This window comes from Gossypium hirsutum, chromosome A04 (assembly GCF_007990345.1).
Source record: "Gossypium hirsutum isolate 1008001.06 chromosome A04, Gossypium_hirsutum_v2.1, whole genome shotgun sequence".
NCBI lineage: Eukaryota > Viridiplantae > Streptophyta > Magnoliopsida > Malvales > Malvaceae > Gossypium > Gossypium hirsutum.
The window spans coordinates 69,961,543-70,033,631 of record NC_053427.1 but is presented as its reverse complement, the minus strand read 5'-3'; the positions used below and the strand labels follow the sequence as shown (position 1 = coordinate 70,033,631).

The following is a 72,089-nucleotide window of genomic DNA, read 5'->3' as shown; positions in this document are numbered from 1 at the left end:
GCTTACAACTCGAGGCTGATGCATGTCCCAGACATGTCTTACAATAGCTCTCATTTCAATGCCGATGCCATGTCCCAGACGTGGTCCTACACTGGCTCTCATAATGTGGCCGATGCATGTCCCAGACATGTCTTACACTAGCACACAAATGACCTGAGTGTCATGGCATGAATAACCGATTTATTTCCTAAGGTTCAACGGGAGTTCTACTATATCAATATTCATCATACATAATTATTTCCAAAATTAAGCGATTTATGCCATATCAAATTAAACACATATAATAAAAATGTAATTGTATTATTTACATACAACTTACCTTGGTATAAAAAATGTAGACTACTCATTCGGCTTAGTCCACTAGCTTTGCTTTTCCCCAGTCTAGGTTCGGATTTTGCAATTCTTGATTTGAAAAGGTTTTAAGTTGCTAAAATTTTTAAGCTCTAAGAACTCTATAATGACTGATATTTTCGGTGATTAAGAAAGGGAATTGAGAAAGATGATAGCTATCTTAGGTTTATTACTATTTTATCCTTTTTTGTCACCTAACATTTGACCATCCCTTAATTTAAGGCTCCATCTAGCCAATAATATAATATTGGTCTATTTGCTCAATAAATACCTCTAATTTAATGTTTCATGACTATTTGACACTTTTAGCTATCTAAATAGGACTTTTGCACTTTATGCGATTTAGTCATTTTTCGTAATTAAGCTCACGAACGCTAAAATTACTTCACCAAATTTTTCATGCACTGATATAAACATGATATAACTCTAAAATAATAATAAAATACTTTCTTTGACTTCAGATTAATGGTCTTGAAACCACTATTCTGACTAAGCCCAAAATCGGGCTATTACAGAGTAATTCAGGTATTTGAGGATATGCTTTGATGTTTTATTTTAGAGTTTGGAGGTAACTGGGAGAAATTTCTTTCATTGCTTGAATTTGCATACAATATTAGTTATCATGCTAGCATTAAAATAACACCGTACGAAGCTTTGTGTGGTCAAAAATTTCAAACTTCGTTATATTAGACTAAGCTGAGTGAGAAAAAGCAATTCAGTGTTGATTTGATTTGAGAAATGGAAGAAAATGTCAAGGTTATATGTGACTGTTTGAAAGCTGCTTCTGATAGTTAGAAGTCTTACGCGGATTTGAAAAGAAAATATGTAAAATTTCAAATCGGTGACAAGATATTTCTAAAAGTGTCACCTTGGAGAAAAGTTCTCTATTTTGACCGAAAAAGAAAGTTTAGTCCACGATTTATCGGGTCACATGAGATCATTGAAAGGATTGGGCCGGTGGCTTATCGATTGGCTTTACCGTCAGAGTTAGAGAAAATCCATAACATGTTTCATGTATTGATGTTACGATGGTATCGATCAAACCTTTCACATGTGATATCACCTGTAGATGTTAACATTCATCCAGATAAAACGTACAGTGAAGAACTGATCAGAATTCTAGTTTAGGAAGTTAAAGAGTTAATAAATAAAAGTATAGCTTTAGTTAAAGTTCTTTGGAAACATCATGGAATTGAAGAAGCTACTTGGGAACTCGAAGAAGCTATGAAAGGGCAATACCTAAACTTATTTTCTGGTAAGATTTTCGGGGATGAAAATTCGTTTAATGGGAGAGTTATAACAACCCATTTTCAGTGATATCGAAAATAATGGTTTTAAGACTATAATTTCAGTGAGCGATTATTTTAATGTCTACAGGAATACCTTAATGTCGTATTAAAATTTCCATAAGAAATTTTGATGCTTGCATGATTAATTAAGTGAAAAGTACTATATCGTAAAAAGTGTAAAAGTGGATTTCCATTAGTTAAAAAGGGCTAAATGACTATAGAAATGAAAGTAAATGGACTTAAATGGTAATTATACCATTCTTAAGGTTAGTGGACAAATATGGTTATGAACTAGTTGATTTTGAAGTTAATGATTAAGGTTAAATTGGTAATTTGATAAATAAATTTAAATTCAAATAAGGAAAAGTTGGTATCATCTTCTCCAAGTATTTTCACCACCAAAATTTTGAAGAAAAAAATAACCATTTTAGGGCTTGAAGTTTCAGCTAGCATAAACACTTGCATAGTATGTGATTTTAACCTCGTTTTTAATGATTTTTATGCTTTCGAGTTCATTTTAGCTTAGTCTAGCTAGCCCGGGGGTCAATTTGTAAACCTGTTAAAAGTTTAGGGACTTTCCATGAATGTTTTTAGTTAGGTTTTGATATTAATTGATGAATTATAAGTCTTTGTTGAAAAATAAATATGTTTTGTTAACTGATTTTTGATGAAAATGCATTTAGGGATTTATTTGTGAAAATAGTAAAATTTCATGGTAAATTTATAAAATGATGGTTTGATTGAGTTGGTATGAGTCCCTAAATAATTTGTTTAGCGCATAAGGGTGATTAAAATGGTTAGATTTCAAATTATGAGTTTAAGGACTAAATTGTTAGAGGCAAATTGGTAATTTTGCATAAATATGAAATGTGGATTAAATTGAATACTAGAAGTACTTATTTGATTTAAATTACCTATTTAGATCAAGATAAACCACGTTTGGACTTAGATCAAGGAAAAGCTAAAGCTTCGGATTAGCTCGATTAAACTACAACGCCCCTAACTATCGAGGTAAGTTCGTATGAATGGTTATCATGTTAATGTTTACGATGTTATGTTTAATGTAAATGATTGATATATAAATGTATCAATACTATGACGAATTGACAAATAATGAGTCCCGGTTGAACCTTATGAATTCTTAGGATACAAATGACATGTCATTAGGGATTTCATGTTTTGGGTGCTGGTCTTGAATGTCCTACTGATGGCTGAGGTCCTGCATTTGTTGCGAATTCTCCACAGCTCGTGTGAGTAGCATCCTGTAGCTTACATTCTGACCCACAGCTCGTGTAAGCAGGCCCATTTCACAGTTCGTATAAGCAATGATGTAAAGGAAAGGTTACGATTATATGTACAGGCACACTTTGTGTAAGCTTTCCCGTGTATTTGATGTAATTCTAGAGGGTTCAATGGGAAAGAAAAGGAAAAGGTAAGTGTGTAAATGCAATGAATCATGACATTATGGTAACATTGATGGTGCAAAATGTTATGTTTATACATGATAAACCACATATATTATGGTTGATTTCATATAAATATGAATAAGTGTACTAGCTTGTGAACTTGATGATATTGTATGGGCTTATGCCAAACTTATGGTCTTGGCTGAGTTTATAGTTATGCTTTATATTATGCAAATGAAATGGTAAGTTATGTTTTGGTTTATACGAACTTACTAAGCATTTTTTGCTTACGTAATTGTTTTCCTTTCTTTTATAAATTATCGGAAGCTCAATTTGGTTGAAAGCTTGTCAGAGACCTATCACACTATCCAGCAAGCTTTTCGGTAGTTTTTGAATATTTTGGCCAAGGTTTATAATGGCATGTATAGGGTGATTTGTAATGATATTTTGATTAATGTGTTGTTGGTGCTTTGGCATATATAAGCTTTTGGAAGTTATGTTGGTTTGGTACCATTTGATACCTTGACAAATTATGTCACTTTGGTTACCTTGTTATGTATGTTTATAAGGCCTTTTATGGTATGTTTTGAATGGTTTGAAAATGGTCAATATGTGGTATGTTTTGGTAAGCAATGGAATGGGTTATCATATATGAAATGGTACAATATTGACATGTTTAGGTAAGTATTGTTCGAATGTTAATTGTGGTGCCTTTGAATGACATATTGGTTAGGTGATCTAGGATGCTTGAAATGGTATGTTTATGCAAGCTTTAGATGGTGTTTGAACCCTTTGAATGTGTGCTTAAATGGTTTGAAAGGTGATGCATGAAATGGTTTCAAATGGATTGGTTTTAGGTAAATTTCAAGTTCACATAGCTTAAGACACGAGCATGTGACTTAGTTATGTGAGGCACACGGCCTAGTGACATGGCTATGTGTCATCTGAAGATTGCTTAGGGTTCATGTCAGTGAGTTACACGGCCTAAACATGGCTTGGCACACGTGCGTATAGGGTAACTTAGAGAGTTACACGGGTGAGGACACGAGCTGGGACATGACCTTGTGTCCCTAGTTTAAAAGTTACACGGTTGGTGACATGGGTGTGTGACATAGCCATGTGAGGCACATGGCCTGGCCACACAGCTGTGTGACCCCTGTTTTGAAATTTTTTGCATTTTTTTCCTAAACTTTCCAATTTGTTTTAGATTAGTCCCGAATTATTTTAAACCTATTTTTAGGGCCTCAAGGGCTTAATTTAAGGACAATATGCATGTAATTGAATGGTTTATGATATATTTAAATTACTGAATAATTTGATGTTTAAATTTTTTCGATTATATGATAATACTTCGTAACCCTAATCTGACAATAGAGACAAGTTAGAGGTGTTACACATGTGGCACGAAACGTCATCTTTAAGACATATTTCATGTCTATCCACATTCATGCTAGACCTAGTTCCAAAACACAATATTACCAACATCAACCTACATAATTCCTACAATGAAATCATACCAAAAGATTCGCTCACATCACATATGTTCAAACATTCATAAGTTTCAATTGTCACCCTAACCTGTCCATCTAATCTTACTAACCTTACCTAATTTAGCCTTATTATTCAATACATGTACAATCAATCAATAAGGATTATTCATCCTAACATCACCAACATTTTCTTGCTTAAAGACAACATCTTAAGTTCACTTAAAGAAGTTGATATTCCATTATGTGAATCTTGCTTAGAAGGTAAGATGAGTAAGCCATTTTTTAATGCAAAAGGAATGAGGGTCGAAAAACCCCTAGAACTTGTATATATGGCCCCATGAGTGTTAGTGCAAGAGGTGGTTATGAGTATTTTGTAACCTTTATTTATGGCTATTCCAGATATGAGTATGTACTCCTAATGCATCGCAAGAGTGAAACCTTTGATAAATTCAAAGAGTTTTGTGCGAAAGTGGAAAACAACTAGGTTTAGCCGTAACGAAACTTCGGTCTAATCAAGATGGGGAATATTTATCTGATGATTTCTTAAGATACCTCATAGAGAATGAGCTTATATCCTAGTTAGCCGCGCCTGGCACTCCACAACAAAATGGCGTGGCGAAGAGAAGAAATCGAATGCTATTAGACATGGTATGTTTGATGTTAAGTTATTTGAAGCTACCAATATCTTTTTGGGGATATGTTGTACAAACGATTTGGTATATTTTAAATAATGTGCCAACTAAGGCAGCATCGAAAGCCTTATACGAATTATGGCATGACAGGAAGTCGAATCTTAATCATTTTAGGATTTGGGGATGCCTAACCCACGTATTAGACAAAGATGCAAGGAAGTTTGACTCACGGATAGAATTATGCATGTTTGTAGGATATCCGAAGGGAACAAAGGGTGGTTTGTTTATAACCCAAAAGAAGAAAATGTTATAGTGTCAATTCATGCTACTTTCCTTGAAGAAAGTTACATGAATGACTTTAAACCTCAGAGTAAAGAGGTACTCGAGGAAATTTTGAGAAATATACAAAATCCTATTGAAACAATTTCAAAACCAATTCTTAATAGTAGGCCTGCAAATGATTAGTAGAATTGTAGCACCCCGCTTGACGAACCCTTAGTGTCTAGTTACTGTTTAGGGAAATAAGACAGATGAGATAAGTTTCGAATATGTATAATGTTAGAACTAGACTTAGTATAAGAACCTTTTGAGCACACCTGTGACGCCTTGATATTGGCAAACACTAGGTTGGCACAAAGTGATAAGAAGTGTGTTAGGTAAGAAAGGATTCTCCAAAAAGCTCTAATGGCACATAGAGTGGGCGGAGTCCGTTATGGATAAAGCCTTTATAATGCGAGTTTAAATCAGTAGTGCAAAGTATCCTATAAGGTTAGCTTTGAGCTAGTCAAGATGGAAGGAACAATAGTCAGGAACCAACCAAACAAGAACCAAGATAGTTAAGGACCAAAGGTAAGTACTCGATTAGTTTTCTTGAAAATTGTAAATTTGGATAAGACCATCCAATGATTGATGTGACATTTAACAAGTTTCAATAAAAACTTGGGTTGAGTTAAGTGTTTAAGATATGTTAAGAAGAAAATATTTTCTCTCTTCCTTTTCTTGAGATAATAGGGCTAGAAGAAAGGTGAGGTACTCTTCTAAGCTAAGTCCTTAAAAGTATGGTAAAGCCCGATGTTTGGGCAAGCTCTGAACTTAATAAGTAAACTAAGTGTTACTTCAAAAGGTGAAGTGTTTTCCACCCCAATGATGCTCTTGGCGTGTTAAGTAGGCGTATAACTAGTATTGGATTATGGCAAGAAATTGTCTTAGAAAAGAATAACTCATTAGGAAAAAGAAGCTTAGTAAGGATTAAGGAAACTCGGATAATAAAGTCGTCGCCAAGAAGGCATGACGCACCAAGTGTGATTTGTCCTTGAAAGGGTGGTGTGATTTAGATTGGGCTGCTTGTTCGTTAACTCAACATTCGCTTACTAGTTGGCTTGTCTTTTTGGGACAATCTCCTATTTCTTGGAAAACTAATAAACATCATACTGTTTCCTGTTATTCTTCTGAGGCTGAGTATAGGTCTATGGCTTTCGTTACTTGTGAGTTCAAGTGGCTAAAGGCCTTGCTATTGAGCTTAGGTATTCATCATCCTAAAGCAATTACTTTATTTTGTGATAGTCAATCTATACTGCATATTGCACAGAATCTCATATTTCACAAGCGTACTAAATTTATTGAAGTGGATTGTCATTTTGTTAAGGATGCAATCCAGGATGGGTTGATTGCACCATCTTATATTCCGACCTCCATTCAATTGTTTGACATTTTTACAAAGGTGCTTGGTAAACTACCATTTGAATATTTTCTCAGCAAGTTGGGAATTTATGATCTGTATGCTCCAACTTGAGGGGGGTATTAGGATATTATTATAGGATATTATATTTTAGCAATTTAATTCCTATGTAACTACTATTATATATTCCTTGAGGTCTATTAATAAAATTTAAGAGAACCTAAATCCTAAGTCAAATTATTAAAAAAAACATAAAATATTTCTAACCTAAATTATTAAAAATATAAAGTTATATATATAACACTTTACAAAAACACAATCACACAAAATAGCTCCTTATTTAATCTTCCCTTCATTTTCCCTTTGTTTTATTAATTTTCCTTTTTTTTTACTTTATTTCCTTCTAAATTAAAGCAAAAAACCCTTTTACACACTTTTAATGAGTTGGGTTACTTGTTTTACCCCAAGAGAAGTCAAATTGAAATTGATCTCACTTTTTAAACTGTTTTACAGATTGGCATAAAAATCATCAAAGATGAAATTGAGAAACGTAAAAACTGAATCTTAACCCTTTAAATTTTAATATAAACAAACATATATGGTCCAATAGATGTTGAAAGTTGCATCTTCCATCATGTGATTGAAGTAGAAGATGATGAAAAAGATCACTACGGTTAAAGCAATATGCCCATTTACTCATACTGATGGATGTTTAGCCAGGACTTGAAGCTACATCTTCTGTATTTTGATTGGAAAGGAATGGATGGATGCATGCATGTTCCTGCAAATTTAACGCATTTATTTATATGAAATTATTTTCAATACTTACACTAAATTTGAAGTTGTGTCGAGTCAGGACAAGTTATTGTTTGTTTGCATTCATAGAATCTTTTTCACTCTACCTATAACAGGCGTCACCAACTTGGAGACTTCAAATTCTACATCAACTAAATCATGGCTTTTACCAATTAAGCTTACAATAGTCGACAAAAATTCTCTCTATACTAGCACAATCGAGCTTCGGACAAAAGAGTGGTGCTTGGTAATAAAATCTCATCTCCACCAATCGTAGACATCGTCCCACGTGGGACATCGACCCAACCAACAACCTATGACATCATGTCTTGTTTCTTCTTCATCCCCCTGTTCCCTCTATTATATAATTTCCACTCTGCTAGTTCTTGGTGGAAAAAGTCTAAACTCAGTACCAATATTTGTTTCATTTCATGAACATGGATGACTCTTCTGCTTCATACATCCATATGGTAAGTATTATATAGCAATTTCCATAAAGTTATAGTTGTTTCCAAGATTATCATGTATGTATGTATGTATTTATGCAGGTGCATCATCTGATAGAAGAGTGTTTGATATTCAACATGAGCAAAGAAGAGTGCATGGAAGCTTTGTCTAAGCATGCAAGTGTTAAACCAGTCATTACTTCAACAGGTTTAGTCATATATATATATAAATTTGAACAGAGATGGTAGATTTGAACTCTTAAAAAAGACTAGAAATTATAATATGATTCTGAGTATGTATGGTTTTTGATGAACAGTTTGGAATGAGTTGGAAAAAGAGAATAAGGAGTTCTTTGAGGCTTACACAAGAAACAGAGACCAAAGAGCTACAGACATGGAGAAAAGGGGAAGGATCCAGTTCAGGGAGAAAGGAAATAAGGACTAATTTAATGCATGATCTATTAGCTCAAAATCAAGATTTAGACTTGTTTAAGTAGTTCTTGATCCATAGTTGTAGAGTTTGTATAAGCAATAGCCTCCATAGCAGAGGTGGTCCAAAATTTTAGTTCCTACCTGGTGTTGAGCCAACGGAATCTAAGGTAAAACCCTCACCGCTCGCTGTCAGGTCAGCTTTGTTAGAACTTGCCTTTAGTAAAAAAAAAGAACAAAGTGTATATATTGTAATAAAATTCATTACATTTGCAAAGGCGATTTAACTTTTTCTTTTTGGGGGTTCTGTTTTGGGACCATTTTCAATTGTCACAGTCTAAAGCTTTTTCTCAAAGGAGGGCTCAATTTATTGTCTTTTTTTTTTAATTTGCTGTGATTCGGATGTAAATGATGCGAAGTATGCGGTTGAGAAAGCCAAGCTGTGGAACAAAAAAGAAAAAGAAAGCCAAGTTGAAGAAGTCATCCACCATGGGTCAAAGATGGTTTGAGTAAAATACATCTCTTCTTGGGTTGAGTAATAATAGCAAGATTACTGTTTGAATGCGAGGAAAGTGACCTATGGTGCGTCCAAAGTTTGACTTTCTGAAAACGAAGGAAATTTAAAGGGAATAGAGAAAAATACTAGCTAAATGAGAATAGGGAAAATATCTAGAATTATACTTGCTTTTGGGGGCTCATTGGAGAAACAAAGGGTTAATTCTTTTGTCCTTAGCCACCAGCTTTTGCGGTGCATCAGTATGAAAGCTATGGTTCGAAGATTGTTATTTGGCCACTTTTGTCATACTAAGGCTTCGTTTGGATGGGCGATTGACTGTGGTGTGGTGCGTTTAACTTACTTTTTATCTCACGCTACAGTATCGCTACAGTATCTAATCTCACCGCCACCGCTGTTTTTACACTAACCGCACCTAAACGCACCGCCCATCCAAACTCACCCTAAGTCTTTAATCCTTCTCATGGTAATCTGCATTCTACGGGCACTGATTGTATAGGTTTCTACCTAATATTGGTTTTAAACCGATATATTCGGTTTCGATTAAAATTTTAATATTTTTCGATTATTTTGATATGTTTCAATTTGTTTCGGTCAGACGAATGTATAATGATTTATTCTAATTGATGCAAATTTTTAATATTTTTCAAATTAATTTTTTATTTTTTTATTTTAATCATTTTAATATTTTTATAATTACATTTAAAATTAATAGTTATTAAATTAAATTATAGAATTAAATTAATAATTTTAAAACTTATATTTACATATAAATATATTTATCTTGGTGTAATTGAAATATATTTGCATGCATATATAATATACAATATATTTTTTTACTAAAATAATCTATAATTTGTTAAAAACAAAAAATTGAACTGTAAATTCATATGTGAAAAATATTTAAATATTTTTATGATTTATCAAGAAAATAAATATTAAACATTATATATGCGTGTGAAAAATATATAAAAACATTGATAAACTTAAAACGATATGTTAAAATATATCATTATTGATACATATTAATACCAAAACAAAAATAGTACGCCCATCACTACAGTAGAGACTACCTTAATCCTTATACTATTCTTTTCTTTTTTTTCTTTTTTTTTGAATTTAAGATGTTTTGATTTTAATCTAAATTATAATTTCAAACACAATAAAATTGATAAAGATCTTTTTAAATATTTTAATTTGAGATTTTAACCCAAAGTTAAAAAATGTTTAAATTTTTTCACTTCTGAAAAAAAGTGATTTTTAGTTAAATTACTTTTGTATGGGTAAACTACTCAGTTTGTCACTAACTTTTAGGGCGTTTTTATTTTGGGACCAAAATGAAATCCTTGTAATCTCGTCATCCAACTTTTATGGCATTTTCATTTTAATCATTCAACCGTTAAATCTCTAACAATGGTTAACCATACACACCACATCATATTTACACTTTTATTTTGGCCACAAAAAAAAAATCATTTTTTCTAAGTATTGATTGAGGTAAAAAAGAAGAAGATTAAAGTGAAAAGATTGTAGAAATAAAAATAATACATTAAAAATTGTCAAATTGTACTTGTTTATTGCATTGTTAAAAATTCTAAATTTTATTTTAGTATTGATATTTTAAATTTAAAACATCAAAATAAATTAAATAAATTGTTAAATTGTTATTGTAATATTAAAATTAATTAAATTAACTAATTTAATCTCCTTCTAAATTTTCAAATTTTATGTTATGTTTTTAAATTATTCTTAATGAAATCAACTGAAATATCTGGGATTTAATAATTTTCTAAGAAATTTAAATTTCTTTTGATTATATAATCTTAAATATTTCATACTAGACTAAAAGAAAAAAAGTCATTGCAATTAATTAAATTAAGGGTAAATACACAGATAATCACTCAACTATCAAATATTTTTATTTTAGACATCCAAAAAAGAAATTTACAATTTAAACATCTATGTTATATAGTTCGATCATTTTGATTACCCGTTAAAATGATAAACAAAAATCTTACGTGGTAAACGGAAATCTGAAACCCACCTCTCCCTTTCACCTGCCTACTTGGTGCTTCCATTGCCTCCCTTTGGGTGGAGATGAAGCTGACGAAGAAATCCAAGAAGGTTCGGCTCTGCGTTCTTCTCTTGTTTTATTTTCTGTATTCTTTAAGGTGAATATTATTTCCATGGATTTATTGATTGCAGTTTTGTGCTTTAATTTGATTGGATAATGAAAAAGAAAGCATATCTTTCATTGGTAATCAATAACAAGCATAGATAATATAGATACTCCTTTAAGGAGTTTTTGATAATAGAGTAAAACACTGGATTAACATCCTTACATGCTCTCTTCTCTTGTTTTCCATTTCCTTACCTATTTATTGTTTTTATAAATGCCAAACTCAAAAACACCTAGTCTTAAGTGACAGATTTCCTTTGAGACTCATCCCTACATATTGTAATTCACTTGATTCTTATGCTTATTCTTAGAAACATAGGGTTTCCAGTGGGTCTTCCCCGAGCTGAGGTTCGCTTTTTGCAAACTTGTTCAAATGTTTCTAAGTGTGGGGTTTGTCGAAACGGCGAATGATGAACCAGACAAGGTCGTGTGCGGGGAAAGATGGAGGGATGGCAATGGAAGCACCGAGCAGGCAGGTCAAGGGGAGAGGTTTCATTTATCATTTTAACAAGAGTAATCAAAATAATTGAACTATCTTACCTGAGTGTCTAAATTATAAACTTTTTTTTTACTTTGGGTGTTTAAAATGAAAATGTTTGATAATTGAGTGACTATCTATGCAGTTTATCCTTAAATTAAATGATTATTCTTCCTTTTTATAAAGAAGTGAGGAAAAAAATTATTAATTTTGTTTGGCATGGAAGATAAAATTAATTAATCAAATTATAATTATAGATATTTTTTTTACTTTTAGCTTAATATGAAAGATTCAGAATCATATAATCAAAAGAAATTTGAGTTTCATATACAATTATTCAACATAACTTATTTGAGTTGATTTTAGTTTGGAAACATAAAATAAATTTTCAAAATTAGACGGATACTAAATTAATTAATTTTAATATTATATTAACAAATCGGGTGACATTGACAATGGATAAATTTTTTTCAATAATTTATTTAATTGATTTTTATGTTTTGAAATTTAAAATTTTAATATTGAAAAAAAAATTAGAACTTTTGGGAAAGGGTAGACAAGTACAATTTCACAATTTTTAAAATATTATTTTAGTTTCTACCACTTTTTCACTTTAATCCTTAATTTTTTTTATCCTGAGCAATGAAAAAGGGATTTTTTTTTGAGTGACCAAAATGAAAGTGTAAACATAATGTGACGTGTATAAGTAATCGTTGTTAGAGATTTAACGGTTGGATGACTAAAATGAAAACATTCTAAAAGTTGAGTGACGAAATTGCAAGAATTTCATTTTGAGTGTAATGACCCGATTTTCGTTGATGTAAGAAAAGTTAGTGTTGAGATCAAATTTATTAAACTGAGCTATTCAAAAAATTTAATCAAACAATTACAAAATGATTATGAAATTAGTGAATAGAAATATTATTAAATTAAATGAGAAATAAAATTATTTACTAATTAATTAAATAGAATATTAAAAAAAAATACAGCACTAAACTATTTAGTGAACCAAACAAGTGTAAAATGATGTTGAATTTTTGTAAGGCCTTAAGTGCCAATTGAACTGAAGTGAGGACTTAATAGCAAGATGACCATTATTATGATGTGATTAGTGGATTAGCATGGCTTAGTCCATTGATTTCCACTAAGTTATAAAAGGTAAGATCATGACCCTTGATTTTTGTTTTAATTATGGATTACTAATTTATTTAAGTATATGTGTGTGAGTGTGTGAAGTAAGTGGGAGAGAGAAGTTTACATTTTACTTTCATTTTATTCTCCCATAACCGTATAAGAGAAAGGAAGAAGAAAGGTCTCCTTCCCCATAATCGGCCATTGATGAACAAGGTTGGCAAGCCATTCTCTTTAAAATTTTGGTTTGATTTTTAGTTAAAATTAGTTTATGAACATATTAGATTTCTCAATTGTTAAGCTACATTCAAATTGTAATAGTTGAGTTTTTTAGCGAAATTAAAGCGTGAAAATGGAGAATTCGTAAGTTGTTAATGTCAGTTTAAATGATATGCATGCTAGAAATAAAGTAGAAAATGTTGGGATAAGGTTTAAGATTTCGTGTTTATTATTGTCAAAAAGTATTTTTGAGAAATAAAATGCTTATTTTAACAAATAAAATATCCATTTTAAAAAGTATTTTAGAAAAGTGATCTTGAGGAGTAGTTTTGAAAAGTTTAGTTTAAGATTTGAGTATTTAGTATTACTCTCAAAAAGTACTTTTGATAAATAAAATGTTCATTTTAAACATGGTGTTATAAAATAACAAATAAACATTTAAATAATGTTTAATTTAATTAATATTATGATATTTTAATAAGAATATAGAAAATAATTTATTATAATTTTTTGTTAATATTTTAATATATGAAAAATAAATTTTAACTATTTTTTAAGCAATTAAACCAGAGAAAGGAAAGTACCATATGTTAGAGGGGTAAAAGTGTAATTAAATTGTCAAAAGTGCTTTTAGGATAGAAAAGTTGAAAATTTTAACTTCTCCATACAAGGAAAAATGCTTTTCAAAACCCAAAAAATTCTTTCAAAAGTTGCTGGTTTAACATTTCTTTTGCTTCAAAAGTGTTTTTCTATGTCAAAAGTACTACTAAACACAACCTTAAATGATGTTTGTTGAGAAAACTATTGTTGAGCATTAGGGATTATATTGTAAAGAATGAAATTTGCTAAAAAAAGATGTTATGGATTGATAGTTTGAAGTTCCTAGAGAATAAATATGAAGTTGAATTTTGATTCGATCGAGTAAATAATGTGATACAAACATTTAAAAAAAAATTGTTTATAAAAGTTTGCAATTATACTTGATTTTGGTTACGGTGTATGTAAATAAAGAGATCGAATTGTGGAGGTTCAAAGATGTAAATAAACGAAATTGGTTTGTGCGATTCATATTTATTTCCTTTACTTAAGTCTATTAAATAGTTTTTGTTGGTTTTGGTTGGTATAATAACTGTTAAGTGTTTTTTTCGAATTTTATTTACCTTGATATGATTATTTATATTAATATGGGAATGATGATACTTATGAAATTTCGTATAAATAATTAATGTAGGAAACTTTTTTTATTAAAATAATATGTTCATTCACTTATTTTAGGGAAATGGTAGGTTATTAGGTATACACCATGTTGAAAATTATGAAATATTATGCTTTGATAATGTTTCAACCCGTTGGTTCAAAACCTTTTTTTGGTAAAAAAAGATTACAATATTAAACATAAAACTAAAGCAGCGTAAAAGTATGATTGTGATCAACCAGCAATAAATTCTGTATTGATATTAAAGGTTCTTCAAACAATAGTAGTAGTTTTGGCCATGCGATCAATAACTTTATTTTGTGATCTCGGAATATGGTGGATTTGTACTTTCCAGTTATGACATATAAGTTGATGGATTAAGTGTAACTCCACCGTCCTACTATTGGCAAAGCCACCAACTAAGAGGGATTCTACTATAAGTACATTATCACACTCTAGATTTAACCGTCTAAATCCTTTTTCCGGTGCTATGCGTAGTCCTTCTAAAATAAATCTTGCTTAAATCCTAAATATTATGTCCTTACCAATAATCATTGAGTAACCACACAAACAATTTCCACCTGAATCTTTAAACATTCCTCTAATAGAGACGTTGGAACTATTTGATGATGTCACCCCATCAATGTTGAGGTTAATCCATCCTTTCTCTAATGGCAACCAATGCATAATACTAGCCATAGGATTAGGTTAAAGTAAATTAGAAATCAACATTGCATAACTCCTCGCCCAATTAAAACCTCTATCCAGAAGATCTTGTACACAATAATGGCTATTAGAAAAAAAAACAATATAATTCTAATTTTTCCATAGCAACTAGCCTAAAGTGGAGAAGAGCGTCTACCATTCAATATCCTCGCTACCACAGTTCCCTATATTCTACATATTCCATAGGAACCAGTCATTTAGAAGCATTGAAAAGAAGATGATTTAATTGCTATTTAGACCTTAAGCCATTTTCTAATTAAAAATCTATAACGATTAGACTTTACAATTTAGTCTTTAAACCTTAATTGATCACTAATTCGGCTAAATTATGTATCCAAAATTCAATTCACTTATATAATAAGTTTGTAATTACTTTTATTTAATATTTACGGCCTTGGTTTACGAAAATAGGGTCTCAAGACTGTAATTTTTGGCACCATTAGAAATTAGGTCTTTACAAAATTAGTCTAAGTTGCTTCGACAATGAATGTGGCGTCTCACATTCAGACTCGACGATCGAATCAGGTGTTACATTGGGTGATTAAAATAAAAACGTCCTGAAAGATGGGTGACCAACTACGTCCTTTACTCTTCTTTGTTAAATCTTCTATTTTACAACATAATCTCTAAAATAGACATTTTATATTTTCAAAAGCACTTTTTGACAACAATGATAAATACGGTCAAACTTTTCAAAAGTACTTTTCAACTTTAATGATATATTAGCCCTTAGTACATTTTGCTTGTTTGATTAAAATTAAAGTTCAATTCAATCGATAGCACATATTCAAATATAACAAAAGGTAATTAATAATATTATAGAGTAGACTTAATTTCAGAAAGAGTAAATTATTGGAATTAAAAGTAAAGTGATTAAACTTAATTTCAGAAAGAGTAAATTATTGGAATTAAAAGTAAAGTGATTAAAATTTAAAAGGTGAAGTAACCATAAAAGAATATGCTTTATAATATAATAAGAACAAATGGGTGAAGTGTACATGGGCCGGGCTACTAAGCCAGGCCTAAAGGCCCACCCGAAATGTGGGAGGGTTTGGGAAAAAATATAGGCACGAAAAATGGGCTTGGGCAAAAAAATAAGGCCCGTTTAAAAAACGAGCCAGGCCTCGGGTAAGACATTTTTGGCCGGAGCCTGGCCCGGCCCTGCCCGAATTCACTAAAAAAATTTAATTTTTTAATATTATTTTCTTATTATTTTCTCCCTATTTTATTACTATTTTACTATTATGTTGCTACTATTTTGTTGTTATTGTTTGAATATTATATAAAACTTATTCTATTATTAATTTTTATTATTATTTTAACGACATTTGCTAATTTTGTTATTATTTTAGAGGCATTTGCTTGTTAAATTGCATCTATTTTAGTGTTATTTAAGTATACATATTTTTTAAAATTTATTTTCAATTTGTTGAGAAATATTTATTTTGATTTTTTAGTATTTTTGATGGTTTATATATATATTAAAATTATATAAAAAAATATAAAAATTAATATAGGCGGGCCGAGTCGAGCTCGGGTTTTAATATTTTTATTCGGGCCGGGCTTAGACAAAATTTTAGGCTTATTTTTTGGGCCAAACTTGGAGCTAGCAAAAGGGCCTAAATTTTTAGTTGGGCCCAGCCCGAATCTGGTCCGGCCTTGCCCATGCACACCTCTAGGTGAAAGTCAGAAAGATGCTTTGCTTTGAGTAAATAAAAAATTCTTCTCTTGGGTTTGGCTTACAATAAGAAGGATGAGCGACAGCAGTAGTTACTTTTTTGAGATGGAAGTAAGTAGGTTTGAGATGGAAGTAAGTAGTTTCATAAATATTAAAAGGGATTTGATTGAGATGAGAGAGGACGGACGAGAAAGGTGATTCGGATAAAAGAGGCGATGGCATTTGGTGGATTGGGCTCTTTGGGTGAGGGGCTTCAAATTAGCTAAGTTTGACAAAGCATCAAATTTGGGTTTCAAAGACCGCACATTTTGGGATCCTCTTTCTTCGTTGCTCGAAGGGGTTTTGATTTTGAACTTTTCGCGTTCTCCCTCTTTCCATTTCGTTATCATCTTCTGCCTGGGTTTTAGGGACCAATATACCAAAGAAAACCTCTCTTTTTTCTGTCTCTGTAGCCATGGAGTCTTTTGCTACGTTACACTGCCGTCACCAACCTCTCCACCTCTCTTTCATTCACCACCGTCCCTATTTCCATAAACCCATCTTCTCTCTTTCATTCAGGGCTTCGTCTTCGTTCAAATTATCCTCCATCAGGGCTTCCTCTTCCTCCACTCCCTTCTTTGAACCCCCAAAGCCTTCGCCTTCGCTCCTTAAAACCACCTGCATTACCGTCACCGCTGCTGCCGCGCTTTTCTTCGCCCGCTTCTACCAGAAACCCGCTCTCGCCGCCGTGACGACACCCATCGTGGAGACCGCCACGAGGGAATCGATGGTCTCCTTAGAAGAGCAAGAGAAAACCCTGGTACAAAAATTAGGGAAGACTCCGAATGACGTTGAAACGCTGCGGTCTCTGATGGAGGTCCGGATCAAATTAAAGAAACTGCAGCAAGCTATCGATGTTATCGAGCGTTTGATTCGTCTCGAACCCCAAGACCCGGAATGGCCCATGTTAAGAGCCCAAATTCATAGCTACGCTGGCAATTTCGAGCTAGCCAAGAAGGAGTTCGAAGAAATATTGGCTAAAGACCCAGATCGGGTGGAAGCTTTTCACGGCCTTGTAATGGCTTATTCGGATTCGGGTCAGAAATTGAAAGAACTGGAAAAAAGAATTGAAGGGGCAATGGAGAAGTGCAAGAAAGAGAAGAAGAATAAAGATTTCAGGGATTTCAAGCTATTAATCGCTCAAATTCGGGTCATTGAAGGGAGACATTCAGAAGCTTTGAAGGTTTATGAAGGTTTGGTTAAGGAGGAACCAAAGGATTTTAGGCCATATTTGTGTATGGGGATTATCTACACGTTACTGAAGAAGAAAGCTGAAGCTGAGAAACAGTTTGAAAAGTTCAGGAAACTTGTTCCTAAGAATCACCCTTACAGGGAGTACTTTGTTGATAACATGATCGCCACTAGGCTTTTCGCCGAAAAAGCCGAAAGGGAAGGTGCAGTGAAGCGTTGAGTGTCTAGGGGTTTATTCATTTTCGGAGATGAAGATTCATGTTCTTACAAAGAGGTCCCTTTTTGTTTTTTTTTTCCTTTTAATTTCCTTTTATTTCTCTTATTTTTCCTACCGTTTTATTCAATGTTGCATTACATAAGTTTTTTTGGGTTTAGTATAAAGTTAAACATTGCTTAGTTGAGCTAAGCTTATCTATTATGGAAGTTAACTTCAAGCTCCTGTTATCCTATCTATTTGTTATACAAACATGTATATAAATGTTTCTTCGTCACCGGTGATTACCATTAAAAACAACAGTATAATCTTGAATAATAATTAAAAATGGGAAAACTTGCTATTGCTATCGATCCTTGAATTTCTGGCGTTGTTAAAGTGATGACTTTGAAGTACCTCTGAATTTGTTGGCAGCTTACCCTGATTGTGAAAATTACATTGCTGTTACCTTTTAGATTAATTGTGGTGAAATAGTGATACCAATGCATTGTGTTACATAGCCATAATACAATGGTTGATTAGTCATTGTGGTACTTATGGTTGTAAATGAAGTGATGAAGCCGTGGTTCATGAACAATCCTACCAATATATCCTATTCCTAACCTAGGAAATGCTATGTGACGTTTCTTATATAAGAGTAATTTGTAAAACTTGCAGTGGCTAATGAAGGATATAAGATGCATGCTGATATCTTTGAATGGAGTTCTTAATGAGAGGCTGGCAGTTTAACCTGTGCTTGTGTATTGGGAGTCAATATTTTGCTAAGTAAGATAAGAATGATTACCATGGTAGAGATTGCTGTACAATAGCTACTTTTACTGATGTTATACTATAGTTGCTTCATCCTGAGGCTTCTTTGATTAGTGAAAATTTGCTAGAATGATTTTGTTTAGATAACAAGGCTTTGAATACCCAAATCTTGGACTTCTTCCTTAAGAAGAAGAAAAACAGAGGGTAGGAATTAATGTTCAATGTTTGGCAAGTGCATGTAAATCATAATTTGAGTTGAGCTCATGGCTGTCGGATCACAACATATGTATATTAATATTTGTTTTATTGCAGTTCGTAATTTGTAACAGGAATCACTTGCCAAGATATTTAGATTTTTTTTCCTCCCTTACTTTGATATCCTCTTCCTTTTGCACCGTGGGCCAGCTAGTTGCCAACTATCTTACTAGTCTATAGATTAAAGGGGCCATTTCCATCTAGAAATTGTTGTAATGTGGTTGACCTTACTTGTATGTTCACAGGTTTGCTTGATTTTTGTTCATTATCTGTTTAGACGTTATTTCTGTACTAGTTTGTTGGTTGTTCCTGGGACATGTTTGGGATGCCACTAGTTTCAGTTCAGCTTAGCTGTCACTATATTCCCGTTGAGCCTTTGTAAGATCAGCCATTAGACAACTCCGTAGATGTCAATGTTTCTGGTATTTCAATGCTGTGCATGTTAATGGACACAGCACTCATACTTTGATTGTTTGGCGAGACATGTGAAGTATGAGCAGTGTGAGTGTGCGGAGTTGAAATGTTGAATATGGTACTATTATTTACTCCCTGTGTAGTTAAAATTCTGCAGCTTCTGCATTACCCTTTACTTGTAGTTGTTCTTTTGATTTTCAGACAAAGGTCTGTGACATGGCAGTCTTGTCTGAATCACACAATAAATGTCTGATACTGACTGTTAGAGGTTCAAATATTCCCTTCTTTGCATGAACATTTTGTACTGTTATTTTTACCCTAAACCCCATCTTCAGTTCGGACTTAAACCGTTTGGATTACACCGTAGAGGGTCAATTGCATTTAAGTATAAATTGTTTGTCTTTGAACGGGTGACTGGTTAGGCAGTTGTAGGTGACGGGCGATGGCTTCGGAGCCAGAAAAAACAGGAGAATATCAGAGAGCACTAAAGTTTAGGGCTCGGTTTGATGCTTAAATAATTGGGTTTTGAACCATTTACAAGCTTTATCAGATCAAGTGTTGCCATCTTAGTTTTATATTGCATTTCCTTGGATGAGTAAAGCGTCATGGTTGGGAATGGTACATGAGACAGTAAAGTAGCAAAAGAAATCAGGCAAGAAACAGTGTTAGAAAAGGGTAATCAGACACCGCTTTTCATTAATTTGTTGCTGTGAGCTCTTTTGTACTTTTTCTTTATGATGGAGACAACTATCAAAATATTTTTATTTCTAATTATGGTGCTCTTTTGCATCGGCCTTTTTAACACTGAAATAAAGGCATTCCGAGACAATCATGCCTTGATGAAAAATATACATGGATGGTTGGTGAAAGTGAAACATATTTGATTTGACGCCTTACTTTTTCTTTTTCCCGGTGATAATTCATATTTTTATTTTTATTTTTTATTATGTTTATGCTCTGAATATAAATATTAAATTATTTAGTTTTTAAAAGTATTAGAAATTATGTCATTTTATTATGTGTTAATAGTCAATTTAAATACATGAATTAAATTTTAAACAAGTGTATGTGTTTTTAAATTTTAATGACGTTATTTACTTTTTTTAACCGGAATATTTAATTAATGTGTTTTGAATATGCTTTCAACTTCTGAGGTTAAAGCTAGATTAAAAGGAATTGATTGATTAAAATGTTTTGAAAGTCATGGGGTCAATTTGAAATTTGAGCAATAGTTTGGGAGTGTGATGCAATTTAACCCCTTAAAAAGTTGGGTGCAATGAAGCAGCTAAAAGGTGGATGGGGAATGCATTATTTAGGGTCAAATGACATGGTATGTGTGTTATAGTTAGTTTTCGACGTTCATAGAGAAAAAAAATGAAATTTAGGACCTACCGAAGGGAATTTCATATAAAAATAACTACAACATTATATACCAAGATACAAAAATATATATGCAACAAGTTAGTTGTATGATTTAATGTGGCACAAACATCGCCCCACTAAATTCAGAGCGTAATTTGTTGTGGTAAAAATATATTTATATATATATCTATAAAAGTGGTAATGGAAATAGAAATATTAGAAAAATGGAAAAGGCAAGTTTGGGGGGGAGTGAGCAGTTGCCCGCGCAGAGCAGACTGAGCTAGCTCTTATATCTACAATCAACAGTCACTCTCACTCCATTTGAATGTTTAACAACACCACTCTTCCCTGTTTTCCACGCCTCTAACGGACCTCTTTTATTGCTCCTCGCCCCTGTCACGCTCTCCCTTATAACTATCCCCAGCTAACATTTTCTTTTTTTCTTTTCCTTTCTTTAAAGCCACTGAAAAATGGAGATGTTTTGGCAACGGAGCCTTGATTTCACTGCTTCAACTGCTTCTCCTTCTTTTACAGGTCTGCTTTTCGTTTCATTTTCACTTGGTTTCGTTGCTAAGTTAATCCTAGGCAAAAGGAAAATCCTTTAGATTCCATTTTTGGCTCATGAAATTGGTACATTTCAGACTGTTACCACCAAACGCATTATTGTTTTTTACTTTTTTGGTTATCTCCTTCTATCCTTTGCTTATGCTTTCGGTAAATTTGCTTGTTTTTTGACTTTTCTATGATGCAATCAACATGATTTTGCTTGCTTTTCTAAGGATATGACGAGCTACGAATGCTTAGCTTAGATGCCGGGTTGCTAATTCTCATGTTTTTATACGTAGCTTCTAAAACTCTCCCCCTCTCTTTTCCAGGAAAACAGAGAAAATTTCCAAACTCGGCGTCTGATTCCGGTTCTTGCAGTAGTGATACTTCAGAGGGTGATAAGGTGCGCTGTTTTGTTGCAGTTATAACCAAATATTTAATGAGTTAATATTTATAACCAAGCAGTATTTCTTTATTGTTGCAGTTAATGTTTGAGCTGGGTTGGAGATCATCAAAACAATCAACGGGGACTCCAATGAAGAAGCTGCTAGCACAAGAGATGTCGAAAGAGAATGAATCTAGAAGACGACCACTGAGTGTTATAGCAAGATTAATGGGCCTTGATGGACTACCACCTCTGCAGCCTAACCACAAACAAAGGAAAAGAACCCAGATTTGTCAAGCCGAAGTTCAAAACGGAGGTACATTCAGAAGCCGGCAGTCTTCTAGGAAATGCTCAAAGGAGGAGCAGGAATTTAAAGATGTTTTTGAAGTATTAGAAGCAACAAAAGTGCAGACTGGTGGTTACTCGTCGCAGGGGGCTGCAAATTCAAAGGTTTCTGATGTCCAACTGGCCTTTATTCAGAAGAAATTTATGGAGGGTAAGGGTCTTTCACCAGATGAAAACCTTCTAGATTCTGGGGAATTCAGTGATACCCTTGAGGTGGTAGACTCAAACGCGGATATTCTGGTGAAATTCCTTCATCAACCAGATTCATTATTCACAAAGCATTTGGATGATCTGCAAGTTGCGCTTCCTCAGTCTCGCTGTAGTCGATTTTCGACTATGAAGTCATCACTCACTCTTAAAAACCAAAATGTTTGCTTAGGCCAAAAGGCAGGGAGAGAAACTCAATTGAAGTGCCCTCAGCAGCATCAAGAAGATATTCTGAATCAATCTTATGGGAGATACGCTGCTCACAATCGCCTCAAGGCACCTAAGGTTCAATTAGAAGAGAAAAATGGACCACCTATTTTACCCACAACAATTGTTGTCTTGAAACCAAGTCTAGGGAAGTCACAAAACTCTGCCCTAACTACTTCATCACCTTGTTCTTCTCGTCATCCTCCATCTGGTAGTGCTGGAAACTCGGGTATCCTAAATAGGGAGGCAGAACTATTGGGGGAGAAAAATGTTCACCAAGATATTGAGTTTTCAATGCATAATTCTAAAGAGTCCAGGAAAATTGCCAGGGAGATTACTAGACAAATGAAAAATTGCTTTAGCAATGGCTCAATAAAAATCTCAACCTCCAGTTTTAGAGGATATGCTGGGAATGTAAATTCTTGTGATGTATCTGGATCTGAATCTGCAAATGATTCAGATGTAACAACAGTGTCTTACACAGATAACATTGGGTGGAATAAGCAGCATAGGAGGTCATCATCCGGTTCTAGTGAATCATCTCTTAGTAGGGAGGCCAAGAAGAGACTATCTGAGAGGTGGAAACAAACACAGGCCTCAAGAGGTAGACTTGATTAGTATGGGCAGCACACTCGGTGAAATGCTTGCTATCTCAGATAAGGAAGTGAGCCCTGCAAATTCTAGTAGTGGCTTCGGTGAGGAAGGATGCAGTGAGTTTGGGAATCATGTTAAGTCAGCAGTGTGGAATGAACCTTTAGGCATTAGCAGTAGGGATTGTTGGAAGGACGGATGTCTTGGTAGTCTTTCAAGACCTCCGTTGGTTCCTACTTGTTCTACCGACTTTGGAAGTCTTAGAATTAACACTAATCATGGAATTCGTTGCATAGACCGGCGTGAGAATCGAAAAGATGGTTCCAAGAGAGAAGCTTCATTGCCAAGCAATCAAAGATTCCGTGTTAAGAAATCTCGATGTCCAATTAGTAGTTGCAGTAATAACAGGGAAAATAAGGATACTTCACTAGATTGTATTTTCACCCCATATCAATTACTGCAAAATCCAGACGGTGATAATCAATCTGAAGACAACCTTATGGTTTCAGGGGCATCTGCTTGTACTACCAGGAATTCAACTTCAGTTCTTGAAAATGCAGTGGATGCTAATAATCAGAATAAGGTTGTGCTTTCTGAACCTTTTCATAAGGATTTGTCAGCTTCTGCTTCAGCGAATGCTGTTGTTTCTACTGGCGACTTGGATAATCTGGACTCCCAGGTATTAATATTTACTCTTCAATAGTATTTTAGCTTGTAAATCTTATGCATGTATTGTCAGTAGTTTGGTGGTACAAATTTTTTAATAGTTATAATAATTAATTTTTTTTCCCAAAAGTTGCATCCAATGATTATATTGAAATAGCTCGACTTTTCTATAAAAGTTCATAGAAGTAGGGACATAATCTTCTATAAAATGTTATGAAAAAGCACATCTTGTACCGAGGACATGTACTTTAATGTGCAGCTTTTCACTACCTATATAAGATTCAATTATGTATTTATTCGAACCCACCCATTGTTTGAAAAGTCAAAAAGGGTGGGCACCGAAAGTAGAAAGTAAAATTGGTTGGCAAGTTGGGTTAAAAGTTAGCATGGGATAATTGCAATTTTGGTCCCTAATTGTATAGGGACATTGCAAGTTGATCCTTGAACCTCAACTATAAATAGGCCTAACCATTTCTTACTTTCTTCATCCCATAATTGCCATTCTCTACTTAAGGCATTATTCTCTCTCTCTATTTGTAAATTTCACTTGTAATTTTTGGAGTGAAATATATTTGGTAGTGCCCGAGGACGTAGGCAAAATTTGCTGAACCTCGTTAAAATTCTGGTGTTCTTTATTATTTGTTTTGCATATTTTGTGAATGTGATTGTAGTGATTTATTGTGCTATTAAATTACGATAGAGGAATATTCTGGCTAGGAAAGACTTGGTATTTAAGTGATCTTCGTGATCTACCTCTCTTTCCTGGGAATTGAACTTAGTGTGATTTTCCAGTACAATAATTTTACTCTTTCACACGCTTCCGCGCAACAATTGGTATCAGAGCCAGGTTCGTACTTGGGGAATACGACCGTTTACGGTACTATTCACGTATACAGCACTATTCACGTATACGGTACTATTCACGTATACGGCACTATTCACGTATACGGTACTGTTCACGTATACAGTAGATGGGATTGAGGAGAAAAATGGCAGCAGCATCGTCATCAGCAAGGACTACTGTGACAAATGCAAAATTTGAAGTAGAGAAATTTGACGGTACCAATAATTTTGGTATGTGGCAATGTGAGATCCTGGATGTCTTATGTCAGCAAGAGCTAGATATAGCCCTTGAAGAAAAACCTGACAAGATGGATGACAAGGAGTGGGCCAAGATCAATAGACAGGCGTGTGGTACAATCCGCCTATGTTTGGCCAAAGAGCAGAAGTACTCTGTCATGAGGGAGACATCAGCGAAGAAGTTATGGGATACACTGGAAGAAAAGTTTCTAACGAAAAGTCTTGAAAATAGGCTTTATATGAAAAAGAAACTTTATCGATTCACGTATGCACCCGGTATGTCGATGAATGACCATGTGAACTCATTCAATAAAATTTTAGCAGACTTGCTAAATTTGGATGAGAAATTTGAAGATGAAGACAAGGCATTATTGTTGTTGAATTCCCTTCCTGATGAATATGATCATCTTACCACCACATTGCTTCATGGGAAGGACACGATCACATTTGATGCAGTCTGTAGTGCGTTGTATAGATCTGAGACTCGAAAGAAAGATAAAAGAGATCACAGAGATACAACTGCAGAAGTCTTAACAGTAAGAGGTCATTCACACAGCAGCAAATCTGGTAGAAGGGGAAAGTCCAAAGGGAGACCCGCCAAAGATGAATGTGCCTTTTGCCGTGAAAAAGGGCATTGGAAAAAGAATTGTCCTAAGCTACAAAAGGGCAAGGCTATTTCTAATGCATGTGTAGCGGTGCATGATGAGGAGTCAGACTTTAGCTTGGTTGGCATGGCAATGGCATGTCAAACGGATGAGTGGATTTTGGATTCAGGATGTACTTACCATATTGTCCTAATAAGGACTGGTTTTCTAGTCTTAAAGAGCTAGAAGGTGGAATTGTTCTTATGGGCAATGATAGTGCTTGTAAGACAATGGGAGTGGGTACAGTCCAATTGAAGAATCACGACGGCTCAATCCAAGTCTTGACAGATGTTCGCTACGTACCTAGCCTGAAGAAAAATCTCATCTCATTAGGTGCCCTAGAATCTAAAGGGCTCACAATCACTTTGAGAGATGGATTACTAAAAGTAGTAGCTGGGCAACTGACGGTGATGAAAGGCACAAGAAGAAATAACTTGTATTTTTTAAATGGAAGTACAGTTATTGGATCAACATCAACAGTTTCTACAAAAGATGTAGATTCTGAGGCTACCAGATTATGGCATATGCGATTGGGACATGCTGGTGAAAAAGCTTTGTAGACATTGGTGAAGCAAGGCTTATTGAAAGGTGCAAATTCTTGCAAAATGGAATTCTGTGAACATTGTGTTCTGGGCAAGCAGAAGAGGGTAAAATTTGGTCCAGCAATTCACAATACGAAAGGAATTCTGGACTACGTTCACAGTGATGTGTGGGGACCTACCAAAGTAGCTTCTTTAGGAGGTATGCACTATTTTGTTACTTTTGTTGATGATTATTCAAAAAAAGTATGGGTGTATCTAATGAAAAGAAAAAGTGAAGTTTTGGATGCATTTCTGAAATGGAAGAAGATGGTGGAGACTCAGACTGGTCGAAAGGTCAAACGACTTCGATCAGATAATGGTACTGAGTACAAAAACGATCCATTTTTACAAGTATGCCAAGATGAGGGCATTGTGCGACAGTTCACTGTTCGGGATACACCACAGCAAAATGGGGTGGCAGAACGAATGAATCGAACTATACTGGAGAAAGTTCGATGTATGTTGTCCAATGCTGGATTGGGCAAAGAATTTTGGGCTGAGGCAGTTACATATGCGTGCCATCTAATTAACCGTTTGCCATCAGCTACAATAAATGGAAAAACTCCTATGGAGATGTGGACTGGTAAATCTGCTACTGATTATGATTCTTTGCATGTATTTGGTTCCACTGCATATTATCATGTAAAAGAATCTAAGTTAGACCCAAGAGCAAAGAAAGCATTATTCTTGGGTATAACTGATGGAGTAAAAGGATATCGTCTCTGGTGTCCTGATACAAGGAAGATTGTTTTCAGTAGAGATGTGACTTTTGATGAATCAACCATGTTGAAGTACAAGGATTCACAAAAGGATGACAAAACCAGTAGTACTTTGCAGCAGGTGGAGCTTGAAAAGGTTATCGATGATCCAGCTAATATTGAAGGGACAAATGATGAAGAGGTTCCTACCCAAGAACCTCTACAGCAACAAGATTCAATTGCATATAGAAGGCCAAGAAGAGAGATTCGTAAGCCTGCTCGCTTTGATGATATAGTGACCTATGCACTTCCAATTACAGATGATGATGTTCCTTCTACTTACACAGAAGTAATAAGTAACCCTGATGGTGTAAAGTGGAAGCAAGCAATGAATGAAGAAATGCAGTCTCTTCATAAAAATAAGACCTGGGAGTTGGTGACACTACCCAAGGGAAAGAAGGCAATTGGATGCAAATGGGTATATGCAAAGAAGGAAGGATTTCCTGATAAAAATGAAATTCGATACAAGGCTAGATTAGTAGCAAAGGGTTACGTTCAGAAAGAAGGAATAGACTACAATGAAGTGTTTTCTCCAGTTGTGAAGCATTCGTCTATTCGGATTTTGCTAGCCTTGGTTGCGCAATATGATCTTGAACTAGTTCAGCTTGATGTGAAGACCGTGTTTTTACACGGTGATTTGGAAGAGGAAATCTATATGACTCAGCCAGATGGATTCAAGGTTGCTGAAAAAGAAAATTGGGTTTGCAAACTGACAAAGTCGCTTTATGGATTGAAGCAATCTCCGAGGCAGTGGTACAAGCGATTTGATCAGTTCATGAAAGGGCAAAGGTACACAAGAAGTAAATTTGATCATTGCGTGTATTTTCAGAAGCTACAAGAAAGAACTTTCATATGCTTTCTCTTATATGTTGATGATATGCTAATAGCATCTAAGAGCAAAGTTGAGATTGAAAGATTGAAGACTCAACTCAATCTCGAGTTTGAGATGAAAGATCTAGGAGAAGCTAAAAAGATTCTCGACATGGAAATATGGAGAGATAGAGCTCATGATAGAGTTAGCTTGTCTCAGAAGCAGTATTTGAAAAAGGTACTACAGCAGTTTGGCATGAACGAACAGACAAAACCTGTAAGTACCCCGTTGGCTTCCCATTTCAAGCTTTCTGCACAACTATCTCCTTCGACGAATACGGAACGAGAATACATGTTGCAAGTTCCGTATTCTAATGCAGTGGGTAGCTTGATGTATGCAATGGTGTGTACAAGACCCGACATTTCACAGGCAGTTAGTATAGTGAGCAGGTATATGCATAATCCTGGAAAAGGACATTGGCAAGCTGTGAAATGGATTCTACGGTATATTCAGAAGACCGTGGATGTTGGATTACTGTTCAAGCAGGATAATACACTTGGTAAAGATGTTATTGGGTACGTTGATTCTGACTATGCCGGTGATTTGGACAAGCGAAGATCAACCACCGGTTATGTGTTTACACTTGCTGGAGGACCAATAAGTTGGAAGTCTACACTACAGTCTACAGTTGCATTGTCAACCACAGAAGCCGAGTACATGGCTGTAACAGAGGCTGTAAAGGAGGCTATTTGGTTACAAGGTATGGCTAAAACCTTGGGGTTGGTTCAGGAGCATATTAACGTATATTGTGATAGTCAAAGTGCTATTCATTTAGCAAAGAATCAAGTCTATCATGCACGTACAAAACATATCGACGTACGATTCCATTTTGTGCGGGAAATTATTGAAGAGGGGAAAATTTGTCTTCAGAAGATCAAGACTGCAGATAATCCCGCAGATATGATGACCAAGGTGGTAACATCAACCAAGTTCGAACATTGTTTGAACTTGATTAATATCCTGCAAGTTTAACAGTTGAAGAAGGCACCATCAAGTATTGTTGTCAAAGGCAGAAAGAATTGTGTGAAGATAAGATTATCCTAATCAAATCTTCAAGGTGGAGATTATTGGAACCCACCCATTGTTTGAAAAGTCAAAAAGGGTGGGCACCGAAAGTAGAAAGTAAAATTGGTTGGCAAGTTGGGTTAAAAGTTGGCATGGGATAATTGCAATTTTGGTCCCTAATTGTATAGGGACATTGCAAGTTGATCCTTGAACCTCAACTATAAATAGGCCTAACCATTTCTTACTTTCTTCATCCCATAATTGCCATTCTCTACTTAAGGTATTATTCTCTCTCTCTATTTGTAAATTTCACTTGTAATTTTTGGAGTGAAATATATTTGGTAGTGCCCGAGGACGTAGGCAAAATTTGCTGAACCTCGTTAAAATTCTGGTGTTCTTTATTATTTGTTTTGCATATTTTGTGAATGTGATTGTAGTGATTTATTGTGCTATTAAATTACGATAGAGGAATATTCTGGCTAGGAAAGACTTGGTATTTAAGTGATCTTCGTGATCTACCTCTCTTTCCTGGGAATTGAACTTAGTGTGATTTTTCAGTACAATAATTTTACTCTTTCACACGCTTCCGCGCAACAGTATTGCTCTGCTTTTCTACTATATTTTCTAACATGTATTGCTCAATCTCTCTCATTGTGTTGCATATAGCGATATTGACAAACCTAATACCTTGGCCATTCTTGGCCTAAAGTATAACTTATGCGGATAATAGATGCAGTCTTAAGTTGCTCTTTCAAATAGTTGTGTTGTAATTTGAAACTTGCCTGAAATAGTTAACCTCTACATCTTATTTAATATTTAGAGCATATGTTTTGTTGAATAGAATTTCCTCTACTCATCTCTTGTATTTTATCTCCAGGAACCATCAGAGGGACCTTCCAAGCAAGCCGCATCGCATTGCCCTGTATCAGAGCAAGAATCTCGATTGATCTCTAAGGAAGCTGATCAGCCTAGTCCTGTTTCAATTATAGAAACTCCTTTCACAGAGGATTTTTCATCTGGTTCAAAATGCTTCGAGAGTATTAGCGCTGATCTTCAGAGTAATCAAAGCCATGAGTTCATCCAATTCATATTCTGCATGAAACCTTTTGTTCTGTATTTTCACTGCATGAGTTTCTATCTATTCTGTTTTTAACTTTTAGTTCTGTTTATGCTTTTAGGCCTTCGGATGCAACTTCAACTATTAAAGCTAGAATCCGAGGCATATGAAGAAGGAATTATGCTTCTTTCGAGTGAAGATGAGGGTGATGAAGTATCCATCGGGTTCACCGAGGACAAAGGGATAGCGAAGGCCGAAGAAGATTGGGAATCCATGTACATAGATGACGTCTTGGTTGAATCTGGAATCAACGGCGACGACCTGGATACATTCTTAGCGAGATGCCATTCTCCAGAATGTCCTGTGAATCCGTTGACATTCGAAGAACTTGAGAAAAAATATGGTATTCTAAATAGTTGGTTAAGGGCTGAAAGGCGATTGATGTTTGATGGGATTAATTCAAAGCTAGGGGAGATCTATCAGCAATACATGAAGCATCACCTACATCCACGTGTGAAGTCTGTTCGGAAATGGAACATTGGAAATGTGGAAGATAACGTGCGCAAGTCACTAGTGAGCCAAAACGTGGATGCCGGAGAGACGGTGCTAGCAGGAGAATGTCAATGGTTGGAGTCGAGCGACGATATGGATGTAATAGGTAGGGAAATAGAGAGATGGTTGGTAGATGAACTAGTAGCTGAGGTAGTAAAAATGGCAGGGTAGTAAAGATGCTTTCGGGAATTATCAGAAAGCAAAGCATGTATTGCTGCTACCGGAATTTGAGACGGTCTCAGATCCATAAGTTTTTAAAATGTAAATTGCTTTATTTATTATAATTTCTGCAGTGCAAAAAAAAAAATCTTAATAGAATGTAAGTTAAAAAATATAAAAAATGTGGTGGTCCAAAATATTTATTATAAATTTATTAAATTTAAATTATTATATATAAAAATAATGTTTTTTAATATAATGAAAATAACTTAAAAGTTTCATATAAAGATAATTTTTTTTTAAAATATCATATAAAAGCTGAAAAATCATTATTTTTTACAAATACTTAGGAATAAAAGATTGAAATTTTGCCAAAGTCATAAAATAAAAATTTATTTATCAAATTAAGTTTAAAAATTCATAATAAAAAAATTATATAAAAAACCAAAAATGAATTGAAACAAATAGAATTATAATAATAATTGGAAAAATTGAAGGAAAAAAAACTGATAAAATGCCACCCCTAACTATAAGAGGGCGGTAAGGTTAAGCATTAAATTGGATAATTTATATAACTATAAAAGGGTGGTAAGGTTAAAGCTAGCATTAAATTGGATAATTTTATATAAATTAGTAGGGATCTGGTTTTGTTAGGAAAATGAAATTTGACTTGGTAATCAATGTGTTTATTAATTTAACAAGGTAGGTAAAAAATAATGGTAATTCCTATTATATATATATATAAAAACCTGAATGATATTAAATTTTAAAACATGTTTTTCCAAAATCGTCAAACTTTGAATTGAAATATTTGTAAGGAATTCTCCAACTTTAGCACATTCTTCTCTAACTTTACCATCATAATATGTTAAACTTTGAAAGTACAACCTCTAACATTAATATAAGCTGAAATTATCTAAGAATCAAACTTCGACTAAGATTTCATTCCCAAAACATTTATTTTCCTTTGAAGCATGAACTTAATTAAAAAAAAAAAAACAAGCATAAATATGAAAAGGGAGATCAAACATCATAAGGTCCATTGGGATCTAATTGCTTGCATAAACCCATGTAAGTGAGATAAAGGACCCGATCTTTAGCACCCGTCCTATGATTCTTGGTATGCTTGCAAAAGTACTTCAACTCCGATAATTTACAACACCCCAGCATCTTCCCCAACAGCAAAAACAGCCAATTTATGTCTCTTTTCTTCTTAAGAACAGGCTTCAAGGTACTACCACAAGTTTCACAGTTAGGCAATGTGGGTGCGGTCCATTCAGAGGGTGCTCGATCATGCAACGCAAACTTGTTTTCTTTTATAAAATCCCCTATCTCTTTGAACTTCTCTTGCAAATCGTATTCCACCTTGCAAACCTTGTCGCACTTCTTGCATTGAACATCACCGTCAATGCTGGTCACGTTGTGAGATACAAGATAATCAAGGGTGTGAACCGTGGCACGCCGGTTAGTGGCCCAAGGGAACGGTGGTGGGATGGTTTCGGATCGCCCTTGCCTTGGTGCTTGAAAAGGGTTCCTACGTGAACGAGAAGGACGTGAATGGTTCACAATCTCTCCAGAAACAGTGTTACTATCAATAGCGTTAAAGCCGGTTGGGGTTTGAACTTGGTGGTTCGGGTAATATGGTAATGATGGCGCTTGTGGGATTGGGATACATAGTTGAATTGTTTGTTGTTGCCCCATAGGTGACGATGTTGGTGGTGGCATAAGTGAGGAAGACGAAGATGACGGTGGCGGCGCTGATGGTGATGGTGTTGATAACGATAGTGTGAGTAAATTTTCGTCCTCGTTATTAGAGGCTTGGAGAGGATGGGGGTTAATATCCATGTCAAAGATAAAATAAAAAAGAAAAGAAAAGATTAGAACAAAAAACGAAAAGAAAACTTTGAGAACATTAAGAGAGATTTTAGGTTGAGAAGTGGAGATCTGAAGCAGAAAGGATTGGTTCAACAGATTTATGTAATTTTTTTTTTCTGAATTCTAATGAGATTGAGATTCTAAATTGAATTTCAAAATAAGTTAGACCAGAGAGATTTTTAAGGAGTGATTCATTCTATTTTAAATTTTTTTAAAAAAATGGAAAATATTTGATTTATTAATATTAGTTTTTCATTAAATAATTTTAAAATATTTAATTTTCAGTCATAAATAATATTTCATTAAGTAATTTAGTCCCTATTAATCTTGTAAGTGAACAACTAAGGTGAATTACGATATTAATCTCTTCCATCAATTATATATAATTTTGATCGGTATAATAACAAATTTAGTATTTAATGTTTATATATTTTGTCATTTTGGTCTTAAATCTAAAAAATTCAATAAATTCAGTCTCAACATTTACACAAATGTTACGAGATAAATTTGTTAAATTAGGACAAAATTGATAAAATGTTGAAGGCTAAATTTATTATTATAACAATCAAAATAATATACAATTGATGGAAAACATCAACATCGTGATAAGTTATCATTAGTTGCTCACTTTTGAAATTGACAGAGATTAAATTACTTTTATTTTTGTTGAGAGAGATTAATTTACTCAATTTTGACTAAATAATTCTTTTTTATAGTTATATTTCATTATAGAATATTAGAGGGAGAAAATGCCATGTAGGAGGTAAAATTCAATTTAGCAAGTGCTGTTAATTTTCTTTATCAATATTATATTAATGTTAATTTGAACTTAATGTTAAATATATTTAGATGAAATTATAAGCATAGGTAACTAGGTAATATTTTACAAAATAAAAAAATGGTAATAAAGTTTAAAATAGCTATTTTTTAAATAAATAAGTCCAAAATTTTCATGCGTTTAAAATAGGGCGAAACATATAACTATGATTAAATCACATTGGGACATTAATATTAAAAAGAAAAAACAAAGTAATGAAAAACGAAAAGAAATTGGTTGGAAACTAAATAATAATAATAACAATAATCTAAACCCTAAAGCAAAACCATGAAATCAAAGATGAAAAGGTCCATGAGGATATAGTTGTTTGCACAATTCAATGTAGGCAATATAAAGAAGTCGATTCTTGGCACCCGTCCTATGATTCTTTGTATGCTTGCAGAAGTATTTGAGGTCTGATAGTTTGCAACATCCCAGCATTTGTCCCAACACCAAAAACAGCCAATTTATGTCCCTTTTCTTCCCAATAACTGGTTTCAAACTGCTCCCACAGGTCTTGCAATTATCAAGCCTGGGATACATCCAACACTTGGGGCTCGATCATTCATCCTCCACCTGTTGCCCAATACAAAATCTTTGATCCCCTTCAACTTTTCTTCTATGTCATATTCAATGGTGTAAACCGTCTGGCACACTTTGCATTCAACCTGCCCATTGATGGTGCGAATGTTATTGGATTGGAGATAGTTAAGGTCATGAACCCTGGCTCGTCGTGCTGTGGCCCATGGATATGGTGCTGTTATGGTTTCACTTTTGCCTCCTTTAAGTTTCTGAAACGGGTTTGCTCGAGCTCGGGGGCCGGTCGGTGCCGCCACCGCAGGGTTAGGGTTAGGGTTAGAGCTAGGGTCAGGTGGTGGCCCTAATGTAAGGTCGAGATGAAGAAACTCTTGATGATGTCCTTTAGTAGCATTAAGGTTGCTTGGAGAAGAAGGTAGATGATGTTTGTGATCAATGGAAAGTAAGTGGCAATATGAAAAGTAAGGGTTTTGTTCCAATGAGGAAGATGAAAAAGATATGGATGGCGTCCAAAGGTTAAGTTGGAGGTGTTTTGGATCCATATGAAATATGTAAACAAACAGTGAGAGAGAAGGGTTCAATTGAATAGCAAATATATATAATATGTTGTCCAACAGTGACAGAAAATTTAGTTGAATTAATGTCTAATCTCATATTCAAACTTTGGACATCGATATTGGTAATTAATTGAATATCAGAACTTGGGAGTAAGAAATAGAATGAAATTGTGATTGTCTTGACCTGTTTCAATTAAACACCAATTTAAAAATAGATGATATTAAGCTAAGGGTGAATGTAGTTGGATGAATGTTAATAAAGCAATTTCACTCCAACTTCAACACAAACATATATGGAAATCATTTTAGTCATATTTAGCAAAGTAATACATATTTTTGAGATATTGAATTAAAATAACAAAAAAATTAACCACGTCTGAAAATTTTAATCCCCCGTTATAAATTAAAGCTTTATTAATGTATGAAAATTAATTCATTGTATCAAATTTCTAACCCGACAATTTCACCACTAAATCTGAAAATTTTGACATTTAAACAATTTAATACTTAAATCAAAATCTAACAAAAATTACTTCATAAAACAACTAAATATCCCAATCAAAGCTTCAAGATTCATCAATGGAAACTTCTAAATTTTTTTTAATAGTTTCAAAAATAAAGGTACGGGCTAGTTAGACCTAATTGCAACAATCTCAGAAACATAAAAATCATTAAAAATAGGGCATAAAAACCATAACATGCAAGAAGAAATTCAAAACAAAGCTCTACCCCTTCAACAATGGAGCATTCGGCCAAACAAGAAGAAATTGGAAAAGTTTGAGAAGTGGTTTTACTATTGCTCCTTCATATTCTAGTTTATTTGTCAAAGAAAATCAAGGAAAACTAGCCGAAGTGGAATATCGGTCCGCAGCACCAACGGCACAAGAGAGTACTTGGCTAAAACAATTGATGGAAGGTCTTCATCAGCCAACAAACTATCAAGTAAATCTTGTCTACGATAATTTATCAGCCATAAGTCTAACAGAGAATCCAATCTTTCATGCTAGGACAAACATCTAGAAGTACACTCTCATTATATTCACAATAAGGTCTTTGAAGGGGAGATTAAGATGGTGCCAACAAAGACATATGATTAAGTTGCAGACATATTCACGAAAAGTTTGAGTAGACCAAAGAAGCATTTGGTATGATCTGCAAATCATTTCTGGAAAGAAGTTTGCATTGAGGGGGAGTGTTGAAAGCCAATGTAACTTCTAGATAAAAACCAAACTTATCCTTTAAGAGATATTTTCTTTGGAAGATTCTAGAATATATATAAAATAGAGAAATAGGATATTCTCTATAAGACTAGATATTATACATGAACATTCTAGTTATTAGATATTTGAAAAATTAATGATAATGATGTTGACATATGTTAACAATCCAACAGTCACTAAACTCTATAAATAGGGGTAAGAGCTTTCTTTTATGTAATGATGAAAAAAAAAAGTGTCATATTGTAATTGTATTGTGTATTAATAAAAATGTTCTCTTATCTTGTAATTGTAAGTCTCGGTTAATCCTTCAGTTTTTAAACATTTAGTGCACTTGGGTTAGTTTTTTTATATGGTTGGCTCTTCCGCCTGAGTATTATAGTGCTCTAAGAGGTTAGAAAGTAAAAGGTTAACCGATTTCAGAGGGTTGGTGTAACATTAATTGTAGGTCTTAGGTCTTCTGTAATGGTGTGTTGGGCTCATTGAGTTCCCAGCATTTTTTATTTGTTGACAAAATTTTAAATACATTTCTAAAATAAGAAAAATTAAAAAATTTGAAAAGCAATTATAATTTTTTTAAATAATATAAAAAATAAAAAAATATAAATCTCTTTTTTAAATATAAAAAAATTCCAAATATAATATTTTTAAAGATACGAGAAATACAAAAATATTTAATAAAAACTTCAAATTGAAATAAAAATAAAAATAAAATATAGAATTTATGTAAACTTTTTTGAAATATTTAAATTTTAAAAATTTTCTTTTTACTAAAAATTTATAATTTTCATACTTTCCATTTTATATTTTTCAAATTTTTATGAGTTGTGTTTCAATTTTTATTTTCTGGTTTTATAATATTTTTATTTTTAAAATTTTTAACAACTTACAAATTTTTTAAGTATATATATATTTTTCCTTTTGAAAATTTCCATTTTTATTTCAAATTTTCAAAAATTTTATTGTTTTGGATTAATTTGAATTTCTTAATTTTTATAAAATAATAAAATGCATTTTTAAAATTTCTACTTTTTAATCTCTCTTTTTTTTTTTCAGATTTTCAAAACATTAAAGCTTACGGACTAAATTGTTATATAGCAAAATTATTCGAGTTAATGTTGAAAATTAACAAATTTCTCGTTACTAAAAAAATCTATCCACTTTTTTCTTAAATTATTATTTCCCAAATTAAAAAATTTATATATAAAATATTTTTTTTAAATGTAAATTTATACGTAACATTATTTTTAAATGTAAAATTTATAATGATATATTTTCATCCCCAATACTAGGAGAAGCAAATTTTAATTAGGGTAGACAACATTGTGGATTACTCAACTATTAATAAGTTTTCATTATAGTCTATGAAAAATTATAAAATTAGCGCCAAATATTATTGATCTGTAACAATTGATTCGTTCGTCCTTTACATCAAGAACGTATTGTTGATGTGGATCGTTAATTTATAGGCTTAACAGTTAATTCTAGTCCTTGAATTATATATATATTAAATATCATTGATGCCAATTGACACATCGGTGGCACTAATAAAAAAATAATTTTTTCACTAATAGAATTTTAAAAAAATATATTGGACCGGTGTCACTTGATAGACCGGCGGCACCCATTAAAAAAAATATTTTCTCTTTTTATTTCTCCACTATGAATACTCATACGGATATTTCAAAAAATACATACGAGTATCGTTTAACACAGTGACAGTAATAAAATAAATTTTTAAACACTTATGATTGAGTCATGATTAAGGGAAAAAAGGATAGTATCACCAGTTGGTCAAGCAACACTAACTTCTACTATAGCAATCGAGTTATTTTCGTATATGATTTTTTTTAAATTATTTTCGTAATTAATTAATAATTTTAAGTTATTTATATAAAAAAATCTTTTTTTTATAGAAAAATCATATTAAAGGAGAATGGTAAAAGGGGTGTTGGGGCTAGAGATGACGAATGGTTTGTGTTTTGGAGGTGCACCTATAATTGAAGCACCAGCAGCGTGGGAAGATTTGTCCATCACATGCCTAATATTATTATAGGATAACTCCACATTTAATCTAGAAATTCACAATTTTTTAATTTTTTTTTTACATTAGGTTTTACAATTCTTTTTTAATTTTTGTTCATGTTATTCTAAAATTATCTCGTATCATAATTTAAATTTTAATAAAAAATAATTTTTAGATGATAAAATCACATTACAATATTATAGTATCATATTAAGATAAAATAATATTGAATTCAGAAATTAAATAATACTCGAAGCGACTGGATTTGGCTAACATCAATATTTTTCTCCTCTCAATTTATGCATAAATTCTCTTTCGATTCCAACTAAGTTTATCGAGATGGGCAACCAATCAAAATTAAGCTTAAATGGTTAATCCTTCTATCACTCACTTAAACTTTAAAATTAGAATACAAAATAACTTCAACTTCGTCTTTGATCAAATGAAAGAACTGATCACTTAATTTTCACTCTTTGTTAATATATGAAATTATTATTTTAATAGAGAAATATGTGAACCATTTACAGCCCACAAGGCATATAGTTATTGCCACTGCATATCCCATTTTAAAGTACCACACTGCTAACCCCATTATTTTCATCTTTGTACTTGATTTAAAGGTCAGCATCAATGATTTGTTTTTTTTTTTACAGCAATTTTTATATATAGATATAATTTTTGTCAGTTAATTTTTTTATCTTGTAGAAAATAAAAAACAAGTGTAGGAGTTAAAAAATATGAGCAGATCACATGGGTTTTTCCTTTTAACTTTGGCATAATTGTAAAAAAAAACCCTCAATTTTTAGGGGCTTTTGGAATATGCCCCTAATTTTTTTATTTTCTGAAATCTGCCCTTAATGTAACGGATTTTTCAGACATCAATCTAGTTAAAACGATAATCGTCAGCTGACCGTTAGTCAACAGCCGGTAAAAAAATTGGTCTATATGGTGTTCCAGTTGACTGATGATGTGGCAGACATTAAAATAATAATGCTGACGTGACAAAAAAATTAAACAAATTTAATAAACATAAAACAAAAAAAACCCTAAATCCTTAAACCCCCAAATTCAAAACTTTTTTCCCAACTTCTAAAATCCCCAAATAGTAAAATTTCCCAAATTCATAACCTTCGAAATCTTTATTGAATCCCTAAAATCTTTAAATTCCTAAATCTTAAAAATCCCTAAATCGTTAGCATTCCAAAATATTCTTAAAATCCCTAAAACTTTTACAAATCAAATCTTGAAACCTTAAAACTTTTAGGAACAAAAAAACTTCAACAATCATGTGCAGTTTCCGTAATCCAAAATTGAAAGGTAGGTGCTTTCTTATTTGGTTTGTTGGGAATGATTTGTTGGTTATTTGTGATTTATTATTGCAATGTCAATGTCACAATGTAGGGTTTGTTTTGTCGATTCGTGATGCGATCTCTTTTTTTTGAATAATTGATCTAGGGATTTTTCTACATCCCTAATCCCTTAGAACCAAATCGTAAAATCCTTAATCTTTCCAGAAATTTTTATTTTTCTTCCTTGTCGTCTGAAACCATGAATTCACATAGTTCAAATAGTCAGTCTAGAGGTTGGGTAACGCATGGTTTGAATGGTTTGAAGAAAAAATCATCATATGCAAATATTGTTACTTCATCGCGGAGGGAGTATGTCTACAATGGACCAGCAATAAAATGTCTCTGCAATAAGTTAGCTCCAAGAGACACTTCATGGAGTGATTTAAATCCAGGGAGGAGATTTTATGGTGTTCAGATTTTCAGGTAAGTGAAGAATTTTTATTTGCAAATTGAGCTTGAGCTCAATTTTGATAATTTCATAAATCTCACTATTTGTTTTGTTTTCATTTTGGATTATTTCAATTTGGCTAGATTGGGATTTGTTTGTAGGATGGTGGTTGTGATTTCTTCAAGTAGTACAATGGGAAAATGTGTAACTGTGCGACTAAATTACTACGTCAATTGCGTAATAATGAACGAAATCTTTTGAAAGATAATCTAACACTTAGAAAAAATGTTATAGATTTGGTTGCATTTGATGGTAACCATAATGGTGGCAGTAGTGTTGTTGACATTGAGATTGAAGGAGCTAGATCAATTTGTGGTTTTGAAGGAAAAGGAGCATTAAGGAAGAAAATGTTGACCATGAAGCAAAAAAATTGAAGTTATCAAGAAAGAAAAGTCAATGTATAATATATTATTTTTTTGCTCTATGTTATGTATTGTATGCATCACCATATGTTTCTTTTTTGGTAGTAGTGGTAAGAGGCATATGCAGCTAGCAATTGCAAATGTTGATTGACCAATATTGGTTGTTGTTTTTTATGTAATTTAACATTATGCTTCGAAGTAATGACCAATATTTGTTATTTATGCCTAATTTAATTTACTTAGTAAATAATGCAATGACAATAAACATAAGACTAAAAGGACAAATTTGATCATTTAAGCATATGATTTCCCTATTGCAATTGGATAAATGTATGCAGCTAGCAATTGCAAATGTTGATTGATCAATATTGGTTGTTTTTTTTATGTAATTTAACATTATGCTTGGAAGTAATGACCAATATTTGTTGTTTATGCCTAATTTAATTTAGCTTAATAAATAATGCAGTGACAATAAACATAAAACTAAAAGGACAAATTTGATTATTTAAGCATATGATTTCCACATTGCAATTTGGATAAATGCACTTTATAAAAGCATATGATTAGTCTATACACCATTCACCCTATACACCATCCACTCTATACCAACCAAAAACTAGAATGTGAGTGAGCTATACATGAACAAAAAAAAACCAACATATTGGTTTTCAATACAACAAAATAACATTCAACAATGATGTATTCCAAAACTAGAATTTTGTAGGCTTAAAATGTGACTACCATCTTCTGTTCCAAAACCAAAATGTTGTAGGCAAAATACCTTACATCGTCCTTTCTGGATCATGAGTTGTCGCAAGATGGTCCTGCAAAATGGAAAACAAAAACAAATAGATAAATGAATCATAGCTGTAACAGCCCGTTTTTAATCAAATGGGAACAGTGATTTCGGGACCACAAATTTGAGGTTGAAATATTTATTTTATTATTATTTTGATGTTTACTACATGATAGTATGATTGTATAAAAATTTCGTTAAGAAATTTTATTGTTTGAATGCTTAATTCGATAAAAAGGACTAAATTGCGTAAAGTGTAAAAGTTGAGTTCTATTAGCTAAAGGGGTCTAATAGTTATAGAAATTTAAAATAGAGGTCCTTATGTTGTTATTAAACCATCCATAATGTGAATGGACATTTATGTGCATGATTAAGTGAATTTTAATGTTAAATAACAAAGGTTAATTTTGTCATTTGGTAAATAATGATAATTAAAATAAGTAAAATAAAGTTATCATCTTTATATTCTTTATTCAACCGAAATTTCAAACAAAAAAGAAGCCATGGAAGCTTTCTAGGTTCGGCCTTGATGCTTTTGTGTGCACGGTATGATTTTTCATCCCATTTTTAATAATTTCTATATTTTTGGAGTCGTTGTAGCTTAATCTAGCTAGCCCAGGGACTAATTTACAAAAATATTAAAATTATAGGGTTTTACTATTGATGAATGTGTATGTGTTTTGATGTTTGATGATAGAAAATGAATGGTTGTTGTTAGATAAACAACATTTGTTAAGTGATTTTGGTTGAAAATGCAAATTAGGGATTTATTTGTAAAATGTGTAAAACTCATGGTGAAATGTGTGAAATAATGAAATGTGTGGGCTACTATGAGCTTAGATAAAATTCGGCTAGCATGGGTGTAGGCTTAATTGTATGAATTTGCATTTTTATGAGCTAGGGACTAAATTGTAAATATGTTAAAATATAAAGGGTAAAAGTGTAAAATTGTCATAGTACGAATTTTGGACTGAATTAAATAGAATGTATTTTGAATAACTTAAATTTGATTATGTATAGATTAAGAAAATCAAAGTCCGGAATTAGATCGGGGGAAAAAAATAGTTGATTGATAGCTCAATTCTCTCTGTATAAATTTGAGGTAAGTTTTTATGTTAATAAGCATTAATATAATTGTGTTTTAAATGCTTTATAATTGCATTAATTGTGAATACGACTTTATGGAAATGTTTGACGAGGATTCGGTAATGTATAAATCCCGGTTGAACCTTAGGAATAGATAGGATACAAATGACATGTCATTAGAGGTTATTATGATTTGGGTGCTAGTCCGTACGTTCTACTGGTGGCTGAGTTTTTTGGCATGTGTTGCGATTACTCGTCATCTTGTGTAAGCAACACCATGTAGCTACATCTTGACCGTCAGCTTGTGTGAGTAGACCCGGTGATAGCTCGAGATTAGCATTTACATATGAGACATGAGATTGAGATGGTTCCGACCATGTATTGGCACTGAGGGTGCTAGATTCTCGAGTATCTGATATTATTCCAAATGGTTCAACAAGTACATCAATGAATTGGAATAGTATGAAATTGATACGAATTGGTACAGGTATGTACGTGAACTATACAATCATTAAATCGAAGAAATTTATGAAATTCATGCCTAACCTTTGGATTGAATATGTGTTAGGCTTTTGGATTTAAATTAAGTTGCATTATGTGATGTTTAAGTACTTAAATTGTAGTAGAATGGTAAGTTTTATTTATTAAGCATACGAGCTTACTAAGTTTTATAGCTTACTCTGTTTACTTTTCCGTGTTTTATAGTAATTCCGAAGCTTGCTCGGATTGGGAGTTGTCAGAGATCGCATCACACTATCAAGCTATCATTTTGGTACTTTTGAACTTGTATATTTGGTTATATAGCATGTATAGAAGTTGTGGTTAATATGGCCTATAAGTTGGTAATATATATAGTCAATTGATTTGGCTTGTAAATGATGTATGCTTTGGGTTATGTGTATAGCCATGTGAATTGGCTTATTTTGGTATACTTGGTTATGTGTTTATATGTGTCAATGGCCTTTTGTTATGTAGTTTATATTTGCTTTTTGAATGCCTTATTGAGATTTGGGAATGTAGGTAGCAAATGAGTGAATTTGTGATTGAATTAGCATGCAAAGTATTAGGCAAATAATGCATATTTGAAAGTGATCAACTAGGTGAATTCTTGAAGGTGATACTGGTATGTTTTGAATTGGAAAATTGTGATGTTATGAGCAATATGGTTGTTGGTATTGAAATAGCATGAATTTGGCTTAGTTGAGATTGGTTTGAATGCCTATTGATGATATGTTTATATGCTATTTGGTATGTGTAGGTGAATGCAAGTTTGGGTGAAAAAAATGGCTTAAAAAATAGCCTATTTTTTGTCCACACAAGTAGAGAAACAGACGTGTGCCTCAGCTGTGTGTGACACACGACTACACACGACTAGGTGACACGGCCGTGTGTCCCCTGGTACTTAATTAGAAACCAAGTTAGTAACTCCATATGGGCGTGTGACTAGCCGTATGGTATAAGTCAATATACCCTCTAGTTTTCGCACGACCTAGCACACGGCCTGGGCGTGTGAAGCCATTTTATAGGGTACACAGGCTAGTCACACGGGCGTGTGGTTGGCCGTGTGACCCAAGTCAGAGAGTTATATGGGGTAGGACACGGGCTAGGACACAGCCATGTGATCCCATTTCAAATATCCGTACGGGCGTGTGGCCAGCCGTGTGTCTCATACAGGTGTGTGTCCCCTGTACTTTGAAAATTTTCTATGTTTTTCTAAAATTTTCTTGAGTTCTCAATTTAGTCCCGAACCACTTCTAATGCTTGCTTTTGGCTTCTAGGGCTCGTATTAAGGACTATATGATTGTATTTGAATGATGTTTGTTTGATTATGAGAGTTGTATGATTGTTTAATTGATAAGTCTGGTAATGCTCTGAAACCCTATTTTAGCGACGAATACAAGTTAGGGGTGTTACAATGGAACCTTGGATAAAATAATTTGCTTGACAAAGGAACTTCGTTGATAGAAAATTGTTACAATGAGAGACTTGCATTGTTATGGACTTATTTGTAGAAGGTTATATACATAGTCATGAAGTGAATTATGGCATGATTTAGTATACATCATGAAGAAAAGGATGGCATCCCTATTTCTAGAGAAAACACAATAGATATATATAATGAAGTTATATTTTTTCCACGTAAGATTACACAAGTTCAAAAGCAAGTTATCATAGTGAATCACAAGATTAACATCAAAAGTCATTCAAAACAAAATAATGATAATTTATTCATATTTCCTATAACTGATTCTTGTGTTCCCAAGTGGTTGAGAGGAGCCTTTCGCTTGTTATTTTGCGACTTGGTGTTGAAGAAGTTTGTCCATTACCATTTTGGCATGAAACTGTCATCATGCTCCTTGTGGTTCTACTAGACTACAAGAGTATTTTATATTAATATTAACACAATATTCAATGTTTGATCAATAGTAAAAAGAAGAAACTTACATAAAATATTTGTTTTCCCTTAGATTTATCTGAGATAGTTGACCTTTTAATAGAAGATTTCCCCTTTTGTTTAGGTATTTGTGCATCTTGCTGGAAAAAATGGACCATAATCATTGGTTAGATCAAATAAAATAAAAAATTTACTCAATACATATAACTGAAGAACAACACTATACCTACTTCGAATTTGTGTAAAACTGCTTGTTATGGCCATGTTGGCCACATTGAGTACATGTCATGAGTAGACCTTTCCTACTTAAGTGACCAGAATTCAATTTTTTTGGTTCATCTTTGGCCATTCTCCTATTCTTTTTAAGCCTCTCAAGCATTCCTTTCAATAGGAGGTAGCACTGGCTCAATACCAGTTTTTCCTAATCATGTGGCCCATTTATGGGCTGCATTAGAAAAGAGTAAGCTTTTTTGTAGGTATCAATGTGATAATAGTCATGCAGATATTAATCTGGTTGAAGCCCTAAGTGATACATGGCAACACATGCATGGGAACATGGAATCCTACTAATTTGTCAACTTCTACAACTACATATCATTTGACTTAGGTTCACTATATATTGATAAGTTCATTTCCTCAACTCACATCTATTTTCACCATTCCATATCAATTGCTACTTTACATAGTCCTTCTTGTTGGCATCAAACTTAACTTTCACCAATGGACAATAATCTTGCTTCCATCCATTATATAACTTTCTTTTCTGTACTATCTTAGTCATCATCTTGGTCCTAATATCCTCAAGCATTCTGATAAATGCTTTTGAACCTAGCTTCAACAATGCTTGAATGAATGCTTCACACAAATTGTTGTCAACTATATCTGATTTACAAGTAGTCCCCAAAAATGCCCTAGTCCATATCTTTGGAGACTTTTTCATCAAATTATAGTAAGGATCTTTATCTTTCTTCTCCAGTGCTGAACATAGATCCTCCAACTCCCTCTCAGTTGTGCACTTCACAATCTGCCACAAATCACACTCATAAGATTTCCCTAACTTCCTCCCTTATCAATTTGCAAACACGTGCCTCGTATAATTCCTATGTTCCACCCGTGGTAGTATGTCAGAAGTTGCAATCTCAAGGCCATAATTCAAAATAATGATCGAGATAGATTGTTAGAAAAGTTTAGTTAAACTCAAATAATAGATTAAAAAAACAATACCAAGCTTAAAATTGCATATTTACTAACCTTTGTTGGTCACTGATAATTGTGTACCCATACCCATCTTCCAAGCCCAAATCAGTTGATAGAAGACTGAGAAACCAGGCCCATGAATCAGTGCACTCCACTTCAACCAGAGCCCATACAATAAGGAACATTTTGTTGTTTGTATCCTTTCCAACATCAATGAGAAATTCACTCTTAAATGGGCCTTTCAGGAAGCAACCATCTAGCCTAATGAGTGGCTTACACTCTACTTTCTAGCCTCTCTTTAGTGCATCAAAGCATACATAATACCTCTTAAAATGAGGAAGGGAGTCTGTTGTCACCCTTTGAACAACCATTTTTATTGTGCTTCCTAGCATCTTTGACCTTAACTCATGAGCATAGTCTAGCAAGCCAAATTCCTCCTTATGGTTCCCAGCTATTTTCTCTTTCACTATTTTCTTCGCTCTATAACAACAGTTAATGGTCACATTTACATGCATCTTAGAAGCACATCTTCTTTGAAATTCCCTCAGCTTCATCTTAGGGTGATCCTTGATAGTTGCTTCAAAATGTTGGGCAATCATAGCAGCAGTTATATTTTGTTCTTAAAACTAACCGAACAATGGTGCTCATGCTGAAATGTCTTTATTTGCAAGCATTTTGCAACAGGACTATAGCTAGCTGTAATTCTCCATGGACAATTAAGAGAAGCAATGCACTTCACAATAACCCTTTTCGGTTCATTCTTAATGAACTTTAGTTGTCTTCTATATTCTTTGTAATACTTTTGAATTGCACTCTTAAATTGTTTGCCATCCTTAAACAACATTCCCAGACTAAATTTTAACTTATCATTGTATAAGGGAAACTTGCTCCTCCTTCTCTCACCATCTTCATGTTCTTCATCTTCATCAAACCCAACCAAGCTTCTATGTTCATCTGAGTCTTATACATCAGTCTCATTCCCATCCTCCTCTTCTTCACTACTTGTAGCAGCAACATTATCTACTCCATCTGATGTTGCAAAATCAACAACATATTCATCAGCAGCAACTTCATTATTATTATCCTCTCCAACAGTAGACCCTAAACTAATATTTCCACCACTTTCCATACCAATATACTCATCTACCTCAATATCAAGAGCAGACACACTATCCCTATCACTTTTACTGCTCCTACATCACCCTCCCCACTAGATTCTACCTTTTCCAGATTACCTTCACCATCAGATTCTACCCCTTTATCATCACCCTCCCTAGTAGTCAATAGAAAATTTTCATCTACCATTATAGGGTTATCAACCTCATGTTCAACATATAAGTTAATCTCCTTAAACTTGACCCAAAAGTCTAACATAGCTATGGTGGAAGTGTCATCATAAATCACCCTTAAATTATTTTGTAACCCTACTGTACCAGGCTCATGAAAATATATTAACATTACAGTGTTAAACCCTAACCCAATTTTCACTATTTTACATAATTCAAAATAAGATATTGTGTCTAGGTCCTTTTTAAGCCTAATCACTTCCCCACCTATATATCTAACATATGGGTCCTTTACAAAGTGCCCACCCACATGCAAAATAATATAATATTCCTTATCTGATGACATTTGCAAAAAACAGTAACACATTGTAAGCAAAAAAAAAAAAAAGAACAATAACATAAGTCTACAATTTTAACATCTTTTCTAAGCAAAAACAATTTTCTTTGAATAAACAAATAATTTTCTAAGCAAAAAACATTAAAAAAAACAAAACTCACTACCTACATCGGGACCACTTCTTTGAATACAATACAAAACAGTAACACATGTCTACAATTTTAACATCTTTTTTCCTGGGTAACAGAAATCAACATCACCGGGACCATTGTCGCATCACAAATAGACAAAACAAACCTTACATTGTGGCACTGAAATTGCAATAATAAATTACAAATAACCATCTACAATTTTAACAATAGCTTTATCAACAACATCGGGACCACTTTTGCATCACAAATCGACAAAACAAATCCTACATTGTGACATTGAAATTGCAATAATAAACCACAAATAACCAACAAATCAAACCAAAAATAGAATTTATTTTCCCAACAAATCAAATAAAAAAGCACTTACTTTTTGATTTTGGGTTACGGAAACTACTCACGATTGTTGAAGCTTTTTTGTTTTTAAAAGTTTTAGGGACTCAATGATTTGATTTGTAAAAGTTTTAGGGATTTCAAGAATATTTCAAAATGCTGATGATTTAGGGATTTAAAGATTTTAGAGATCCAATAAAGATTTCGGAGGTTATGGATTTAGAGAATTTCATAATTTAAGGATTTTATAAGTTGGGAAAAAAGTTTTAAATTTAGGGGTTTGGGGATTTAAGGTTTTTTGTTTTATGTTTATTAAATTTGTTTAATTTTTTACCACGACAACGTTATTATTTTAATGTCTGCCACGTCATCAGTCAACTGGAATGCCACATAGAGCAATTTTTTTGATCGACTATTAACTAACGGTCAACTGATAGTTACCGTTTCAACTAGGTTGATGTCTGAAAAATCTGTTATGTTAAGGGTCGATTTTGAAAAAATAAAAAGGTTAAGGGCATATATCCAAAAGCCCCCAAAGGTTGAGGCCTTTTTTGCAATTATGCTTTTAACTTTTGAAGACACCAATAGTTACTAGAATGAGTGTTACAATAACTTTTTATCTTCTTTTGCTTTTTCTTTTACCACCTGAATTTGTACTTTTTCCAAGGCTCCCTTATTAAACAGTTTGTAAAAGTTAAAGTTCGGTCCAATGTCAGATACTTCATTGGCATGGAAGATTAAAAGTTGTAGTTATAATAGTTTATCTATTTTTCTTTTACAAAAGAAGTTATGGTTTAAAGATATCAAAATGTTAAAATTCAAACCTTTAAAACTTACTCTCTTTTTTTAATGAGGAATGTTATACCTACCTCAGCTTGGATATGTGGCAGCACGAGTAATGATTTAGACGGTACTCACGAATGGTTCTCCACTTTATATTCTTGATAGTGATCACTCAAAGTGGTCATTCGTGGCTAGCCATCCATTGACTTCGTACCGCCAGCAAGAGACAATTCGTTTTTATCCAGCAAGGGAACTACTAAAAGATCACTAAAGCATAATAAACTCATACTACCTCAATAAGGAGAATGTCAAAGCAAGATCACATAGTTTTACGCTTGACGACAACTGACGTGTAAAGGAACTGTTACCTAGTTGACCACTCGAGTGGCCTACCATCCGTATTGCCGATGACATGTCATTATATGACAATAAGACCTCTCCTTGTATATACCCCAACACATTATGTATGAAGGATTTTTTTCCCTTCTACCCACTTAAGCCTTTTACTTGCCTACTTTGCCTTCTCTTGTCTTTTTCTCTCCTGCTTCCTTTTCCTTCAAATTTTTCGGCTTTCTACCTGTCATAACTATCTCATAGTCACTACCTTCATTTTCTTCTTATTTCCTCATTATTGAACAACATCATTAATAAAATAAGAATGTTCAAAAATCGAACTTAAAACCTAATGTCAACAATATATATTTTATACTATAAATTTGGATGACAAACCTTTAAACTTATACGTTGATACTTCATAAAAAATAACCGTACGACTTAGAAAGTTTTCATGCATATGGGGAAGGTAAGGCTTTTGGCTTCCATTGCTTTTCAAAACTCTATAAACATTTTATGTTGATAAGATTTGATGTTTATGATTTTTATGCATCATCAGTAAATAATAATACGATATAATATTATTAAATAAAGTAAAAAAATATTGGTAGATTTACAAATAATTATTAATAGCTTTATTTAAACATAAAATATTAATTGTAATCATTATATATTTATGGATTTAAGATTTATAATGGGTCTAAGGTTTAGAATTTAGGGGTTATGTTGAATTTTGAATTTGTATTTAGGAAGAACATTTAATACATTGTTAATGGATGAGTTCTATGCACCATTACTGAAAAATAACATGACACATCATCGTTGAATAAAATAAAGTATAGTGAAGGACTTATACATAAATACTAATACTTTTTTGGTATAACCATAAGTGTTCTCATCCGTTTTATAGTTTGAGCGTAGTTTTGTTTCGATCGAGAATAGTATTCAAGTAAAGCCCTTCCAACAATATCGACTCTAGGATTTGAACTTAGTCCAAATACCAAGAAATAAGTCTACTTCCACTTATTTCAACCACTAGTTAGTATTGATAAATTTATTTAAACATAAAGAATTAATAATTAATTATAAAAAAATATTAGTGATGGTACATGAGACTTATTATCGGCGGTACATCAAATAGTACTCTTTATGATCAAAATAAAAGTATTAATATTTATTCACAAGTCCTCCACTATTTTTTACTTCGTTAGTGATGAGGCGTTGTGTTGTTCACTGATATTGCATGATGCTCATGTATTGACTGTGTATCAAATATTTATCCTGATGAGTGAAAAACTACTTGTTTTAACTACCCAAAAAACAATGGTTTCAGAACTAGATTGGTGGTCGAACCGGTTAGGTCACTTGTTTTTGGTTTGTCTGATTCAATCAAATAAATTATTAAAAAAATAAATTTAAAAAAAATAGAGGAAACTAGTTCAAGCGGTTTTTTTAACTCAATTCAATCAATTTGTACTGATTTGCAGGTCAATCAATCAACCCATCTATCTGGACCGATACCTCAATTGGTTTCCAATCCAATCAATCTGACCGATCGATCTGATTCAATTCTAATCTTTTAGGTGGAGTTAGTTTATCTATGATAACTTGATTATATCTAATATTTGTATTTTTAAAATGCATATTTTTTTTGCGCATTTAATGAAAAATGTATAATATTTGTTGAATTGTACAAAAATACTAAGATATTGCTACATGTTTTAAAAATTAAGTCCCAACAATTTATAATAATAATTAAAAAAAAACCTTAGGCTTAAGAAAAGCACATTTCAAAAAGTAGAAGTGAGATTAACTGTATAAAAAGAAAACATAGTAGGGGGACCTTCCATAAAATTATCTTTTATTTCAGTTCAGCCCTCCCCTCTTGTCAATCTTTAAAAGTTTTATAAAAGATATTTATGTTGACCCAAAAAACAAAAGTAAGTTTTAAAAGATATTGGAACATGTACCAAGAAATGGCCTTCACAATTGAGACTGTTTGTTTCTTTTTAGGAATTCCTAAACAAAATTCAGGCTAACACTTCACATTCATCAGTTTTACTGAAATATATATATTATAGGGAAGCTCAAAGGGATTTGCAGTATCAAAACAATGGGGGAACAATGTTGGAGAATGGGTCATGGCATTGGCCTAACCTTACTTTCAGTTTTCTTTTTAATTAATGCCCAAAAGATGCTATTCTTTTTGCTCAAATACAAAACCAAGGAGTCCCTTTAGGCTAAAGAGAACAGGAATGTAGAAATAATTAGTGAATGGAATACATGACTTATAGTATTATATTGTTTGGTTTCATCAAATAATTCATAAGGAATAAAATGAAGATATAATTCTACCCTATAAAAGTAAGTAAAATTCGATTCGATTCGATTCGAAAAAAATCGAAAAAGAATTCGAATATTTAGTTAATTGAATCGAGTTATTCGAGTTCGAGTCAAGTTGAATTTTACAATTCGAGTAACTCAAATAATTCGAATAACATATTGGTGTAAATACCCTTTTAGTCCCTGCCAATTTTGAAATTGAGCAAATTGGTCTCTCTCAACAAAAATTACAAAAAATTTAAAATTTAAAATTTAAAATATTTATAAAAAATTCTAAAGAATATATAAAGAATATTTATTTTTTTAAAAATTTAACTCGAACAATTTCACTTGACTCGACTCGACTCGACACGACTCGAATTTCATTTCATTCGACTCGATTTGAAAAAATTCAAATCGAGTTAAAATGATAAAATAGGAGTCGTTAACTCGAAATTTTTTCACTCGATTCGATCAAATGCTTGCCCCTACCCTCTCATAAAAATTAATATTTTATTTATTACTAATCTTATGAAATTTTAAATAAATTATATTAGGATAAACTGTACTCAAGGTCATTAAATTATTATAAAATTTATGTTTTGGCCACTCAATTTCAAAAAATTACAAAATGATCACTAAACTATTCAAAAGTTTTCATTTAAGTCACTATGCTGGTAAAATCACTATTGTATGGTTTTCTCTATTCGCACCACCTGCATCAAACAAAAGCTCTCATTCTCTTCTACAATTCGATTTTTTTATAAAACAATTTTGAATTTCACGAATATGCGAACTAAAATCCAAATAACTTTCTTCTCCGATCTCCAACATTGATCGCCAAATCGACTTGGATCTAAGGTATGTTTTTCTACTTGTCGATGAGTACTAATCCACTGTACCTATTGTTGAATCGTAGCTTAGAGCTTGTTAGTTGGGCTTTTACAAAAATTTACAACCCAATGATTTAAATAAAACATTTTAATAGCTCAATGACTTAAATTATAACTTTTGAATAGTTCAATAACCATTTTGTAACTTTTTAAAATTGAATGTCCAAAATGTAAAATCACTAATTACCCTACTTATTAAATATATAAATTTATTACTATAAATTAGGTTAAAAATTTGTAGTCTAATTTATTAAAATAGTTTTATAATTATATATAATAATAAATTATGATTACCAAAACAATAAGTAAAATTATTCAAAAATAACTATTTAATATTAACATTATAAAATTTTATTAAATATGATCAAATATAAAGTAGTTAATAATAGATATTACAAATTAATATATTATACTTAAATTTTAGAATCAATTTATTATAATATATATGAATAAAAAAGTAGTAAAATAATGAAAATTATATATATATATTTTTGCCATTCAATAGTGCATGGAATAACTGTCCTTATTTATCCCCAAAGAACTGTTATTATAAGAGGGAAGAGAATAAAGATAGAAAAGCACTCTATTGAATGAGCCTACACCTATCGATGGCTGGGTGACCTGCCCTACCTGACTCCGTTCGGGCCAATCTTTGAAAATAAATTTCTTTTTTATCTCCAAAATTACTTGAATTTAATTATATATTTTAAAAAATATTTTTATTTGAATTTAATTATAGAAAATATATAAATAATATTTATTTTTAAAAATAATATGAATATTTTTAAAATAAACGCTTGGAACTAAAAAATTTAAGTTTGTACGTCTACTTGACATAACCTAGGGTATAAACAACTTAAATTTGGTCTTGCCTTACCATCAGCATTCATCACTCCCTCCAACCAAACATATGGGTACCCACATTAAAGCAGATCAAATTAAGCTGAACTCTTAAACCCAAAGCAAAATTGTTCCAACATTATATTCTCTCATGCTCGCTTTCACCATACCATCCCAACAAAAATCGGCTACTTTTTTTTTTTCTTCACTTTGTTCTAAGATAAAAGAGATTCTGATTCGTTCATCAAATACAAAGTTCCATCATTTACAGATAACTAAAAAAAAAAAAAAAAACAGTTCCACAAGCCAGTTCTAGTTTATTTTTCTTTAGTTTTGTTCCCATTCCGAGTTCATAATAGAGACAAGCTCTACTTGTTTGTCATATTTGCAGACGAAGCAGCAACAGGCATGGTGGATGTCCAAAACTGTGCACTCTTTACCTTTGAAACACTAGCTAATACCCCTAATGGCGTTACATCTCCAACAATTGTCACCTTCTTAGCTGCGAAGTCGATGTTGAAGGATGTAACACCTGAAAATAGAAACTTTTTTAACTTGTCTGTAAATTTTTATGTGGAAAAAAAGATTAAGGTAAACTAATTAATGGAGATGACAGACAATTTACATAAACATATATACCTTCCATTCTTGATAAATGTTTCCTCAGTTTTCCTTCACAGCCTTTGCAGTGTAATGACACTCTTAAAACCACTACCTGAAACCCAAAATTTATGATAGCTTTCAGATTGCAGATTTAGCTGCAACATTTTCTTTTCAGGGTATTTGATAGGGATGAATTATGAGGGATCAAATTATAGTTTTGGTCCCTCTACTGTGTTTACATTTGTAATTAGAGGGTTAAACTAAGTCATGATATTATAGAATTAGAGGGTTAAACTAAAACATTAAATTAAATCTTAAATTGGAGCATAGTGTAGGGACCAAAACTACAATTTAACCAGTTAGGAGGAAGGGAGCAAACCTGGTCTTTAGAAGGTTTCTCTGGGGGAGATGATGAAGAAGGTTTTGAAACAATGGATCGATCTTGTTTTATGGCTTGAATCTTGCTTGTTTCAGCAGGGACCAATGCCCAAACTGGATCATAATCCGGCATTCCATCGAAAAACCCAGAATTATTATTATCACCCAATAGATACCTAGTGGAACCAGGAGGGGTGACGAAATCAACCGCCTTGGTGGCAAAGCTTTTCCTACCAATTTCTGCATCTTTAATATCACTTGGCTTCGATGTACTGTTCTTAGACGAACCCTTCTTCTTCTTCTTATGATCATTCAACTTAGCTGACACACCAGAAGAAGAAGAACCCTTTCTTGCATGATCATTGCTTGACTTGCTTGAACACTTTTTTTCATTCTTCTTAGGCTGATGGTAAGGCAAAGGATTGATCGGCGGTGGCTGAGATGTACAAGGGTTGGAAGGTAGAGTTCTGGTAAACCTTTTGGCGTCTCGAATGATGGGGTTGTGACGGTCGATGGCTCGACCGCCGAGTTGGACGGCTGATGCGGAGGAACAAGAGGAGGAAGCTACTTGATCCATGCTTAAACATACGGCTGTTGAAGCTTGGGATGCACAAAAAATATCCATTTTCTTCATATTTTTTGTGTAGCTGTGGAGGATAAACTAGTGGCCTTAGAAGAAGAGAAAGCAAGTTCCAAAAGGAGACGGGTTGTTTTGCCTTTATGCTCAGGTCCAGGACTATAATCCGAGATAAGGAAAGGGGTTACATGTGTTGGGATTTGTATCTTGGAATCCATAAATTTTATCTTTTTAAAAACAATTATATCAAAATTTTAGGTAATTTAGATTCTTTCACTAGAAGGACCAAATACAATTGAAGAATCTCATCTTTAATGGATGCAACCAACTTTTATGTAATGTTACAAACTTAATGAATGAAAAACACCAAAAGTAGAGAGCTGGCTTCTTCTTTTCTGACTGCTTTTAATATATGCAACTTTTTTAACTTTGGCCTAAAAATTAACCTTATTTTAACTTTTCATATTGTTGTTATAATAGAAAAATAGTTCTCTCTATTGGATTGGTGTAGGTAGTGTAAAAAATAAATAGATTAAACCATATAGCATTATTTTAAGAGTTTAGTGACTTAAATGAAAATTTTTGAATAATTTAGTGATTAAATTATAATAGTGATCAAAACAAAAACTTATCCATCATTTAGTGGCCACTAGTTTAGTTTTGATGTGTTTGTGGAAATGGAAAATTTTTTATATTTATGTTTCTTTACAGAGTATGGTTTAATGTGTTTATAATGAGGAGATTAACAAGTATTAGATTTGAGACAACATAAGAGTTGTGGCTACAGCATTTGTTAATCAAAATATATTTTTCTGTAAAAGAAATTAAATCAAAATATGTCTTCTTTGTTGTGCAGGTGTGGGGGGGGGGGGATGGCCTACATTATCAGTCCATTGTCTGTGAATTCAATGTTTTTGAAAGAGCAAAATAAGGGGTCATATGAGACAAAGCAACGGTAAAAATCATACAGCAACCATGGCAGGATACTTACAGAGCAAAACATCATGGATTATTACATTCAATTAGTGTCTAGTTTTTTGCTGTTTAACTCCAAATTATTTGAGTTTTAATACCATAATAACGCATGAGGTAGTTGAAGAAGAATTAAGGACATATTGTGGTCCATGTGTTGGATTATCATTTTAAAACCAAGCCCCCCCCCCCCCCGCAAAAAAAAAAAAAACTTCCCTTATTGCACTAAACACAAACAGGAGCAGGCCCAGTGGTGTTCCTGCATTTCACACAATTATTATCAAAAACATTTTAACATTCATGATTTTATTCAGATTCTTATGGAACATATGCTCATCTTCAAATTCCCATTCACAATATCAACTGGAATCAGATGCTTGGAAATGGCTTTTCTTTTCTTCTCTTTTCTTTTGACTCTTTTTTATATTCCCAACCCCTTTTAATTTTGGACCAATTCAAGAGCTCTTCATATACTTGCCAACAGATTTTTCTCATTGTTCCATCACTAGGGCTTTTGTTATTGGAAAATAATATAGGGTCCTTTTGCTTATTGATTATGCTTTGCTTTTGCCATCAACCTTCCATTCTTTTCTCTTCATAAATTTTAGATTTAAATTAGATGTTTTATTACTTGTCATCATTGGAGCTTCAAGTGTATTGACAAAAGACTTCCATTGAAAGGAAGTCATGATTGACATCAGCTCATCTCTAAAAAAATGCTTTAGCAAATCTACATAATATATTTGAAAGCGGAGCTTCATAATTCTTCTCATTTAAAGAATAAATGATAGATATCCAGAGGCCTTCCAAGAAAAGTATGGCCCCAACTGCAGTTCTTCTAACTGACTTTATTCAAGAATAAAAAAGGCCATATGGGTGGGGTCAATACAATAAAGGCCTGCTGTTTTCTTTGGGTTGGACATCTGTGAAAATTATGGAAAAATAATAGAACTCTTGAATAAAACTAAGCAGCAGATGAAATGGGTTGGGCAACACCAAGTATCAAATAAAATTAGGTAAGACAACGAAAAATGGTTTTTTTTTCTCCATAGAACAATTTACCCCTAAAAATCAAGTAAACCATTTCTCTCAGGTAAATCCATTACAAATTCAATCAGTATGATTTTACACAATTTATAAGCACAAATAAATTACGATGATTAGTGTACTGAAAAGACACGAAAGCTCAAAATGAAATTATAAAATTATTTTTTCTTTTTATTTTATTGCTTGAACTTACAAACAAAGCCTAAGTGCAGCCTTTCAAAGGCATTATTAATGCCTTTAATAGGGTTATAGCTAATCAGCAGGACCAAAAACAAGAAGAAGATGAACATATACTTCAGCCAGGCCACCAAATGCCTTCAAAAAGCAATCAATACAAAACTTGACTTCGTGCAAACAACTGCAGAATGTAGATGTTAACGCTTTGAACTAATAATATCATAATAATAAAAAAAGAAAAAAGAAAAAAGGGAGGAAGGAATAACACATCTTCCTATAGATGATAATAATAAAAATAAATGAATTGGCAAATTACAGATGCTCTTCACACTGTACATACTTGTTTTGGTTATTCTTCTCTCTTTAAGCTCCTTTTCCTTCATCTTCGTTCAAAATGCGTTGCCGGAAATCACCCACCATAAGAGGCAACCCCTCTCTTAAGGAGATTTTAGGCTCCCAGTTCAGCAGCTCTTTTGCTTTGCTGATATCTGGTTTCCTCATGTGTGGATCATCTGCAGTATTTGGTCTAAATTCTATTGTTGCACTTGGATCAATCGTTTCTTTGACAACCTCCGACAATTCAAGCATGGTGAACTCTCCTGGGTTGCCCAGATTAAAAGGCCCTATGTGCTCACCATCCATTAAAGCAACAAGTCCATCCACCTGTCATTCATGAGTTTCAGGATGAAATCATCTTCCATTTTATGAATTCACATGTTCTTGACTTCCTGATTCTCTGATCTTTAACAATTCAAGTAAAAGAAGTTATATAACTAGTTTTTCTTCCTAGCTCTAAAATCCAAATGAGAAAAATAATAGAAATTCTTTCAACTTAATGCTTCATCCCAGCTTTCACAATCCAAACGCCAAAATAAATGCTTAAATCATTCCCCATTTGCATATGTCAAGCAAGAAAAAGGCACAATAAGGAAATGTACACAAGTTAATAAATGGCCATACCAAATCGGAAACATATTGGAAGCTGCGTGTTTGTTTGCCATCACCATAAACAGTCATTGGTAGCTTCCGAATGGTCTGCAGAACAAAGATAGTTATTAGAATACGTACATATAATCTGAATCTCAACTATTATAGTAAACAAATGCCACAATTAGAAGGACGAATAAACCTGAGCAACAAAATTGCTAACAACACGCCCGTCATCCAAGCACATGCGAGGCCCATAGGTATTGAAAATACGAGCAATCCGCACCTGCAAACGCAAACATCATCATTTGATCATCACATGCAAGGGATCTTTCACATGGCATATGACCTCCTTTTATCTCCCTTTCACAAACATTATTTATTTTTTGTATTCTTCATGTCCGTTTTACGGGAAATGTTAGGGATTTGTGGCTGCCTCTCCCAACAATGTTGTCTCCAAGGTTTGAACTCGCGTTCTCTTGTTGGGAGTGCAATGTACTTTACCACCGCACCTAACACTTGTACAGTACACAGGAGCCACAAGGCATTAAATTGTACAAGATGTAGGTTCAAAGTCATTATCAATAGAAGTTAATCTTTTGGGTTTTGACCAAGGATGAGGATGATCACTTCAATGCTCCAATTAATTGACCAAAATAGGACCTCCAGAATATTGATGATTCACTACTGTTGTATGTTCTCTTATATACATTCTGAACGCATTGACACATTCGTTTAGCACATTACTAAAAAAGAATCCGTAAACTATATAGGGCTAGTTTATCAGTATGTTTCAAAAGTGCTTTTTAAGTGAAACCAAATTTTTAAGCCAAAAGTAATTGTAAACAAATAGTTTTCCAAGCCAAACAAAAGCTTTTCAAAAGTCAGTTTGGGTGTCAAATTATAAATTTGACCCTCATTAATACTAATGGTAAAATATAAATATGATTTATATATTCAAATTAATTTTTACAAACAATTTATATCAATTACTTAAAAAGCATTTAAAACTTATATTACATATATCATTGTATTAACAATGAGTTACCGTAAATTATTTTATAATATTTGTATTATATTCTAAGTTGAATATTTGTTAATATCAAAATAGTAATAACATGGTACAGTAGTACTAGTAGTAGTTGTAATAATAATAATAGACATGTGAAAATAAGGATATTTTACCTTTGAGTCAGTTATAATTTTTATTATAATTTAAGTATTCATATTTCATATATGAAAATATTAATAAATTTGAGTTTATGCATTCCATATGTTTCATATATTATAATATTAATTACTTAATGAATTATTTGTTTAATACTTTTATTATAAAGTAAGTTTAGATATTCCATATATAATATTGTCTAAAATGAACATTTTATCTTCTTCAAACTTTTTAAAAGCACATTTACACAGCAGTTCTCAACCTCAGTTTAGTAATAGTTTCTTTTAGCATATTACTAAAATAAAAGTGTAAAATCAGCTCCAACCTTTTCTATTGTTGACTGGTTAAGGAAGCAGAAGCACAAATAAGCCACTACTTGGATCTATAAACCGACTAACCTATCACAATTCTCACCCACATTAAGCATAAAAGGTTATAATACTTACTCCTAAGTAATCTCTACATAATGCTTGAGAATAAATGCATGCTAAACAGTACTTACAAAGATTCCAGGATGTGGGTAAAAGATATTAGAACATGATAGCTATAAATATTAGAAGAAGATCATTTCTAGAGAGGTGCTCGATACCCTGTTATATGTATTGTACATAAATCAAGCATGCCAACAGTATTCAACCTACAAGTAAATCAAGAAAACCATACCTCGACACCGGCACCTCGATGATAATCCATAGCTAAGGTTTCAGCTGTCCTTTTCCCTTCATCATAGCAACTCCTCTCGCCTAACCAGATTAAGCCAAACAATAACATTAGACGACATGAACAGAAAAACAAGCAACCAAAACAAATAATTGTTGTACGCTTGTAGCACTAGCTACTTTACCAATTGGATTGACATTTCCCCAATAGGTCTCTTTCTGTGGATGCTGAAGCGGATCGCCATAAACCTCACTCGTGCTTGTCAGCAAAAACCTAGCCCCAACTCTCTTTGCAAGCCCCAACATATTAAGAGTACCCATCACATTTGTCTTGTAAATTCACTAAGTCAAAGGATCTCAAATTGACATAAACATGACAGAAACAGCATTAAAATCCAGAAAAATAAATATGGTAAACCGAAATTGGCATAAACAATGGCAAAGGATATGATAGTCTTGACAGGATTGTATTTATAATGAACGGGAGACGCAGGGCAAGCTAAATGATAGATCTGATCCACTTCTAAGAGAATTGGCTCAACCACGTCGTGTCGAATGAGTTCGAACATGGGATTCCCGAAAAGATGAACCAAATTGTCTTTCCTCCCAGTGAAGAAATTATCAAGAACAATCACCTCATCGCCTCTAGCAATTAGCTTATCAACAAGATGACTGCCAACGAACCCAGCCCCTCCCGTGACCACGACCCTCATTCTCCGCCGTCCAATCCCAACAGGTACCCGCCCCACCTTTCCATAAACGGCCCTGTTCGTACCGGATGAAAAGGAAGCCGAGGAGTCGTGGTTATCGGAAACAACAGAGACGTCGGAGGAGACGATGTTGTCCTTGGAGAAAGATCTGCGTATAGGGGAACGGGCATCGGTGGGACCCAAACGAGACAAACTGGGTTGTAGGATGAAAAAGGTGGAACCAATCAAAATGCCGATGAGGATAAAAAGAAGGCGTTGTTCTTTGAAGAGATAGTTAATGGATCTAGGGATAGATTTGGGGTGTTTTAAGGATTTGGGTGAATAAGGAGGCGTTTGTGTTGATGGGGTCTCCTCATCCCGCCTATGGTTCATGCTAGATTGCTTGTGCAACTGTTTCATGGCTTTTTTATTTCTTGGTTTTCTTGTTCTTTCTAGAAGGGGAGAAATGAAGGAGCCTTTAGAATAATTTGTTTGTCCTTTTGGATTTTTTCATTTAATGGAGAGGTTGAAAACGAATGTAGAAGGTGGAAGGCTGGAAGACGTTTCAATGATTCACTGGTTTTTAGCACCAAACGTAAATGGAGAGGGACGAGAGAGCTTGAGAAGGAATGAAGATAGAGTGAGAGAGAGGGGGTGGGGGGGGGGGGGGGGAGGGATGGGTCGTTTTGCTTAAAAGGGAACGTAATCATATGATCCAAATTTTACTCATTTTATTTGTGGACGTACGCAGACTCACCGAATCCATCAGCCATCACCCAGGCCTACCCCAAATGCGTATTGCACCATTGGGCTGCAAACCCGATGCCTAAGTGAAGTAATCCCCGCCCCATTTCATGGCTCCAATTAAATGTTATTTTCTTGGTGTAAGTGGAAAACTATTGATTAAAATTTTGAAAAAAATTATATTAACATGTTTAATTTAAGGGTAAATTCTTTAATTGATCACCTAATTTTTAAGATGTTTTTAATTTGGTCACACACAAAAATTCTTACAATTTGGTCATTGTTATTAGAGAAAATTTTTATTTTACACATAATCATGCACACCACATCATCACTTTTTACTTTTGTTTTTTTTAACCTCCATTACTCATCATCTTCTTCCCCTTCATGCCATCCCCTACGTCCATCATTCCTCCTTTTTTTTTTCTTCCTTATGTTAGCATAACTAATAAAAGTTAGTTAGTCTGTTAGTAGTTCCACTGTTAATAACGAGTTAACTGTTAGTTTGTTAGTAGTTAACTTGCATGGTTAGCATGCTTATTCTAGTATATAATAGCATGTATCTACTCTGTTCATGAATCCAGTAATAAGATGATATTCTCTTGATTGTATTCTTTACTTAGCTTAACATGGTATCAAGAGCCAGTTGATCTCAAGAATTTTTTTTTCTCTTTTCTCCTTCGTTTATCCATGTCGCAGTCCGTCAGCTGCTCATTCTGCTACACCGGCCATGACATCTAGTCTTACAGATGGTGTTGTCGATAGCCGATTTTTTGCTACCAAGAAAATAAGCGTACTTCTTGATGATACTAACTACTTACTATGGCGCCAACAGGTTCTTTTGGCCGTCAAGACATACAAGCTTCAACGGTTCTTGGACACTGGTACGGTTCCTCCTTCTTCGCTAATTCCTTATGCTGATGGTGTGTTTCATGAGAACTTAGAGTTTGCTCGATTTGAGCAGCAGGACAGTACTCTTGCTTCTTGGCTTCTGTCCTTTGTAAGTCCAACTGTTCTTCCTCATCTTATTGGTATGGACACTAGTGCCCAAATCTGGAATGCCATTGTTGCTCTATATGGCAGTAAAACTACGTCTAGGTTAATGTTTTATAGGCGTGCCTTGCACTCTCAACGCAAGGGTAATCTGTCTATGAGAGAGTTCTTGGTCAAGATTAAGGGGTTTTGTGCTAATCTTGCAAGTTGCGGAGAAGTCATCAGTGACCATGAGCATGTCACAGCTATACTCGATGGTCTGCCACCTGAATATGAGTCTGTTGTTACGATCATCACAGCCAGCCCAGTTCCTTACAACGCTCAGGGGGTGACTACAATGCTTCTTGATGCTGAAGCCCAATTGCAAGATCTTGTGTCTGAGATTCCTAGTTCGGCTAATGTGGTGACGCATCAACCTTCAAGTGTTCCTGAACCTACACCGACTTATCGCCCCTCCTCCAATACTCGGGGTCGTGGACGTGCACGTTCTTCAAACTCTCAGTTTCAATGTCAGTTGTGTGGCAAGCAAGGGCATCTTGTGGACCGATGCTACTATAGGCTTGATGTGTCCTATAAGAGTACAGGTTACAAACTTCCACTTTTTCACAAGCAAATATATGTATGTATGGCACTGGCTCATCTATGGTCCCTTAGGCATCGTCCCCTGTGCCATCCACCAATGTTGCCTCTTCAACTCCATCAGGTTGGTATTTCCACCTGTTCCTAACTGGCCTCATCCGTTTCTTGCAAACTCTTCACCACCTGTTAGTACAACTCCTCTTGCAACTATGCCCCCTTAGGCCCTCATTGCAACTCTTGAGACAGTCGATGATACGTGGTATCCAGATTCTGGGGCAACCCATCATCTCACTCACTCAACTTCCTCAATAGGTGAAAACACTACTTACAATGGCCTAGGTAAAGTGTATGTCGGTAATGGCAATGCACTCCCTGTTTTATCTACTGATCAGTCTTCTTTACTCACTCGTACACGGCTGTTATACATGAGATCTTTGCTATTTGTTCCTGGTATAACAAAGAATCTTTTGTCTGTATCCAAATTCACCAAAGACAATCAAGTGATCTTTGAGTTTCTTCCTCAACAGTGTCAAGTGCGTGATCTCAAGACTAGGGAGGTGCTTCTTTGAGGGTCTGTTCAGAATGGTCTCTACAAGCTACACTTACATGGCACCTACCCTAATGTATTGTCGTTTGGATCAACTCAATGTTTTACAGCAAGCTCGAATGTTTCATTAAATGTGTGGTATGCTAGACTTGGTCACCCTTGTAAATCAATTCTTACAAAGGCTTTAGCCAACTGTAATACTTCTGTTGATTCGAATAAAGAGTTGTCTCCTTGTGTTGCTTGTCATCTTGGCAAAGAACATAAACTCCCATTTCAGAAATCCTTCACTGAGTATACTGCACCTCTTCAGTTGGTTGTTGCTGATGTTTGGGGTCCTGCACCAATCTGTTCAAATGGTTTTCGCTACTATTTTGCCTTCACGGATACGTTCACGCGATATACTTGGGTATATTTTTTGAAAAAGAAGTCAGAAGTGCTTGCTGTTTTTCTCTTGTTCCATAAACATGTTGAAAGAACTCTTGGCTGTAAGCTTAAGGCTTTGCAAACTGATGGGGGAGGAGAGTTTCAAGTGCTGCAATCCTATCTGTCTCTCCAAGGCATCGTGCATTGCCTTGCTTGTCCCTATACATCTGCCCAAAATGGCATCGTGGAACGCAAACACAGGCAAATTGTTGAGGCTGGTCTCTTCATGCTGGCTCATACTGCTATGCCATTAACCTACTGGCATGATGCCTTCAGCACGGCCGTTTATTTGATAAACAGGTTACCTTCCCATTTCCTTGCTCACCTTTCCCCTTATGAAAAATTGTTTCAAGTTTCACCTGATTACTCCTGTCTACGTATCTTTAGATGCATGTGCTTTCCCAACCTACGCCCCTATAACACTCATAAACTTCATTTTCGTCAACCCCTTGTACATTTTTAGGGTACTCCCCATATCATAAAGGCTACCATTGTCAAAATGCTAATGGTCATGTTTATGTCTCACGTCATGTCACTTTTAATGAGACTGTCTTTCCATTTAAAACCGTCCCTACCAAGTCTGCACCTACCAGCTCTATCCCACAAACTAGTTCCAAACTATTTGTCTTATCTCCACATTTATCTTCCACACCTACTTCATCACGTGTCCTTCCATCTAACTCTCAAGCTCCTTCTTTGGTCAACAGCTGTTTGCCTACTCAAAGCTCTCTACCCAACTCCATTTCTTGTCCATTCAACACCATTTCCTCTATTCTACTACCATCACCACCATCTGTCTCTCATATTTCACCACCCTCACCAGCTTGTGTTGCTCATAATTCCCATCCTATGATTACATGAAGCAAGGCAGGGGTCTTCAAACCTAAAGCATACATGAGCACAGCATCCAGTCTATCTGAAGAAGTTCCTGCTGATATTTATGCTGCTATGGAAAATAAGTCATGGAAAGCGGCTGTGCATAATGAATTACATGCACTGATTCAGAATCGCACGTGGAGTCTCTGCCCTTTACCGGATAATCGTCGAGCAATTGGCTGCAAATGGCTATTTAAGGTGAAAAAGAAGGTTGATGGTTCTGTGGATAAGTATAAAGCTCGTCTGGTTGCCAAAGGTTTCTCGCAGCATGCTGGGCTAGATTTTCAAGACACCTTCAGCCCTGTGGTTCGTGCAGCAACAATTAGAATTGTTCTTGCTATTGCCGTCATGAAAGGGTAGGCACTAAGGCAGGTGGATGTCAACAATGCTTTTCTTAATGGGGAGTTGTCTGAAGAGCTCTATATGACACAACCACCGGGGTTTGAAGAGGTAGGGTCCTCGGGTCAGAAGTTAGTCTGTAAGCTCCACAAAGCCCTGTATGGCTTAAGGCAAGCTCCTCGAGCATAGTTTCAAACACTAAGGCAGTACTTGGAGTATCATCTTGGTTTTCATGCCTCAAAGGCCGACCATCACTATTTATTCGATCTACTTCAGGAAGTTATTTGTTGCTTATGGCATATGTTGATGATATTGTGATTACGGGCAGTTCTCACAAGAATATTGATGATGTAGTGCTCCATCTTCATCAAAAGTTTGCACTCAAGGACATGGGGCAGTTCAGTTTTTCTTAGGTATAGCTGTTCATCGTACGTCTCAGGGGGGCTTGCTCTTGACTCAGAAGAAATATGTTACTGAGCTTCTTCACAAGGCTGGAATGTTCGGCGCATCTGCTACACCAACACCCATGGTGAGCACCCCAAAGTTGGTTGCTATCGATGGGAGCCATCCATTCGCTGACCAGCATCTATATCGTAGCATTGTTGGTATGCTCCAATACGTTTGCATTACACGGCCTGATCTGTCCTTTTGTGTTAATAAGCTTAGTCAATATATGAATTCTCCAAGTGATATTTATTGGAAAGCTATCAAACGTGTGTTGCGATATCTTATTGGCACTATAGATTATGGGTTGTTGCTTTCCAAGGGACAATTTGAATTAGTTTGCTATTCTGATGCTGATTGGGAGTCCTCTGTTAAAAATCGTCGTTCCACCTCTGGCTATGTGGTGTACTTAGGCTCCAATCCTATTGTTTGGTGCTCAAAGAAGCAACCAGTTATGTCTAGATCCTCCTCTGAAGCTGAATATCGAAGCCTTGCTAATTGTGTGTCTGAGTTGCTGTGGGTCAAACAGTTGCTTAATGAGCTTGGCCTGTTTCTTTGTCAGCCTCCCGTGATTTGGTATAGCAATACCTCTACTGTCTCAATGGCAGCAAATCCTACACATCATACTAAGGTGAAACATATGGAGATTGATCATCATTTTGTTTGTGAAAAAGTTCTTGACGGCACCCTGCAAGTCAACTTTGTTCCATTTGAAAAACAGATAGCTGATGTTCTCACCAAGCCCATTACACCCAAGGCATTTGCTTCCTTTCGAACTGCTCTACAAGTCTTCTCCAGTGCTGATGTTGCTTTGATAGAAAACAAAAATGGAAAAAACCAGGAGAATGTTAGCATAACTAATAAAAGTTAGTTAGTCTGTTAGTAGTTCCACTATTAATAACGAGTTAACTGTTAGTCTGTTAGTAGTTAACTTGCATGGTCAGCATACTTATTCTAGTATATAATAGCATGTATCTACTCTATTCATGAATCAAGAAATAAAATGATATTATCTTGATTGTATTCTTTACTTAGCTTAACACCTTAATTCCTTGCTTCCAACGACCGCACCGTTCCTTCCACCACCCAACACTTTATTGCATCTGAATCAACACTAATAAACTAAATTTGACATTATGCTTATATTTTTTAGATTGATTATTAAAAAATTGATTTATAATTCAATATTTATAACATAAATATTGATCACTATTGATAATTTCAATTTGTCACTGTTAAATATGACTCCTATTTTCAGTCAAATTTGAAAAATAGTCTTTCAGTTAAACTCTGTTTACTTGTTTCAATCAAACACTGATTAGTTTAGATTATTTTATTATTATTTGATCTATGAATTTAGCCTATAAATAGGCTCTTTTACAACCTTAGAAAAAACACCCATTAGAGATTAGAACTCATAACACATTTAGAGAATTTTGTGTTTACGTTTTGTGGGTTATTTGTTTTCGAGTTTTCGGGGTTTAGTTTTTATCTCCATCTTTTGTACTCTTCGTTCTTTTTTCATTATAGTAAAATTATATTTGCCTGTGGTTTTTTATCCTCTTTGGAGGGGTTTTTTCACGTTAAATTTGTGTGTTCAATTTCTCAATTTATTCTGCTATTTTCTTGTTCGTTACTTAATCGGGTTAAAATCCTAACAAGTGGTATCAGAGCTAGTTTAATTTTCATAGATCAGCCCGTTCAGAGATGGCAACAACAAGGTTTGAAATTGAGAAGTTCGATAGTGAGATAAATTTCAATCTGTGGTAAGTTCGGATGATGGCAATTCTAGTTCAATCAGGTTTGAAAAAGGTTGTTACCGGGGAAAAGCCTGAGAATCTAAATAAAATAGAATAGGAAGAGCTTGATGAAAAGGCTTTGTCTGCAATCCAGTTGTGCCTCGCGAATACGGTATTGTAGGAGGTATTGATGGAGAAGACCTCACCTGCCTTGTGGAAAAGGTTAGAAACTCTTTATGCGACTAAGTCTCTGGCTAACCGTTTAGTGTTGAAACAACATCTATTTACGTTTTGCATGAACGAATGTGAGCTTCTTAGAGATCACATCAGTCAATTCATTACTCTTTTAAATGATTTAAAGAATGTTGAAGTTCATATTGACGATGAAGATCAGGCTATGCTATTATTGTGCTCTTTACCCCCTTCATACAAGTCTTTCAAGGAGACCCTGATTTATGGCAGAGACAAACTCTCGTTCGAAGATGTGAAGGGTTATTTGTTGAGTAGAGACAAACTCGACAATGAGCTTCATTTGGATAGCAAGACAGATAGGCGAGCTTCCGTTTTGGTAGCATCAAAGAAACGAGATAAAGGGTGTCGCTATTGTAAAAAGTTAGGTCACGTCAAAGCAGATTGTTATAAACTGTGAAATAAAAAAGCTGCTGAGAGTAACGAGGAAGATGTAGCTGGTGCTAATTTGGCTGATGAAAATGGGGATAATTTCTTGTTAGTGTCAACAAGTGATAACACCAAGCTCACGTCCGAGTGGATCCTAGATTCAGAATATTCTTTCCACATGTGTCCCAATAGAGAATGGTTCTCCACATACAGTTCGATTGAAGGTGGAGTTGTGCGCATGGAAAACGATTCATCTAGTAAGGTAATTGGTATTGGTACTGTTAAAATTAAGATGCATGATGGGACGATTAGGACACTCTCAGATGTCAGGTATGTACTTGATTTACGAAAGAATTTTATCTCCTTAAGTATTTTAGACTTGAAAGGATGCAAAATCAACATCGAGTCGAGCAGTATTAAAGTATCTTGTGGAGCTCTCATTTTGTTAAAAGGTAAAAGAACCGGCAGTCTTTATATTTTGGAAGGTTATACAGTGACCGGTGAAATCGGACGTCCCTCGTCCGTTGCGGAGTTGAAGTCAACTTGTTTGGAGCGGAGGCAACTTGGTCATAGGAGGGAAAAAGGTATGACTGTTTCGTTGAAGAGAGGTTCTCTTTTGGATGCAGGTTTTGAAAAGTTAGGGCACTGTGTTCGTGAAAATCAGACCCGGGTTAGTTTTGATTTGGCAGTGTACAAGTCAAAGGCTAGAAGTCTTCCAGTTTTTAAGCACAAATTCGACTCAGTTAATTCCCTGCATAGTTCAAGATAGGCTCGTGGCGGGTTTTGGCAAAGATGGCGTTGTGGAAATATGAGTCAAGGTGGAGATTTGTTAAATATGACTCCTATTTTCAGTCAAATTTGAAAAATAGTCTTTCAATTAAACTCTGTTTACTTGTTTCAATCAAACACTGATTAGTTTAGATTATTTTATTATTATTTGATCTATGAATTTAGCCTATAAATAGGCTCTTTTACAACCTTAGAAAAAACACCCATTAGAGATTAGAACTCATAACACATTTAGAGAATTTTGTGTTTACGTTTTGTGGGTTCTTTGTTTTCGGGTTTTCGGGGTTTTAGTTTTTATCTCCATCTTTTGTACTCTTCATTCTTTTTCCATTATAGTAAAATTATCTTTGCCCGTGATTTTTTATCCTCTTTAGAGGTGTTTTTCCACGTTAAATTTGTGTGTTCAATTTCTCAATTTATTCTACTATTTTCTTGTTCGTTACTTAATCGGGTTAAAATCCTAACAGTCACAATAATTTATATTAATTTATAATTTTTATAAAAAAAATTAATTAATCAAATCCATCACACATCTCTCACCTAATACTATCATTATTTATATTTTCAATTTGGCATACTGACTTATTTGACCCTTCAACTTAATAAAAAAATTCATTTTAATCTTCCATATAATTTTTCGTATTTTTTAGCTCTTAAACTTTTTTTTTATCAAATCATCCCAAAATGGATGGAAAAATTAACCTTTTTCAATCTTATAGACTTGACATACATGTGGATTGGCACATGAATGACACATTAACTTTTAATTATTTTTAAAATTTTTAAAATTCCAAAGAATTTTAATTTTATTTTTAAAATTTTAAAATCATTAAAATTATTTAAAAAGGTGTAAAAATATATTTTTTAAAATTTAAAAATTAATTAAATATTGATATGTTATATATAACAATCCATATGTATGTCACGTCTGTATAGTTAACAAGCCTTAACTTATTTATTTATTTTTTGATAATTTAATAAAAATACAATAAAAATTTATAAAACAAAAACAAAATGGAGGACGAAAATTTAAATTGTTTCCCAAAAATAATTCCAAAACTCTATGACCATAATTGGGATGGAATATAATTTTCATTAAATATTTGTCACAAGTTGGGTAATAAATTATGTGATAGTGAATGATTAAGTTTAAAATGCTAATTCTATCGCTAACCGTCACTAACTTATCATTGATATTCTATAAAATATTTATGGTATAGTATGACAAAACTTTGTGTCACCATTGGCGGAGTGAAGAGGGTAGGTAATGCCTACTCTTCTAAAATTGAAAATTTTTCATTTAAATCATTTATAATTTATAAAATTTTAAATTAGTAATAGTAAAATTATATTTTAACCTCTTAAAAATAATAAAATTTAATTTAATCATTTAAAAATCATAAAAAAATATAGACTATTAAAATAGTGAAATTACATTTTTACTATCATAAAAATATACAATTTATTTTTACCCCTAAAAAAATTCTAACTCTACACTGTGTGTCACTATTAAGACTCTTTTTTTAGCTAGTGAATAGAGAATAGAAAAGATGTGATTTTGATGGTGGATTTTTTTGTAATATTAACAGTATACTTTTTGAAATTAGTAAGAATAATTGAAAATATGATGTTTAGAAGTTTAGAGAAAGTTGAGGATAAGGATGGTATTTTTTTTATGGGAGGATTGTTGAGAAATTTTGGGAAGGGGTTCTATGTTGTTGGGATTGGTACAAATAGATGGGAATGGAAATAGAAAGGGGTTTTCTAACCCTTATTTTTAAGTTTTTGTAATTTTGCATTTTAAGGTCATGTTGTTTGTATCTTTTGCCAATTTAGTCCTTATTTGAAGGATTTTAAGGGTTAAATCTAGACCTAATCATGTGTCTGGCCAAGTCAGATTTAGGTCGGGCTAATACAAAATTTAAGGCTTATTTTCTATGCCCGACCTAAAAAATAGATCTAAAATTTTGCCTAAACTCAATTTAGATTAAAAATGCTAAACTCGAGCCCAACCCGTCCGCCCATATTAAATTATTTTAGATTATTTTTATATAAAAATAAATTTAAAAAATTAATACATTAAATACGCTAAAAATATTAAAACAAATGTTTCCCAACAAATTGGAAATACATTTAAAAAGAAATTATACGTAAATAACACAAGATAGTTAGAACTTAGCAAGCAAATGCCTCTAAAATAGTAGCAAAATTGACAATAAAACAATATTTATACAATATCCAAACAATAACAACAAAACAACAACAAAAAAAAGTTTAAGCTGATTCAAGCTGGGGTTAGGCCAAAAAATCCTATTGAAGACCTGGTACGTTTATAAAACAGGCCTTATTTTTTGTCCAAACCCATTTTTCGAGCCTATATTTTTATCAAAATCCTCTCACTTTTTGAGCAGATTTTTGAATTTGGTCGGGTGACTCAACTCATGATCAAGTTTAGCTAAATCTTTGAAGAAATTAATTAATTTTGGTTTAAGTAAAATTAAAAAACTCTAATGATATTCATTAAAGTAAGACTTCCACAATCTATAAAAAGTAAATATTTTGTGTTCTCTCCTTTTATATTTTAAAGAAATACCAACTGGATTCTATTAAATAAAAGGAAGAAGAATCTCAATATATGAACAAAAAGTTTGCAATTAATGGCCATCGGTCTAATTTACCAGAAAGGTCCATTTTAAAAAAAAACACAGAAATGGGCCATTTTGCTTGATATTTACTGGAATGATCTTTTTTTTTGTAAAACGCGTTGAACTAGAGTTATTTTTAGGGAGAAACTAGAAAAGTGCATCCAGCTCAGCGCTTTTCCCCCCCTCTGACCTGTAAATAGCATCCACATTAGTAAAGCGCGCTTTTGCCCGTGTTCCAATGGTTGTTTCAAATAGCTGTTGGCCCTCCAACAGTAAAAAAAAAAAGAAAGTATTAACCCACAACACAATTCTCTACTAAATCTCTCAAATTTCTTAATCAACTCTCAACAATCTCTCAAATAGTCTCTTAAATTTTTTTCCTAAATTCTATTTTTATGTAAATTATACTTTTATTATTATTTTTTACTAGTATTTTCAAGAAATAATTTTTATTAAAAATTTGTTCGTGTTCAATTGTATATTTAGCAATGGTCGGGTCTCTAATACGTCTTGATAACAAGTACATTTCCGTCAACCAATTGCAAATTATAAGAATAAATTTTAATAATGTAACACTCCTAACCCATCTTCGTTATCAGAGTTGGGTCACGGAGTATTACGATAAAAAGTTAAACATTTAACATTACTATCTCATAAATATTCAACCATTAATACAAATAATCAAATTACATTCCAATCATAACAAACATACACTTACGGTTAAACCGAGTTTATGAAACCTTAAAAATAGTTTAGGAACATTCTGGGGTCAATTCGAAATAAAATAGAATTTTTTTTTAAAAAAAGTTGAAAATTTGAAAACAGGGGACACACGGTCGTGTGTCACAGTCCAGACCGTGTCGACATTCAAAGTACAGACACATGGCTGTGTCCAGCCCGTGTGTCCATCTGTGTAGATATTCAAATTAAGGTCACACGGCCGTGTCGCAAGCTGTGTGAAACCTGCATCTAAAGACAATATGACACACGGTCGTGTAAGTGGATCGTGTGTCACACATCCATGTCGCAAGCTGTGTAAAACCTGCACCTAAAGACAATAAGACACACGGTCGTGTAAGTGGACCGTGTCCCAAACCATGTGCAGCATATCTAACCCCTAATTCAAGCCATTTTGTACACCATTCCTTGAGTAACAATTCATACCATATCTAGATCCATTTCTAGGTTCAAAATCACATTCAAATCATCAATTACATGCCAAAAATTCACCCATCTTATACCTAACCAATATGTCATTCAAAAGCACCTTAAACAAAGATTAACCATTCAAATAATCAAGTTAACAGAACATCAATCACATTTTCATACTCAAACCTCCATCAAAATAGCCAAATATAATCACTCTCACCAAGTTGTCATTATAACTAACATTTACTAATTCACATAAACAATTATATACATCCAAAAGAGTCAAGCTCATCAAAACATACTTATTTCATTCACAAACTATATACAAGCATTTGTTTCAAGGTAATCATTCTCCAAAAGTTTACATGACATTCAATAAAAGTAGTCTTCATTAAATTCAACTATAGACCAAAAACCATTACTCAAAATATCATCACCCTAAGTACATGCCAAGACACAAAAAGAAATACGTCACCAACATTGAGTTTAGGATTGTCATTAGATGCTGAGTCGTCAGACAAAAGCAGGTACCTAACATGCATACAATTGAATAA

The 72,089-nt window shown here is 33.5% G+C and overlaps 6 protein-coding genes and 1 pseudogene across 7 annotated transcripts; 3 read left to right on the top strand and 4 right to left on the bottom strand.

Moving 5' to 3' along the window:
• The first annotated feature begins 7,883 nt into the window (after window positions 1–7,883).
• Window positions 7,884–8,803, top strand: LOC107948872 (uncharacterized). Its single transcript, XM_016883527.2, has 3 exons — window positions 7,884–8,111; window positions 8,190–8,295; window positions 8,405–8,803. Exons 1-3 carry the CDS (start codon window positions 8,073–8,075, stop codon window positions 8,530–8,532), a joined length of 273 nt encoding a protein of 90 aa, XP_016739016.1. The 5' UTR covers window positions 7,884–8,072; the 3' UTR covers window positions 8,533–8,803.
• Window positions 8,804–16,709: 7,906 nt separating this feature from the next.
• On the top strand, window positions 16,710–18,315 carry LOC107948871 (protein SLOW GREEN 1, chloroplastic). The gene has a single exon (XM_016883526.2). The coding sequence runs from the start codon at window positions 17,091–17,093 to the stop codon at window positions 18,084–18,086; it is 996 nt and encodes a 331-aa protein (XP_016739015.1). The 5' UTR covers window positions 16,710–17,090; the 3' UTR covers window positions 18,087–18,315.
• A 2,753-nt stretch (window positions 18,316–21,068) lies between these two features.
• LOC107948037 (uncharacterized) lies at window positions 21,069–30,640 on the top strand (annotated as a pseudogene).
• Window positions 30,641–31,339: 699 nt separating this feature from the next.
• On the bottom strand, window positions 31,340–32,455 carry LOC107948036 (uncharacterized). The gene has a single exon (XM_016882516.2). It carries the CDS (start codon window positions 32,358–32,360, stop codon window positions 31,539–31,541), a length of 822 nt encoding a protein of 273 aa, XP_016738005.1. The 5' UTR covers window positions 32,361–32,455; the 3' UTR covers window positions 31,340–31,538.
• Window positions 32,456–33,704: 1,249 nt separating this feature from the next.
• Window positions 33,705–34,286, bottom strand: LOC107948035 (uncharacterized). The gene has a single exon (XM_016882515.2). The coding sequence runs from the start codon at window positions 34,284–34,286 to the stop codon at window positions 33,705–33,707; it is 582 nt and encodes a 193-aa protein (XP_016738004.2).
• An 18,278-nt stretch (window positions 34,287–52,564) lies between these two features.
• On the bottom strand, window positions 52,565–54,361 carry LOC121228018 (protein SODIUM POTASSIUM ROOT DEFECTIVE 2). Its single transcript, XM_041111108.1, has 3 exons — window positions 53,436–54,361; window positions 53,093–53,168; window positions 52,565–52,985 (listed from the first exon to the last, which is right to left on the bottom strand). The coding sequence occupies exons 1-3, from the start codon at window positions 54,066–54,068 to the stop codon at window positions 52,822–52,824; spliced, it is 873 nt and encodes a 290-aa protein (XP_040967042.1). The 5' UTR covers window positions 54,069–54,361; the 3' UTR covers window positions 52,565–52,821.
• Window positions 54,362–56,175: 1,814 nt separating this feature from the next.
• Window positions 56,176–60,306, bottom strand: LOC107899272 (UDP-glucuronic acid decarboxylase 1). 2 transcript variants are annotated; one of them, XM_016824942.2, is made up of 7 exons: window positions 59,411–60,306; window positions 59,147–59,294; window positions 58,966–59,045; window positions 57,337–57,420; window positions 57,168–57,242; window positions 56,548–56,870; window positions 56,176–56,388 (listed from the first exon to the last, which is right to left on the bottom strand). In XM_016824942.2, exons 1-6 carry the CDS (start codon window positions 60,068–60,070, stop codon window positions 56,571–56,573), a joined length of 1,347 nt encoding a protein of 448 aa, XP_016680431.2. In that variant the 5' UTR covers window positions 60,071–60,306; the 3' UTR covers window positions 56,176–56,388; window positions 56,548–56,570. The 2 variants fall into 2 exon arrangements, with proteins under 2 accessions (XP_016680431.2, XP_016680430.2); XM_016824941.2 differs by having other exon boundaries at window positions 56,176–56,870.
• Window positions 60,307–72,089: the final 11,783 nt, after the last annotated feature.

Coding starts and splice junctions, on each gene's coding strand:
- LOC107948872 (XM_016883527.2), top strand. CDS start 8,073: ATGAACATGGATGACTCTTCTGCTTCATACATCCATATG. Junction 8,112..8,189: donor CTGCTTCATACATCCATATG/GTAAGTATTATA, acceptor GTATTTATGCAG/GTGCATCATCTGATAGAAGA. Junction 8,296..8,404: donor ACCAGTCATTACTTCAACAG/GTTTAGTCATAT, acceptor TTTGATGAACAG/TTTGGAATGAGTTGGAAAAA.
- LOC107948871 (XM_016883526.2), top strand. CDS start 17,091: ATGGAGTCTTTTGCTACGTTACACTGCCGTCACCAACCTCTCCACCTC.
- LOC121228018 (XM_041111108.1), bottom strand. CDS start 54,068: ATGAAGAAAATGGATATTTTTTGTGCATCCCAAGCTTCAACAGCCGTA. Junction 53,169..53,435: donor AGAAACCTTCTAAAGACCAG/GTTTGCTCCCTT, acceptor TTTGGGTTTCAG/GTAGTGGTTTTAAGAGTGTC. Junction 52,986..53,092: donor ACATTTATCAAGAATGGAAG/GTATATATGTTT, acceptor TTCTATTTTCAG/GTGTTACATCCTTCAACATC.
- LOC107899272 (XM_016824941.2), bottom strand. CDS start 60,070: ATGAAACAGTTGCACAAGCAATCTAGCATGAACCATAGGCGGGATGAG. Junction 57,243..57,336: donor TTAGCAATTTTGTTGCTCAG/GTTTATTCGTCC, acceptor TTTGTTCTGCAG/ACCATTCGGAAGCTACCAAT. Junction 56,871..57,167: donor TCCAATATGTTTCCGATTTG/GTATGGCCATTT, acceptor CATGAATGACAG/GTGGATGGACTTGTTGCTTT.
- LOC107948035 (XM_016882515.2), bottom strand. CDS start 34,286: ATGGATCCAAAACACCTCCAACTTAACCTTTGGACGCCATCCATATCT.
- LOC107948036 (XM_016882516.2), bottom strand. CDS start 32,360: ATGGATATTAACCCCCATCCTCTCCAAGCCTCTAATAACGAGGACGAA.